The sequence below is a fragment of the Callospermophilus lateralis genome, chromosome 18 (genome assembly GCF_048772815.1).
Source record: "Callospermophilus lateralis isolate mCalLat2 chromosome 18, mCalLat2.hap1, whole genome shotgun sequence".
Classification (NCBI taxonomy): domain Eukaryota; kingdom Metazoa; phylum Chordata; class Mammalia; order Rodentia; family Sciuridae; genus Callospermophilus; species Callospermophilus lateralis.
Genome location: NC_135322.1, coordinates 43150610 through 43222698, shown reverse-complemented (window position 1 = coordinate 43222698; position 72089 = coordinate 43150610). Strand labels below are relative to the sequence as shown.

General features: G+C 36.1%; 1 pseudogene; it reads left to right on the top strand.

Annotated features, from left to right (window-relative positions):
• Positions 1-35884: 35884 nt before the first annotated feature.
• On the top strand, positions 35885-46835 carry LOC143384473 (large ribosomal subunit protein eL28 pseudogene; annotated as a pseudogene).
• The last annotated feature ends 25254 nt before the right edge of the window (positions 46836-72089 follow it).

Below are 72089 nucleotides of genomic sequence, written 5' to 3'. Positions count from 1 at the left end.
AAGTACCAGTCTATTTTAAAGATGAGCATTGTCTTGAAATATAAGGTAGCACATATATATTTGAGAATAAAAATGACATTTGTAGCATTTTAATAATTCAAACACCACAACCTCTCTTTCAAACGATTTTAAAAATTCAGAAAAAGTAAAAAATAAAAAGGAGAGAAAGGTAAATGTAAAATCTCACCCTCCCATACTTGGCTTTCTGTAGCTCTCCAGAACAACCCCAATTCTCTCTTATTTTATGGGATTAAAGTTCCACAGTGCCAATTTAGTTTATTTTGTGTTTTGTCTCCTCCTGTTTCCCACCCCTGCCCCCGACTAATTCTACAACTTTGAGAGAGAAGAGAAAGCTAAAAAGAGGAAGAGAGGGAGAAGTAACCATCAGCTTGTTTCTTCTATCTCTTGCCTTGCTAACCAGGAAAATATTGTCTCCTAGGGCCACTTAAAGGAGATAGTGCTCTCTGCCTCAGAAAACAGTTACGTTCAGTCGTCAAATCTAACTGCTTTACAGTTGCTCCTCAGCCCAACATTTGCACTCTGGTTCAGAATCCCCTTGCTGAGGCCAACTGTTAGATAGATGGAAGTCAAAACCTAAACTTTGCTTCCAGAAAAGCAGACTAGAAAATGTGATCTTAAATCTGTGATCAAATGGGCATGGTACTATTTACCTTCGGAATTAAAAACGTCAATAAAGACCAGAGCAGACTGGAGACAGTCTGCCCTGAACCAGAGTGGAGCAGCAGAGAAAATGGCAGAGCTGAATGAGCTTGGTTCTGGCCCCCCAAGACTAATGAGATGAGTTACTCTCTTTCCTGGGGGAACAGTGTTTGGTAAATTGTGAAAAGCGGGAAATACTTTCAGCTTCATGGGGAATTAAGTGGAAATAGCCCTTGTTTTGGAATTAACACAAGTTGGGAATTAAGTGTTCCCATCTAAGAGGAAGATCTTCTTTCCAAAGGGGACAACATGAAGGCTAAACATGCACTACGAACTCTGCAAGCAATTTCTTTCAAAGCCAACTCACAATTTCAAATTGCATTGCCAAGTAGAAAAAAACTAGTGAAAGGAAAAAACAAGGAAAGATGACAACGTAGAGCATGGAGATATTTGGAAAATTAACTTGTTTTGCAAAGGAACTAGCATGATGTAGGTGAGTTAATAGAACTAGAAAAATGAAAATTTAGATGAATTAATAGATCCTAGTTGTGCTATAAATTCCTTTAAAGAGACGTATTCCACTTGTACCTCTGACTCTTAGCAAGGCTGAGAGTTAGTTGTTAGTTACACCTATCAGTTGACTGTTCTTGGGTATTGCTTTTACTTTTTGAGGTCTCAGTTTCCACTTTTGATTATACACACACACACACACACACACACACACACACACACAAACTATACATATATCTCCAAAACATAATCACCTCTAAAATTTATGATTCTGAGTGAATCTTCCTTTTTTCTTCCTTAAGCAGATCCTGCAACAAATTATTTTGCCTTCTTCTGGATATTTTTCTGACATATTCTTTTTTTTTTTATTATGGCTTTCACCTCGTTAACAAGCTCCCAATGAGCCCTTTAATATGCTACTTTAATGCCCAAATTCTCTGTGAGTTCAAGGACAAAAAAATCCTTTTGAAGGAAACCCCAGGCTGGGTTTCAGGTATGTTTAATCCTGTGTACAGGAGAAGCAATAGCTAGATAATTTCAAAAGCATACGCCTTTAGGATTCAAGCTGTTAATGTTTGCAAACCAGACAACCACCCTTAATACCACTGCTGGTTTATTGACACAAACTCTTCGCTTCCCACAGCTTGTAATTGAATCCCCCCACTGCTTAATTGGAAATAGAATGACTCCACAACCAGATTTGAAACATCTTCTGAAGCTGGTAGGAACATCAGCACTCCCTTTTAAAAATAAAAATTATATCATTAAGTGTGTTAAGTGAAGATTGGTGTTCTGGTGAATATCAGGAAATGAGAGCACCCCAGGACTGTCTGAACACAGGGCAATTAGGGATGTCTTCTGTTTTACAGTGTCTACACATAGGCTCCATCCTCTCTGAAACAGGCTTTGTTTCTCCCTCGAAAAGTCTTAATGTTTGCCTTAGTCTCATCCCTTCAAAAAACTGTTGCTTCTCAACTTGCTCATATCCTTGGATCTGAAATTGCATTCAAACTCTCTTTTCAACAAATTATTATGAGTTGTTATTATAAATCATATGCTCATCTAGTTATGGGAGACAGATATTGTAGGAGACGAAGAGAAAACATAAGCAGGTATTTTGTTCATTAGTTATGTGATATATAAAAATTTGACATATATTTTGTATGTAGAATATGCAGAGTATTTGCATAGAACATTGCCTTCTGTATTCTTTAAATCATCTGTAGATTATTTATAATATCTACTACAATGTAAGTGTTGTACAAATAGTTATTAATCTGTAACACTCAGGAAATAATGATAGGAAAAAAAAATGTCTGCACTTGTTCAATACAATTATAATTTTTTCTTCTCCAAGTAGGCTGAATCCAAGGATGCAGAACCCATGGTTGCAGAGAGCTGTTTCTGATGATTTATATAATTATTCACTGAAGTAGTTATTGAAGTAATAATATATTACAGGTAAATGATTACAAAAGAGTATTGATAAAATAAATTATGATATCTATGGTAAAGCTTCATGCAAATAATAAAATACTGATTTCAAAGCATATTTAATGTCCTGGAAGTATGGAAGTATGTAGAGGCACGTGGTATAAAGTTTATATATTTTGCACATGTACATAACATATTAACACAACAAAGAAAGATAATGACCCCTATACAACAAAATGTTCAAGAACTTATCTCTTAAGTATTGCTATTTAATACAACTTTTCCTCTAATGATTTGTTTTAAACAGGGATTATCTTATAAAATTAAGAATACATTCTTATGTTAAAATTATACTTTGAAATGTTTTTGCTCACAAAAGGTGTGCTGCAGGTATCCAACAGGCTTCCCCATTACTTTTCCCTCCCACACCCTCTAATTCTCCTGTAAGGATTGTTGCATGGTACAACTGATTGTGAACCTGAGCTCTGGAATCAAATCACATGATGTGATATCCTGATTTTGACATTTGTTAATTGTTTAAACGTCAGGAACTTATTTGATATCTATAACCTAACTACTTTGTTAGAGAGAAGCATTCTTATCCCCAGTGCATATATAAGGAAATTAGTTATAGCACTCATTGTTTTAAAAGTTTTCAGATTGCCTGTCCATTTAATACCTAGCACCGACGGAGTATTTTCTATTTCCTGGTCTCTCTCTCCTAAGTATGTGCCCTTTTCAACTTCTGAGTCCCCTGCCTCATCCATCCAGCATCCTTACTTAGAGGCTTGCATTGGGTACCCACTTTTGTTCTGTAAACATGTCAACACTAAGCCCCAGTTGTTCTGTACTAAGATCTCACATACTCAGGTTGCAGCTGTCAGAGGTGGAAGTGGCTGTTTACTACTAACTCCTCAGAGTGGCACCAGAGATATTGTGCATCCATCTGGCTTTCCAGAACCTCTCCTCTGCTCTTCTCTCTGCACCTGGATTCCAATGGCAGTGTACCTGCACCTCTTTCAGGCATTACTTTCAGCATTACCTCTACGGAGATGCCTTCTCCAAACACTACCAGGATACACAGGGGGATTTGCCTCATTTTCCTGTTTTGTGGTCTTTGCAGCTCTAGTTGCTAACTTCAGTGATAATATTTGGACAGAGGCAGAGGCTCTAAAAGTCAAATTCATGTTTGTCAATTAATTTGTGTTGATATCCAAACACTTAAGAAGAATTTGCCACAAAATCCAATAAAGATAATGCACTGTACTCTTGGAATTTGTTCCAACTCTATTCAGCCACACTGTGAAAGAACTCTGAAAATCTTTTTTCTCTTTAAGCATTTAATAAGCAAAATGATCAGAACCCACAGAGGAAATTACTGCCCTTTCCAGATAGTGTATTTTACATTATTTGACTCTGCCCTAAAATGGAGAGACTCTGTATGTTGCTGAGCACTTGAGAGTGAGCAACTCTGCTCAATAAAGCAGCGTGCATGGCGTGATGCTCAGGATGCCTAGGATAGTTGAATGATTCTCTGCTGTGAGAAATGCATGTCAAATTGCAACTGTGATGAGAAAGACATGACGGGGTAGCATATACCCTGTAGGAGCATCAGACAAGATCAATCACTCTATTAAGGAGATCTGGCAAGTCTTTCTTGAAGAAGATACTACTGAGTTAAGAGCTAAAGGGTGCAAAAGAAATAAATAGAAATATAGAAATGTTAGAAAGAGGCTTCCAGAGAGAGAGAACAGCATGTACCTATGTCCTGGGGTAAAAAGGAGAGAGATGTGCAAATTTTGAGTAGAGAAACAAACTTTTTTTTTCCTTCTATACCCACACCACTCCCAATGCTTTACTTGTGACATTAGCTGTATAGGTATCCACACAAAAATCATTGCTCAAGTTCTATGCAGATACCAACCAGATGTCCTACAAGTTAATTCAATTCTGACACCATCAGGAGACATTGTCAGATCTCACCGTTTAAGGACTCAGTCCCAGAAGACTCTTTCCACTTCACACACCAGCTGAACATCAGATGTCGCCTCTGCTTCTGGCCATAAATCAGAGGTTCCCAAAACCTCTACTTGGGTTTGAGCATTGCTAGAATATCTCACAGAACTCAAGGTAGTTGTTTACTTACTTAGATTATCAGTTTACTTTAAAAAAAAATACTGACAAGAATATCTAGATGGTAAGAAATCAAATGACAAGTTATAGGGAAAAAAAAACATGATCTACCCTCGATCGTATCCCAACTCCTTTTCAGTTGTTCCACCCTCCCAGCACTGCTGTGTGTTCAGCATCCTGGAAGCTGTCTCAACTCCATCTTTTCCTTCCAATGCAGGCTTCCTTCCATAGGTGAGATCATTTAGATCATTGGCCATTAGCGATCCGTTCAACCTTCCTGGGACAAAAAGTCCCAGCTCTCGAAACTTGTGGTTGGTTTCCCTGGCAACTAGTCCCCATCTTGAGGCTCCCTGGAGCTTCTAGCTGACAGTTATCCCAGGAGTGTATGTGGAGACGCTGATCACCTTGTAGATTCCATGGTTTCAGGAGCTATGTGTAAGAAGATGGAAGCAAAGACCAAACACAGATTTCTTATTTCACAGTTTAGGACCCTTAGGCCTGAGTAAGAAGAACACTGTCTTGGGTCCTATGGTGGTGACAAACTTGCTTGTATTTGGCTAGGACTTACCTGGTTTTAGCACCAAAATTCCTACATGCAGGGCATCCCTTGGCCCTAAGATAAATAGGAAATTATATCATATCCAAGATTTAGAGGGCTCCCATTGTGGTCTTCCTCCAAATGTACATTTCTCAACACAAAGGTCTCTCTAGAGCCAACAGCACAGGACCAACTGAAGATCCACCTATCCTGGACCTAACTCCAGGTAATTGTTCCTCTATAATTCATTTTCCTAAATGTCCAAGCTTTCTTAGAGATCCATTGCATGCTTCTTGTCCATGTCTGCCATTCTGAGGATGAACTACATCATTACTCTATGCACCCCTTACTGGAGAACAGCTGTTTTCAGGAGTTACAGACAGTACTTGGAAATGCAGGTGGGGGTTCCGTACACAGCTATGTGAGTCCCATGTACGATTAGCTGAAGCAACACCACAGAGTTGGGATACCATAAAGGGTAGATCATGATCCGGGGCCCTGAGACTGGCTATTCTCCTATCACCATGACAAATGCACATTTCTAAGTAGTCTGACACTTCTAAATTCCTTTTTAGCCCTTTGAGTTGTTATAAAGGTGCATCTTTCATAAGATTCAACACATTAATATATTTATTTTTCTAGTAGCTTGCTTTATATCTTTTATATATTTAGACTTTTGTTACATGACTCTCCATTTACTCTATTGTATTGCCTGAGACTCTGGAAAAGTTAGTTCTTTCAAAAAAAGAATGATAAAGCAACTTTAATACATAATAGTTATTAAATGCATTGTTAATACTCTACTGTGCCCTTAGACCTGCCTTCATGGCTGAAGGGCTTACTATCATGGCTGCTGCAACTAACTGCTCTAGGGCAGTTAGTTGCTCTCTGCTCCAGATATCTGTCTCTCCCACAGGACAGTCTATCATCCCCACTCAGGACAATGCAGAGGGCCCTATGAGCTCCAGAGGTCTCAGAGGAATGGACAGAGTGCCTGTTGTAGCCACTTACAGGCCATCTTTTCACTCTGTTCAAACCTGTTCCCTTGCCTTTACCCATTGAGATCAACAATCTTCTCAATAATGTCTGAGTCTTCTAAATCAGAGTAGCCATAATACTTATTATTCCTATTTGCCATTAGTCTCTGTCCAAGAATTTTCTATAAATTGTTTTAATGTTTACAACAATGTGATGAAATAGGAATTCTAATGCCCATTTTAGATATGATTAACCAAGGTGCTAAGATTGTATGGCTGAGTCACCAAAGTTCACTCAGACAACAAGAGAGCAGAAACTTCCAGTATTACCTAGCTGTCAGACCTCTCTGTAACTATGGCAAGCACACTTCAGAATTTGAAATTATATGTTGTTTAGTTATTCACTTTTTTCATTTCTCATTTTTATTCTAATCAATTGTGGGGGGGTTATAAAATGTGGATCCATTTGAGATCATAGTATGAAAAGATCCACGTAGCTGATCATTATCACAGTATTCACAACAGAAAAGAAAGAGTATTGATGATAGTCCAAACAAAAAAAGAAATCATGAGGCATGTTGTTCAGAAGGTAGGAAAACACTGATTTATTGGGCCACACCCTGTGCTAAATCCTATACTTTGAGATTCACTAACACCCAAAAGCTGGCAGTTTGCAGGAAGATGGGCCATGAAAGTACCTTGACCTAACAAATAAAGACCTGTGGGTTTTCCCAGACTACAGACCTGTTCTACTGACCTCCAGTCCTAAAATGATTATTTTGTGTGCTAATGATCTATCTCAGTTCATTAATAATCTATTTTGCTCATAACTGTTCTTTTTTCTTCCCATTTTTTATCTGAAGGAACGAGGAAATATTGGTAGGATATTAATTTGTGAAGGCTTCTAATGGGAGTTCATATTTGAGATGTGTTTCTATGAATTAGTAAAGATTAGTGAATTTTTTTTTAGCAGCTCTTGCACATCATGGTCCAAAGTTTTTAACTCTGGGCTATACCTGATTGAAGCATCTTTTAACTGTATCCTGATAAGCCCAAGGCTTCCTAAGAAAGAGAATGTGAATGTAGTTCTTAAAGGCTCTCATCCTTGGCACCTCTCTCCATAGCCAGCCTGCTGCTTCTATTCTACAGGCTATTAGAATTAAAATGTAAAATGCTGTGTTTTCCCCTCTTCACTATCAAATTGTCGGACTTTTCTGATCCTCAGTTTCCATATCTATAAAATAGAAATAAATACATTCATCTTGAAAAGTGGCTGTAATGATTTTAATTATATTCTGGAAATTCCCGGTCACCACTGACTTGTAAAATTTTAACTCTTTCCCTTCTGTACACAATTCAAAATCCATGTTAATGGTAATTTGCAAGTATGACCCTAGAAAAAGGATTAATCCTAAGCAATCTAATCTCTTCTCCAGCATCACATGGGTGATGACCTCTAACTAACTCAGGGGTTGCATATGCCTCAGTTTCTCTGCAGACTAAAGAGCAGCTGGAGGAATACCGTCTGTTAACAATACCCTTTTGCTGGGAAGAAGTAAATAAAGGCATAGCCTAATGCTCTTTCAGATAAGGAAGGCTGAGTTCTTACTGCCATAAGGACTTGGCAGTAAGAGAGAGCGAGAGAGAGAGATTAAAACTGAAGAATACAGGTTCATCCAACTGGCTCCCTCTTATCCAAGGAGGAAACCCGCACAGGCTGTTCCAAACACCTGGCTCCCTCCTGGATTCTGAAGAATCCTCACAGGTTCAAGAAGTGCCACTGTGTATTCATTAGAGTCTGACCCTCTGTTGTAAACTTAGTGTCCTTGCAGAGAGGAGGAACACTTCAGTTTGATGGAGTTGTGAGCGCACTGAAAACAATAGCTTTAGACACCAGGAAAAATGACAGACTATTCAACAAAAGTCATCTGCTTTGTGACTGGAAATAAGGTGGGGAACAGTTTCCCAAATACTGTATATTACTGAGCAGATGTATAAGAATCAAAGGGAAAATGGTTGCCAGGGAGACAAGACACTCATGCCAACTGTGTCGCAGACTAATCATAAAACGTCTCCAGGGGGCATTGTATAGCCACAAGCACAGGCAGGAACACAGCCAAGCCAGGCATCCAGATGTTGCCCTTGGAACTGGGCACCCATTTCAGGGGCTGGCATCTGCCTTCTGCCAAGCAGAATGTGTGTGGCCACATCTGCTCGCTGCAGAAAGTTAACACACACTAAACGCAGAGGAAAGGTTGCCATAAAATAATGATTTGGCACCATGCATCAGGAAAATATTAAATATTAGATGAATCTTCTGTTAACCCCGAGTACATTTCCACATTGCTCTTTCCTAACTACAACTCACCCACATCCCATCTCTTGCTAATATCCATTCTGTTGAGCTGAAAACAATCTTGTTTGCAAATAATATCTGAATTATTTACAATCTCCCAAAAGTATATTTGACAGCAAAAGAGAAAGAAGGTTGGAATGGACTAGTTTCTCCAATTAATCCAATAAAATATAGCTTTTTACTTTGCAGCTCTTAAAAAAAAAAAACATGATATACATCTGTACCTGTGACTATGCTATGAAATTACTATCTCTGATAAAAAACAGTGGTATTTTCAAAGTGTTTATGTTCACTATCATCTATTCTCACTTGGAATGATGAGATTTTTGAGAAATAAGTTATGATTTCTTAATATCTTCAAGAACTTTCTTTATGACCAGAGAAAAGTTCCATGAGGTATAATTTAAATGTGTACTATATGTGAGATATATATATATAATTTCATAGTATACAGGACTTTTTTCATATATTCTGTGTGTGTGTGTGTATTTAAAGACCCAAATAATTTTCAGTTGGACTTAAGGTGTTTTAAATAAAGTCTTACTAAGTTGTGAAAAGGCTGAGCTGGTCTTGAACTTGTGATCAGTCGATTGCCTCAGCTTTCCAAGGTAACTTGGATTACAGGTATGTGCCTTGTGCCCAACTTTTTGTATTGTATTCTTAACCTATCTCTAGAAATTAGTTCAAAGAGGTACTATTAATCCTTTTTGGTTTTTTAAGTCAAGGACACTGGGGCCCAGAGAGGCTTAAATATTTTTTTCAAAGTCAAAGAAGTAATAAGAGAAAAACTTAGAGGAAGTCACGAAATGACTATATGGTTAGTGTCAATTGGAAATTGGCTGTTCTCTTCATTCAAAGAGATTCTGTCCTTAGATTTAAAAGAATAATGATCAAAACTCCTTTCCTACCCAAACTGGAATGGCAGAATTTTAGTTGGTTCTATTGAATAAGAACCGCCTTACTAGAATACTAGTATTCTGCTGCAGAATAACAAAGCAGCACAAATCCACTAGCTTAAAACAGTACCCAGTTATTATCTCATAGCTCCTGTGAGTCAGGGTTCTGGGCACAGGGTGTCTGAACTGGAATCCTACTTAAGAGTTATAAAACTAATGTGTCAACAAAAGTACGTTCTCTTTCATAGGTTGTGAGCATGGACTCTCTTCCAAGCCCAGTCTAGTTTTGTGTGAAATCCAGTTCCCACATATGTAAGAGGGGTCAGAGGAGGTTACTTCCTTAGTGGCCTGCAGGGGGCAGCATGCTCATCTCTTCAAAGCTGACACATTTCTCATTTGATCCTTCCTTGTTTAGAGCAACAACACTATACTCACTCCTATCATGTCTGGGATTTCTTTGACTCCTCTTATACCTTCCTGTTCTGCTTTGTTTAACAGTCTTGATAATGACAGCAGATCTACCTGGACAATTTGTACCTTAAGTCCAACTGAAAATTATTTGGGTCTTTAAATACAAATGCAATATCCCTTCCAAACAGTACCTGAATTGGTGTTTGATCAAATGATCAGGATCATCTTAGACTTCTGCCTAACACACTACTCCAAATGTGGGCTTTGGACCAGATCATCAACATCATCTGGAAGCTTGTTGGAAATGCAGAATTTTTCAGGCCTCACTCCAGATCTACTGAAGCAGCATTTATTAAGAATATCAAAAGATCCATATGCAAATTAATAAGAAGAACATGCTTGGAATGTAGCTGGTTTTCTTGTTGTTGTTGTTTTAATTTGATTTGATTTTGCTGCAGACATTGGATTGGCAGAAACAGGAAGCCTGTCATTAAGTTCTCTTATTCTATCTTGGTGGTGTTTCTTCTCTCCCTTTCTGACATAGAGAAAAGGGGTCAGATAAGGCCAAAGGCAACTTTCTGGATCATGGCCTGCAAGTGTAAGCAGAGCTGATCCTGCCGAGCAGTGGAAGGAAAGGGATTTTTCAGAGCATTTGCAATGAAGCTTTTGATGGTTTATTACTTCTTAGCCTTTAGCATTCTTAGTGGCACTTCTTTGCTGCTGAGAGTGGACAATCTTGAGAATATTATGAGATCTTTTAGTGTTTGTTTATGGTGCATGGCTGAAAAGTTTAAAACTTTAAATGAAAATAGATCCCTTTGCAGAGCAGGGATAATAGTTAGAAGACAAAAATCAATTTTGTTTTAGATGGAGGGAATTATGCACCATCCGATTGTTACGATATGCTGCATTATTTAGGCTGTATCTCATAGGGGCCAGCTTACCACAAGCGCATATTGATTTCATGTCCACTTAGCTATAGACTGAGATGGGACCATAAGGAAATCCAGGAGCTGTTGGTCAAGGGTTTTAAACATATGCTCAGCTGCCCAGGGCTAATCAAACTTACCAAAAGAATGTTCAAACAACTGATTGCACCTCCACTTGGTGCCAGCATGTCCACAATATGGTGACTCTTTAATCAACTCAAGTTGATGTAGAGCGAATTAAAAAAAAAAAATGCTGAGATCAAAGTTCAACTGGAACTTTGTAGCTAATGATAAAATGAACCCCTGCTGAGAACAAATAGAAAAAGGAGGGACTAAATCAGGAAGTATATGGATTTAGAAAGTGACCATATGTATATCAGTGGCAAAAGGGAAGGGGGCAGAGAGTCATTCAATGCAGGGAGAAGCTATACTTCCCTTTTAAACAATTAAGAGCCAGAAATATCTAGTATCCATTTCAAAGATGCTATAAGACTTATGTAATATGTGTTATGAAATGTTATATATTACATTACATCAAAACACACTATCATTTCTGGCATTTAGGAGATATGCTAGAAATTTTTCCTAGAACATAAAACGTTAAGTATGATAGAATTTTTTCTTTGATTTCTGATTTCTTTTCTAATGGTAACTGTTCAATATTGAAATAGGAGGTTCCCTCTGATATTAATAGTACTAGTATCAATGGGCTAATATTACTAAATTTAATAGGCATTATTGAGTAACATCACTTTGCCAGATGCTATGCCATATGCTATGGATAAAAAATAAACAAGCCTTTGTTTCTAGAAGCTTTCACTCCAGAGTAGCAGATAGACATGCAGATAATTATATAATAATTTGACATGACTATTAGGAGGTAATGGAAATTGGTATATAAAGAGGCAACGCTTCAAATCTAGGAAACTAAGTGGCAAGAATGAGGAAGAACTCACAGAGTCAATATTTCAATATGTCTTAACAAATGTATAATAGAAACTCTTCCAACAGAGTGGAAAAATAACAAAGTGGCAAAATAAAATTAGTATGTTTTGTTTAAAAAGGTACCAAAAATAAGTGTGAGTATTGGTACAGATGTGTTGTAGCATCCTCTAGAGATTAGTGAGCAAATGGGAATATCTCAGTTTCAAAAAGAGGGAAGTCAGGAGAGGAAAAACAGAAAAAAAATAATAATTTAGAGTAAATTATGCTATAGCTTAAGAATTTATATTGTAAATTCTAATATTATATAAAAGTTCTGCTCATTGTCCCCAGAGCAGTAGTAGGCATGTTTTACAGATGCACAAGTGGCAGCCCATTGAGGTGAAGCAACCTGTTCAGGCTTTTACAGCAAATAAATGTTAGGAAGTCTAAAACTGCTGTTTCTACTCTAACTCATGATGATCTACACCATAAAACACTTCAGTCCATCTTTCCTGAATATTGTTTTCTGATTAATCCAAAAAGTTTCAAATCTGGATGCCTGAATGAATACAGGTGTAGCACAGAGCATTGTGCTTGCTCCTAGAAATCAATTAATCAATGTAAGTTCTCTTCTCTTCTTCCTTCTAAGAATTTCCATTTTTCCTACTCACAAGTAAACTGTCTGCATGTTAAGCTGTAGAAAGATCAACAACGCTTTTCTGTTGACCAGCTTCCTCCAGTCTAGATTGTAAATTAACCATGCTTAGAAAGGACATCTTTCTAAAATCTATAATGTTTTATTGATCATAACTAATAATTTCAGGGCACAGTGTCTGGCAATCTCTGGACTCACCGGTTTGCATCCCATATTTAATCTTCAAAACAATATAAAGTAGACACTTTCTCATGACACTTTTTAGATGATGGAGTAACAGTGCAAAATGACAAGGTCAAATTTATTTGCACAATTACAGAGAGGCAGGGTCTCAGTGAGTAACAAGTCTGTTTGTAGTATATATGTTCTTAACCCTGCACTTAATTAAGCTGCATCTTTTACCAAGCAGGTGGCCAGAAATGGTAGAAATAAGAACTATTTACTGAGTATCCAGAGTCAGTATGACACGAGAGAGGAGATTCGAGATTTGGGCCAAGGAAAAGAGAAGTATAACCACTGGAAATTAACTATTTTGTATATTATAAAAGGTGGAAGGTATTTCCTGAATGAAACAGTTTTCTTTTCTTATTTTTTTTTATTTTTAATTTAGGAGCTCAGAATCGATTACTTTGCTTTCCTTGGCTGGAGTCATTTTAGGCAAGCAGCATCGTCATCACCATCAGCAGCAGCGAATATGATCATTAGGCTTTAAATTGCCCTTAAATTCTTGGTCATTTCCTAGTGCAGTCGGATTTCAAGTTGGTTATTACATTACAAAATGGAATGTGTTAAGTTTGCTCAAGTTCATCTCTGGAGTTTACATCAGAGTGCTGTGATTAGACAGTATTTGGACTGGAGCTAAAATTGACATTTTCTTAGAATATATAAAGATTAGAAAAACTACTTTCCAAAATAAACAAAGACTAAGAAAATTCCAATCTGATTAAAAGTCTGAAAATAGACCTTTGACATCACATCACAAGTTACTGTACATGCAGCTCCAATACCCAAGTCATGGAAGCAGCAAATGCTATCCAGTGGTAAACTTTGGTACTTAAGTGGATCATCCTTGAAGTCCTTGGCCAATAGATACTACATTCTGAGAAACCTATAAGGGAGAAAATAATAGCTTTGTGGAATGACTTGGATTTGAATCTTAGGCTTTATAAATAAAGAACTCTAGGAATTTAAGACAACATCTCTTAAATCCTGGCAGCCTCAATTTTTTTTTTTAATCTATAAAGTAGGAAGAAGAATATTTACCTGGGAGAATTGTTTGGAAGACAAAAGTGATAGAAAGTATATTGATCATCTTGTGTTGTGCCTATATGTTGCAAGTGCTCAATACAAATTTGTTTATTAACTGTGCTACATTAATAAGTTAAAAGATAAGGATGACAAATATAGCTACATTGTGCTGATGTACATTGTGGCACATACAGGTAATCCCAGTGTCACACATGCATGCACACACAGACACCACCCACACACAAACACACACACACACACACACACACACACACATACATTGCTTTCCAGGAGAACAGGATATACTTCTTCCACTAATCTCTACTGATTATCTCCACCAAACACACATACACATATACATAAACACTTATAATCTATGTTTTGATTCCTAAAAAGCCATGAATTTCTCACTCATTAGGAAATAAGAAAATCTTTCAACCAATTCCAAGTTCCATGAACATTCATATAATAGTAATTAAATTTAATATTCTCTGATAAGTGTTAATATGCTTATGAAACTTTGAGTCTTTCTTATAATTCTATATCTGCTTATGCATAATCTATTTCCATTCTCCCTACCCCCAATAACTCAGAGGTTGTGAGTCTGTAACCTAAGCTATACCTTAAGAAAAATAATTTTTAATGCATATTTTTGAAAAACAAAATTTCTCTGCTTTATGATGTTAAAGTCATAGTAAATTATCATGACTAATTAACTTAATTTCAACTGAATGTAACAAATACTAATAGCAGTTTGGAAGCCAAAATCAATGCTGGTGGTTTATATGTACCAGAGGGAATAAGCAAAACATGGTTCCTCTTCTCTTGGAACAATCATGACAAAAGGGGACATTGTATTAAGTATATTTTAACATACATAAACAATAACTATATTTTCTGTGGCAAATTAGTTCAGGATTTCAGGAAAGTACAAAATAGGAAGGGCACATGTACTTGGGAGAGTTAGTAAGAAGTACACCTTCATAAGGTAAGAAGATAAAGAAGAGTTAGGGACCCCTAATACATTTGTTGTTTGGGAAGCACATTTCATAGTAACCACTGAAAATTTTTAATACCACCATAATGCAACAACAGAGAAAATTCCATATAACTATGTCTGATTTTATTCTTATCTGCAGTGTAGGTTTATAATCTCATTTGTGTGGACAAGGTGGAAAAGAGAAAAAAAATGTTTATTTCTCTCATTTGGACATTGCAATATTATATATTTTTTTCCTGAAGAGTCAAACATCAAAGAAATGAGGGTTTAAAAAATACTTTATACTTAATATGCAAATTCTATTTGGAGTGTTATCTTGAAATTTGCCTGTAGTGATAGTGGCCTAAACACACATCACTAAGTTCAATTTAACTGCAATTATGTGATAATGTGACTAACATACCCTAATGGAAGAAAATCAGAGAAATCTTAAAAAAGAAAAGAGTCTGATATCATGTATGCTCCCTTCTTCCAATTTTCATCTAACCAAGGACCTTTGAATTTTTATGTTACTGCATATCAATGAAGAATTTCTGACATCTTGAAACTATAAAGTGTAATTTATTCCATTATCTTTTGCTGTTCAGCACTGAATTTCTCATTTTTTCGTTTGAGAATACATAAGTCTTAATTCTTCTCAAGTACCTACCGACTGCAAGAACTTCCTTATGAAAGAGCACAATTTCTATCACAATGCAATTCAACCGCCAACTGCCTAATTCTTTCCTCTGTATCTTTCTTTCTTTTTTAAACCAACACGTACATGTAAGCGAGCGTGCATGGACATGTTACTCTGCTAACATTATTTGCAGTTTTTCAAATGTGCCATAACCTTGAACATTTCTGAAGCTTTGGACATGGGCTTTCCTGTACCTGGAATGCAGTGTCCATTCTTTATCAACCCAGAGAGTTCACATTCACATCCAAAACCTAGTAAACATCTTCCCTTATCTAGTAATTATTCTTTCATTCCATTGGATTTACAGGGTTAATCATAAACTCCTCTATCTTGACTCTGTACTTGTATTTCTATCTTTCCCCTAAAAGATGAATCTGTCTCTCCTATTTTGGGCTAACTTTAAGGGGATATGACTAATCACCTTTTGCCTCCTCCAGAGAGGCTTATTCTTTGAGAATAATGCTCTGCAGTTGCCATCTTTAATTATTTAATCATGTTATCTCAGAATTTGTGTTTTGTAATATGGGTCAATGGAACACGTGCCTGGGGCTTGGAACCTTGGTTCTTCAGGGGTTCCACCACTGACAGTCTCCAAGAACATATTCTCACATGTCCACCCTCTCATCCACTGGGAACCCTGTCAGTATAGCCTACCCCTCTCCATGATTCAGCCACTGCTGTCATCCTCTACTTGCTGTGCATGCCAGCAGGGTCTCAAGCCCCACAGCCTCTGGGAGGAGGGAGTTGTGGCAGCCATACCACACTGTGGGTAGCACCCCACAGCATTTGGAGGTGACTGGCCAAACAGAGAATGCTGCTGGATGGAAGTGAGTCTCTCCAACCCCTATCCAGATAACTAGCTGCTCCTGGCATACGTATTTAAAGATCCTTTGAAGGTTACCCATCTACCATTGGTTGCCATGGTAAACTCATGAGATGAGGAGGTGCCTATTCAGCTTCCAGATCCTGCCTAGCTAGGCAATGAATGAGTCTGGGCAGGAGGGCCAATCCCAGGATAATGAAGACAGTTTGCACTTATCAGGATCATCCCAATCCTCCCTCTGCTGACTCTTCTTTAGGCTGATGATCTCCCTCCTTCCATCCAGTTTTGATTCTGGCTTGCATTTGTCTCTTCTCAGGTTAGATCAATTCACCTTCCAAGAATGTGCCACGTAATGAAAGTGTACAATTTTAGTAATTCTGCAAAAGTCCTCTGATATTTCCATTTAAAACTAGTTACATAATCTAAAAATCAATGGTAAAATTAATGCCAACAATTTAATTATTTTGATTGCTCTTTACTTAGAACAGCATTTACTAGTACAATAAAAATAACTGAAAAGAACAAAACACCATGACACATAAGGGAGACTCTGTGGAAAAAGGATAATATCTCTGTGTACCTTTAATGAGTTTTTATCCTGATTTTTGTACAAAGAACACAGAATTATTTTTCAAGACCTGAAATACATACAGCCAGAACTCTTTGTTAAACTGGGTTTCTTAAGGTTTGGGCATATGACTTTTCAATTTGCTATTCTGAATCTAGCATAAAATCTGGCATTTATCACACCTTCAGTAAATGCTTTTTGAGATATGCATTAATTTGATTTATGTTATGTACATATGTGTGTTATATATACGTGTCTGTGTAGCACCTAAATATTTACATATTTATATAGCATAAATGGCATATAGTATAAATGATTATGTAATGACATGAAAGAGATATAAAATGTTTAGAAAACTAATTTCAAACAATTTTGTCTTCCAATTATCATTCTTAATAAGAGAATACTGCTTTAGTCCCTTTGAATTTAAAAGGTCATTAATCCAGATGCTAATCTAATCAATACTATATTAAATGAACTATAAAAAGTAAATTAATATCAAGTAAGTGGATTCGTTGCGCTATAAGCCTTTAGAACGTATCTGGTGTCAGCAAATTTCTGTGAGAAATGAGTCCTGTTTACACCAAACAGAATTCACTTATGAAAATCTTGGACTGAATTTTCTTTATTGTTTACACTTTGATTCACTGTGAAAGCTAAAATGAATATGAATTTTATTACAATTTTTAGTTTGTATACTTTCTAAGTGCTTATCATTTTTTTAACACCTGTAGTTAAATGTAGACAAAACAGAATTTGGTATAAGCAGATGTCTTTTGATATGAATTTTTCCAGTACATTAGGTTCTAAGTAGCTTATTTTTTCTGCAAGCAACACTTTCACTTATTTAAAAAAGTTGGAAATATGTTTAATAGTGCATGTGTAGAGACACACAAACTTACACAAGTAGACACACATACACATAGTCACCTGCATACAAACACACATGGAAATTGACATAGATACATAAAAGCACACATGAATATAGATAAAACAGATGTTTGCACAGATAGATATACATAGGCACACAGATACAATAACAGACCCAAACACATATACACAGGCATGCATACATGCACACTGATGTAAATGCACACACAGATCTGTATATACAAACATAAACTCAGATACAGATACAGACATACTTGCACATAATTACATATTCATATACACACATAGCTCATCTGCATACACATACTAACACATGCAGAAATATACAAGAACATATATGTATTCACAGACACACTCATACATGCAGATACACACACACACATATTTACTTTCTATCATTTGCCTTTGAGGTTGAACAAAACTGAAGAAAAGGGTAAAACATTTGATGAGATGTTTCAGAAACAGCAAATGATATAAAAGATAAAAAGAAAATATATATATAAATCATTTCTATATCAAAAAGCTACCATCCCTTCTAATCAGTTTCAAATAATTAAGTAACTTTAGTTAATAAATATTTCCTGAGCATCTAAAGTGGCAGGCCCTTTCCTAATGCTACAGTTCACAGGAAGCACACATTTCCTTGACATGGGTTAGAATACAAACCTTCCTTTCAATTTTCATAATATATTATAGACTTATTGTAAAAGTGTCAGTGCACCGTGATGTGCCTTAAGAGCTCAGAAGAGAGTGTAATAATTGAGAAGCATACGCCCCCAAAGACTTTCTTTCTCACCCTATCTTTATACATCGTTCTTTACCCCAAATCAAAAGATAGACACATCTTAAAAAACCATTCAAAAAAAAAAAAACCTTCTCCCATCTGCCCTCCTCCTATATTTGTCATTTAAGTGGATTTGTAACCTCATTTTGGGTGGGTATATGTATAATTTCTTTTAATTTTGTTGTCTTATTTCCCAGATGCAGCATTCAAAGGAGAACAATAAATTTTAGTAGATATATGTCAAAGTTACAATATAACAGCAATTGTAGATCCCTTTTTTTCATTTTTCTCCTCTTCAATCCACTTTTATTTTTCTTTTTTTAATTTATATATGACAGTGGAATGCATAACAATTCTTATTACACATACAGAGCACAATTTTTCATATCTCTGGTTGTATACAAAGTATATTCACACCAATTTGTGTCTTTATACACGTACTTTGGATAATACTGCCCATCACATTCCACCATCATTGATAAGCTCACACCCCCTCCCTTTCCCTCCAACCCCTCTGCCCTATTTAGAGTTTGTCTATTCTTCCCATGCTCCCACTCCTTACCCCACTATGAATCAGCTTCCTTATATCAAAGAAAACTTCGGCATTTGGTTTTGGGGGATTGGCTAACTTCACTTAGCATTATTTTCTCTAACTCCATCCATTTACCTGCAAATGCCATGATTTTATTTTCTCTTATTGCTGAGTAATATTCCATTGTGTATTTGTATGTATATATATATGTAACATTTTTTATCCATTTATCTATTGAAGGGCATCTAGGTTGGCTCCACAGTCTACCTATTGTGAATTGTGCTGCCATAAACATTGATGTGGCTATGTCCCTATAGTATACTGTTTTTAAGTCCTTTGGGTATAGACTGAGGAGAGGCATAGCTGGGTCAAACGGTGGTTCCATTCCCAATTTTCCAAGAAATATTCATACTGCTTTCCATATTGGCTGCATCAATTTGCAGTCCCACCAACAGTGTTCTAATAAGGAGTATAGATTAAAAAAGTAAAACAAAGAGCTAATTGTACCTTCTGCATTCTTTCATCTTCCCTGGTTGTGCAGAACACAGAATCTGAGTTCAGGAAGATGGAATGGCATTGGGATTTATAAAAGGCTCTAATTCATGTGTTATAGTTTCTACTATTCAGCACTATTCAATTTTCTGACCACCAAACTACACACACACACACACACACACACACACACAGAGGATTCCTCACTTGTAACCTTGGGAAAGTAATAAACACCCTAATGAGTTGCTATAAGACTACATTGATCTGAAGGTATATATGGAATCCAATAGGATCCTTAATATAAAACATTACCAACTATGCCTGATAATTGAAGCTCTAAGCAAAGTTTGGAAGAATTGATTAAATAAATATTTTTGTTTCCTACTAAGCCTTAGTGATGAAAAATCCTTCTACAATACTCTTTTGTTTATTCTCAGTTTTGTGTAGAAAATCTCCTAGTAAAGGTGATTCTTTTCCATCTTTTTTCCTTTAAGGAAATTTTGCAAGCATTTATTTACCCATATTACCCATTCCCTTTTGCTTTTCAGTATCAATTAGATTCCCATTTAAGCACTATTAAGTGCTAACAATCTGCCGGATTCTTCCTTTACCTTCAGAGGCTGCCCTGGCCATAAGAAATGATAAATACATTATCATGCTGATTTAACAGGTTGAAAAACTGAAGGGCAAAGAAGGTACACCTGTGGTTTCACCCTCCTGCTTACCCAGGTTAAACTTTTCTCCTCATCATTTATGTTCAGTCTGGTCTTCCACCCTGACTCATACACAGCACTCATGCACTGCATCCACTGGTCATTTCTCATTTACTGAGTTGGAAAGTACCTGTGAGAAAATTGCAAATGACTCTTTTTTCTTCTGAAGGTTCTTGCCACCTGAAAATCCCCCACTGATGCTTCAAGACTTAGCTCAAATGCTTCCACATCTGTGAAGCTCTCTCAGACTCACTTGTGCAAATTTTGGTTCTTTAACTTCCAATGATATACCTCCTGATTATAATTTTCTGATCATTCAAACTTCTTTTCTTGCATGAGTGGCTCATAATCGTTTTCCTCCCCAGTGAAATGTAAGCTTGTTGAAATCAAGGTCATATCATGATATGAGCTTAGTGTGTATAATAGATAAACTAATGATATACTCCAGGTCACATACATATAACTCAAACTGGCATCCTTTTGTAGTGTGTTGATGTCATATTCTTAGGTTGGCTTCATCTTTTTGAAGGTTTTCTCCCCATTAAAAGGTTTCTTATAAAGCAAGATAGAATCCCAGAGTTCATAATAATTCTGCACATGCCAGAGGAGTTTGTGAAGAGGTCTTGGATCACATATAATGTGGTTGACCTTTACTGACTGTTGTGAACATCCACAGGAATTATCTACAGAATTAGAACAACTCAGAGTATGTTCTGTTCACTTACTTCCAACTTGCACTTTGAAGAGATATTACTGGTAGTATTTGTCATTTTTTTTCTTCCCTTCCAAAATAATGATTGCTTACTCGTGTTAGCACATGAATTAATAAAGTTATAAAAGGTAAAATGACATTTCTTTCTGTTCCTTATTCAAGCACTCATAAATCTTGAACTACGACTTCATGACTAAACTATTGCTTTTATGTTATTGGGAGACAGAAATTGGGAGTCACTGATAAACTCAAAATTATTCTTCTCCCAGTACTAATATCTTGATAACTATATTTTAGGGTAAATCAGATCACCTCAACAGGGTTATCCTTATGATCCAAGATAGGCAATAACTCTCTCCTTTTTCTTTCTTACTCTTCCCCAGGTTTTACTCTTAGTATCCCTCCAAAGTAAACAATCCCTCCAAAGCAAACTGAGAGAATTACTTTGCTCCACCAGAGAGAGTCATTTTCTATCTAGACAGGATGAGACCCTAGTGGCCTGGCTAGGGTATCATGCCAACTGGCTGAACCAGCCTCACCAGCTCCTTTCCTGCTTTAAAAACTCCCCTTTCCCTCTCTTCACCTATGTAGCATATCATTAAACTTTAGATCCTGATTCAAGGGTCATTTTCTAACAGGTATTTTTCAGATTAGGTTACAGTCCTTTCTATACATGTTTATAATATGTGAATTTTTGAGTAAACATAACACATTACTTTTCATGATTGATTTTGTTTTTTACTACTGAATTCCTAGGGCCTAGATTCACATATAAGATATTTTCAATATATACTTCTTTGCTGGGTGTGGCAGTACATGCCTGTAATCCTCACAATTTGGAAGGCTGAGGCAGGATCACTAGTTCAAAGCCATCCTCAATCACTTAGCAAGGCTCTCAGCAGCTTAGGGAGTCCTTATCTCAATAAAAAAAATTGAATAGGGCTGGAGGTGCGGCTCAGTGGTAAAGTGCCCTTGGTATCAATACCCATTACCAAAAATACACACATGTGCACATGTGTGTGCGCGCCCAGACTTCTTAAAAAATATATAAATGATATAAAATAAATAAATAAATTAAATGAATCTCAGAATGGTTAAGTTACTAACTTCAAATTATCTGCAAAGTAGCAGATCTGAGTTTATTAACTGTGTCATTTCCTTGATGTTTGAAAATGAGCGTATTTGAATTTTCCCCTCTTCCCTTATAATTTGTTTACCTGAGCTGACTAAGTTAGGAAAAAAAAAATCAGACAAGAAACTCCAACCTTGAAAATTCATAAACATAGCACAAGGACTTGAGAGGCTGCCTTTGCAAAAAGCTCCGAGTCTTCACTTGGCCTACAGATGTCCAATGGGTAACTATGAGCAAGATAAAGCTTGACATCTCTGCTTCCATTTCGGGGGAACTCCTGTAATCCTCTAACATTTGCTCTGTCCATAGTACTTTTGCCTGAAATGGAATGAGTTCAAATTTACCACACTAAACTTTGTGACATTTTTAATTGGGAGTACCCTGTTGTCCTTATAATTAGATGAATTTTATCAGCAGAGCAATATAAGGAAGAGCTCATAGAAATATAAACTAACTTTGATTCTGGCAAACAAAACACATGTCAATACATAATTTTTTTTTCTTTTTTGACCACATCTTATGAATTATCCTTAAGCATTTCTACCCTCACTATATAGACAACATCCTACACGATTTCTCCTTGCCCACCTTGTTTATGGTCCTAACAATTTAGGACTGTTATTGTCCTAAATTCAGAATTGCTACTTTGTATCAGAATAAGATTTCCGTGTCTGCATTTCTTTTGAACATAAATCATGGTGCTAACAATGCAGGCAGGGCTAAATCTCTGTCATTTTTGGATTCATTTATTCAAATATTTACTTTGTGCTTACAATATCCTACACACTGCTATATATTGAAAGATGAAAGCACAATACTCTTGCTCATGTTCATATAATTGAATTATTCTTAATATACATAATTGTGTAATTATAATAGGGTGAGTGCTTCTATGGAGACCGGACTTGCCACAGGATACTTTAAAAAATGGACTCAAAAGACCCATCCCCGACCTAGGACTCTCTTTAGCACCAGACTACTGCCTCTGGGTTTGTATTTCCTCTGTCTTGAGGTCTTTGCTCTTTAACTTGGGGGCATCCCATCAAAGCCATTATGTCCTGGCCTTGTGCCTCTTGCTTATCTCTACTCTTATGTTTCCAGAAACAGAAAATCACAATGTTCTGCTCTCCTTGTAACTCCACAAAAGTATTCAATATCATGGTGGGGAAATTACTATTCTTAATTTATCTTTATAACCCTAAAATCTAACACTGTCTTCCCTTCAGTAGTACTCAGTAAATGTTGAACTCATTGGCTCATTTGATAAATGCAAAACAAGCTTAACGTGTCATTTTCTTCAAATGTAACTCAAAATAGGATTAACTTTGTCATTGCTCAGAAATGAAGCCATTTCTAATATGCCTTCAGTGAAGGAGAAGAGGAAAAAGATTGCAAATTACAATAACTTGACAGCTGCTTGCTAAACAATACCACATTAATTTTCAACGTTCTGCACATGGCTGAGTGGAAGCTCCCTTAATCCCAGGTCCCATTTTACTTTTACCTCATTGTCTCCATCCCCTTATTGTATCCCTTGCAGAAATCCCTAGTGGCTGTGTACTCTCTTATACCTTATTATTGCCAGAGAAGTCATAGACTAGGTTAATGCATATCTGCTTCCCAGAGGTGCGTTAAAATGGATTTAAGTTCTTTATTTGGAGTGATTGACTTTGAGAAAGCCCCTTCTTTATCAGTTTCTACCAGAGAAATAGAACCTTCCAGGAGTGACAGTAAATGCACCTCATATTCTTCAGTTCTACAGGCATAATAATTTTTTAAAGGATTGAGATTACTTCATTCATATATGAGTAGGCATTATCAGATATATGTTGAGGCCATTGAGACACCACCGAGGTTTAAATTACTGACTCCCAAAGATCTGCATTTGAGTAACTTTTCTGAGTGAATTCTGTAAGTTTTAGCCATGCCACTACGATTCTTGACTTACTATTGCCCACAAGTGATTACCTTCAAAGGAAAGGGATGTGAGGGTCTTTCTGGAAGAGGCTCTTTGCTTTTCAAAAAAATCAGCCTGTGTTATCTTACTTTTGAAAGCCTAATAAGCTGTTTAGGGAAACTAAAGATATCTTTCAAATACAGAATGTGAGTGGCACAGAATACCGCCTAGATACAGAGGAGGAACAGTATGCAACTGAGCTAGCATTTTGTAAAGTAAAGCACTATTTGATATGCCCTTTGTCATCCAATAATAAATAAAGGGATCAAAACAATTCATATCTCTTTGCTATATAAAGCTATATTTATTTATTTAGTTTAGCTCTTTGGCAAAAATGCAAATATCCATAAGCATTTATGAAATCACCTGCAAAGCACATCAGGAATCCTGTTTTCCTAGGTATGATCATGGGGGCTGAGACATTACAGGCCAAAATGAACACTCTGATGTGCACATTCACGACAAAAGGCCAACTAGCACATCAGGTGCCCTGGAAGGTTTTCTGGTCGGGGTGACTTAAGCATCAGAACACAATCGACCTCAAGCAGCATGGGATGACATGGAGGTGAAAACAGATCAGGCTAAGCCATGCTCCTTATCAGGCCATTCACTGGGGGTTCTGATTTTCAGAATCCTATTATGATGCCTCATCCATCAGGCTTAAAAGTAATAAGGGTCTAGAAAATTCATTTTTTATTTATTCAAACTTTGAATGCTCTGCAAAATAAATAAATAAATAAACAGAAAAGATTATGATCAATCAGGAGGAACCAAAATGTGAATATTCTTATAAGAGAAAACATTTAAAAATTTAAAAGAAAAAAAAACAGTTATCAGTGCCTTCTTTAGCATGTATGTACTAAATGAAAAAATTCCAGTTTATAACTAGTATCGCACATTTTCCATATATGCATAAATGCATAATAAATGTGTGTACATATATATATGTGTGTGTGTATGAGTATGTGTGTGTATGAGTGTTTGTGTGTATACATATGAACATATGGAAATTATTTATATACAGTATACAAAATTATTTTTACTAAAATTTATATATGGATATGTGTTTGTGCTCATATAATTTGAAAAGACACCAAAATGACAGCATGCAAGGAGCCAGATGAGCCTTGAGCATCCCCCTCTGGGGGTCGGGGTCTGATCCCAGCCCACTGCAGTTCTCTTAGTCTCAACCTTCACTTGACACATGGAGCTTTGCATTTGAGCCTTCTGGTCACGGGGAATCACTAGCGAGAGCCATAAGGAAACATTTGGAGTCCTAAGTGCACATTTGTGTGTCTCTTATATTTCCTTTCTCAAAAGCTGTGTCTGCTTATCCATCTGGAGAATTCTCACTTTCACTCATCTTCCAAGGACAAAAGAAAATGCCATTTATGGTTGAAGAACCATCACTAGCTCCTTCAGGAGTAAGGGGCACATCCTAGTCATCTTCTCATAGCTCCTTCATGCTACCACACAAATGTTCATCACATTCCTGTATCTATATTATTTATTTTTCCAGAGTCCTCACCCCTATAGATTGGGAGATTCTAGAATGGAGGCAACACATGTGACTGAACTATTCACCCAATTCACTAGAATTACATTCTAGAATACCAGACCAGAAGGTAGTCATATTCCAAAAATATCTGCTATACAAATGGGTTATTAGATATATAATTTCCCCTTTAGGGTTTCTTTAGGTGATCCTCCATTATTAAGTTCCCTTTTTGGGCACATTTTAGTTTCTCATTTAGTACCTACTCACAGGCAGGTACTTTTGCCAAGAAATTTTGAATGATGTGGTAGTTGGTCTGTACCAGTTCATGAATTCTTTGTCCATAGAATCCCCAAGTTACCTTCAAAGATATACAGGATCATTTTTGACAATATCGGATTGAATCTAGAAATAAAAAAATAAAGAAAATTTTGTCTCCTCTAGTTAAGTGCCTGGGCTTGATTCTATTTGGAAATGCTCACAAAACTTTTCATTTTAAATATTCCCATCTATGTTAAATATATAAGAGCTGATCACCCACAGTATTGAAGCAGAAAGAATACTGGCTGAACTATTTTGGTAAAATTATAAGAAAGTAAACTTGGAATTTATCAAGAAATGTCATTGTAGTGGAGTTACTGAAGATGTTTTCATTTATTTCTTCTGACTATGGGGAATAATATTCCTAGACCTGTAAATACATTAGTGAGAGTGAAAAATGATTGCTCTTTTAAGGGGAAAAGTGGTATTGTCATAATAGCTATTGCCCAGACCATACTTTTGGATAATCTGATGGGTTAAAAGTAAACATAGGACACAATTAATGCACATATAAGTATATGTGTGGTTGTATGTGTGTGCATGTGTGTGTATCCCTTTCTTTATCCTGACTTTTCTAATGTATCCCCAATTTTTATACCACATGTATTTGATATTTTCTTGAATTTAAAAAATTTGTAATGCACGAAGGATACCAATGATCTGATGTAGTAATGAGTTCACTCTCTGACATCCCTAGTGAGTCATTGTTCAATATAGCAGAGATGTTCTGGAGGAAGGAAATACATTCAACAATGCAAATGTTGAATTAATTGATGGGATCTTCTTCTTACCATAAAGATTCCCTTGTATATAGTTGAAATGCTTTATTCTGGCTATGATCCTTCACTACATATATCCTCTGTTTCTTAACTATTTCTTTTTCACTCAAATTCCTGTGTTCAATACCAAGGAAATAATTTTTTTCAGCCCACTGGTCAACTGGAGTCATTGGGGATCCTGTGGTTTTATGCCACCATTTCAAGGTAGAAGGCTTTATAGCCATGTATTTTACCTCAGAAAAGTTCTTAAAAATTAAAAATATTAAGCCTATTCTAAAACCTGTTTACTAATCATTTTGCCTATCCATCTTCAAAAATGTTTCATCTTCTGGATCTTGGACTAAGAGGATAGCTCTTTTGTCTTCACTTTTTTATTCTAAAGTTCTAAGAGACTGAGAGAAGAGCACCTTGGGCACATTTTAATCTCAATATCTTATCATGACTCAAAGAGAACAGTGGAAAAATACAAAACAAGATCTTGAATTCAGACAGAACTTCATGTTCAGACCTATTGAATTGTGATAAAAGCTTGAGCTATGTTTGGTTTTGTTTATTTTTACTTTTCTAAGCTTTGTTTTTCTCTTCAAAAACATTAAATAACCCAAAAACGTATGAGTGCCACAATGCATGAAAAAATAGAAACTTACATCATAGATGTTCAAAAAAGATTGAGTCCCTTAGCTCTAGCCTTGTTACACTTGTTTACCCTTTTATTTATCCTTTCATCAATTCATTCTTTTATCCATTCATCTAATCATCTCACAATTCCACCATCCTTTATCCTTCAGGCTGCATATACCTGGAGCAACTTTTATGTTACAAATAACTTTGCTTAGTACTGAGAATATAAAGATGAGAGAGGATTCCTGACCTTAATAACATCCATCCCAGTGAAGATGACTTCCATGTGATCACAAATGGAACACCACTTTTGTCATGAAAGAGAAAGGAACAAAGTACTATTGAGCACAAAGGAGAGGCGCTGTCAGGTATGGGAAGCATTTGACAAATGTGAGCCTATCCTCTGTGAGTTCATGACCCATGCTAAGCACCTTCTTTCAAGTCATTTCATTTAGTCCTCACAGTAATGATAATCACCCTCATAACATGGTGCTTATTTTAGAGATCAAGGGGATGAAGCAAAAGTAAGTTAAGTCACATGGCCAAAGTCAAGTCATAAGTCGCAGATTTTGCACTGGACCCCCAAACTTGTAACTACTGTATTGTGTTGCCTTTGTGAAGAGGGGTCCTCAGGGTAGACATTAAGGGCACCGTGGTATCAGTGAGGGAACAAAACTGTGTTCTCCAATTTCATATTTATACTGTTTAGAATGGAGAGGAAAAAATAACTTGGATAAATCATAACCAATGATAGCTTCTCCACATGAGAAAAACATCAAGCTTCAGAGAATGGTAGTTAGATAACTGAACAGCAGATAATCAGAAGCCAACTGAGGGACCTTATTATCATAAAGCCATGATGTGTCTGTGTATGGTGCTGACCCTTTGAGAAAAGTTGGTATACATTGATTGTATTTTGAAAATACCTTGATTATATTTTATTAGAAAAATGAATGTTCAGATGAGTAATGTTTTATTATTTTTGTTGTTTTGGGCAAGGACAATAATTTCTGTAGAGAGAAATAAGAAATTATATAATTTAACATTATTTGGTTAGCACCACCCTGAGCTCTTTTCTCAAATGAAAGTAATGGATTTCAGTGCACATTTTCTATGTCTTTTATTTTAAATTATGTTATCTTTTGGCTCTCTTTCCTTTCTTTCTTCCTCCATATAACCCTTCTTTCCTTTTCTTCCTTTTTTATTATCTTCTGAAATGCTGTCCAAGGTTTATTAAATGGGAATGAGTAAGGGAGATATCTGCATAGGAAGGACAGAGTCTGAGGAAGCTGTGAAAGGCATCCACAGTGCTAAGGGTAAGTCTCAAGATGGGGATAGAGTGTCAGTGGTGGCCTGGAAGGGGAAGTCAGAACTCAAATAGGTGGGGAAGAATATCATGTAAAAGTGCCATGAGGGCCAATAGAAGCTCAGAAGAATGATGGAGCTCAAACACTACCAAGAAGCCTCACAAACACCACTTGAATAAAGTCATCAGTATATTTAAACTGGGACAAATTGAAATTGTCTTCATCTGCTACAGAGAAAAGATAAGACCACAGTACCATTTCTGTCATATTTCTGCCCCAAATATTGTAACAACATGAATCTAATCTGGAGAAAATTTAGATAAACTCAAATTGAGGGAGATTCTATAACATAATTGACTTATAATCTTTAACAGGGATAAAATCTTGAAAGTCAAGCAAGGAGAGGGGGAATTCTGCCCATGAAGGAGACTGAATAGACAACTAAATGCAGTGTATAATCCTGAGCCAGATCATTGGACTATAAACATATTCGCCTTGGTTTAGAATAAGACGCTTTCTGCTTTTGATGGTGGCAATGTGGAGACATAGGAAAAAGACTTGGTTATAGGTGTAACACTAAACTTCTCACAGTAGTGGTTCACTGTATCATGCTAACTTAATAAAACAGTTCAAGCGAAGGAAAATTTCATTGCACTTGCATCTTTTTGCTCAGTCTCAAATTGATTCATAACATTAAAAAAAACTAATCAATCTTTAAGGGGATGATTAAATATCCAACCTCTAAAGTATCCTACAGCTCTGGGTTCAAATTCAAGTCCATCCCTCAGTAGCTGTGTGATATGAACAAGTTACTTTGCTTCCATACATTTATATAATGGGAATAATAGTATTGCTTCAGAAAAAAAATTAAAATCTCACAGGTTACTGGTGATGATTAAGTTTTTAGTGCATGAGAACAGCAAGCCAGTGCAGGAATTATTGTTACTCTTATTACCATTGCTATTTTATTGAATGGTTTGATTCTAAGAACTTACAATAAATAAACTAGGGTTTACAGTCATAGAAGCCTGACTAAATTTTCACTCTAAATATATAGGTGGTTCAGAGAAAGTTCTTTAACTTTATAAAACTTAAATTTCTTCAATTTCTATGACCTCATCATGACCTTTAACTTATGTTTACATCCTAAATCCAATCTACACGGACTCTGTTTTAGTTTCTCAAAAACAACCTTTGCCCTTACTGTCCAGGATGACTTTGTTAGCTCAGCTCCTTGCTTTGAAGTCAAGTCTCCATGGTCCCTGATCATGAAGCTATTCTCTTTCAGAGGTCTCTACTTTTTTATGATTTCTTGAAATTCATAACTTTTTTTTCTTCTCATTGTCTGCATCTGACCCAAGACAAAATTCTGCTGGAACCCTGAACTAGTCTGTTGATTTACACTGTATTCCCTATCATGGACCCAGAATCCAGTACACACTAGGTATTGTATGTAATTTTAGAAAGAGTCAATGCATGAATGAGCCAAGCACAGTTCCAGGCACTGCAGGTCCACTACAGGACATCTTTTGTGGTGCTGATTGTATACAACAGGTGGCCAGCCCTCTGTGTCCTTGGACTCAACCAAATTCAGATCAAAAATATTTGAAAAAGAAAAATTACATCTTTACTGAATGTTCACACTTTTTATCATGTCACTACAGCCTAAACAATACAACAACTATTTACATAGCATTTACATCGTATTAGGTATTTTAAGTAATCTAGAGATGATGTACAGTACCTGGGGGGATATGCATAGGTCATATGCAACACTAGGCAATTTTATATAGGGGACTTGAGTATCAGCAGGTGTCCTGCAACCAATTTCCCAGAGATATTGAGGGGTGGCTGTACTAATTTCACTATTGCCATAAATAAAATCTTGCTCTTTACCCTAGGCAAAAATAAAAATATGTTAGTGGATCCTGACAATTCCCAAAGAAAAACTAATTATTGTCAGGTATTGAACATCAAGGCAGGAGAGTAAAGAAGATTCACCCTAATTATGTAAGGAGACAATGCTGTATGCAAATTTCTAGTTCCCCCTAAAAAAATGAATGATTGCTTAGGAAGAAAATAATTGCTTTGGCACTAACTGTAGCTGTTATTTATGTCACATTATTTATAAGACTGATGTGCATAATATTCCTCCAGTCCTACTATAAATTAAAACAGTTCAGAAGCATATTACCTACACTCTGGAGAAGGCCTGTTTGCTGTTGCTACACTGCTCACTCTAACAAGAATAGGGATTTTCTCAGAGATAAAGACATTTTATGGGGAAAACTTTATTAAATAACCTCGTCATTATTACACCAAGGTGATGGCAAACAAACAGACAAGTTATGGGACATAAATATGCCCTTATTTTTTAAAAAAATTCTAAATATTATAAGTCATTTAGCTTTTATCACATGATCTTAGGTCTCAGAAAGTGTGATTCAAATTCCAGCATCTTATGTATCTGCCATAAAACTTCAGTAAAATAAGCCATTCCTTAGGTATAAAAAGAAGTTAAAGATAACATTTACCTTGAGATGCAGTCTGAAGTTTTACCCCACCCCAATGTCATATTCTGAGACCTAATCCCCAGTATATTAGTACTAGAAGGTGGGGCCCTCGAGGGGAGAGTAGGTCATGAGAGCCCTGTCTATGTGAATATGATTAGTGCCCTTACAAGAGTGACGACAGAGAGCCACCTGGCCCCTTACATCTTAACCAGGATCCAGCTAGACGTCATCAGCAATGAACCCGAGAGAGTGAGCCCTCAATAGACACAGCATCTTCTTGTACCTTAATCTTGACTTTTCCAGCCTCTAGAAGTGTGAACAGCACAGGTGGGCTATTTAAAAGTCACCTAGTTTGTGGTGTTTTATTATGGCAGCCCAAGCAGAATAAGATGTTCCCTAAAAGCTCATGTGTGAGAAAATGCAAGAAAGTTTCAAGATGAAATGATCAAGTACAAGAGCCTTAACCTGACCAGTACACTAATCCACTGATAGGAATTAAGAAATTAACTGGAGCAAGCTGCTTTCTTCAAGCACACTCTTCTGCCATGATGTTCTGAGACACCTTAGGCCCTGAGGAATGTGTTGGCTGTCTATGGACTGAGACCTCTGAAACCATGAACCCCCAAATAAATCTTCCCTCCGTAAAATTGTTCTTATCAGTTTTTTTGATCACAGTGACAAAAAAAAAAAAAAAAAAAAAAAAAACAAAACTGTGCATGCAGCACAGTGTCATGTTGGCCACACAGAATACATGTGACAAATGATGATGAAGAAGACATATAATTTTGCTTTCGATTAAACCACTTAACCCCTTATTAATGAGTTCAAAGGTATACTTCTTAATGATAGCTTAGCAACTGTATGAAAGTCACTGGACTATTTTTAATAATAAGTAGGGGAGAAAATGCATGATCTTACTGGGTGATAGTGACATGATACGCAATGAATACCAAGCAAGATACATCATATAAAAACACCACGGACATCATCTCAGTTTCACCTGGTTTGTAGATGAGGTGGATCTTCTTGGTAGAGGCTAAAGTAGGAGCTACAAAGTCTAACTGGCTCTGTATTAAGGCACTTGATGTGCAGATAGAGTGAAAGGACATACAGAATCTTTATGTGTATGATTTTATTGTAAGCACCATTTTACTGATGAGGGAACTGATAGTTAGAGAAATTCAGTGGCTTACCTAAAATGGAACAGCCAGTTCAGCAATGAACCCAAGTCAGGGAGGTGAGTAACTACTCAATGTCTTCCTACTCTGATGGAGTCCAAAGGGAAACTTGATTCCTATTCCTCTTCCGGTCAAAGCCAGTGATGCTGGCAGAAATATCAGCTTCTTAGTGAGTTTAATGGTGTGTTTGCATGAAACCAAGTTCCTCTAAGCAGAAATGTCTCTGGGTGCTCGACAATACAGATTATCAAAATAATCCTCAAGAAGTGTCTGTCAGCATGCCTCACCAGGAGCATCTGTCAGACCTCATATCGCCAGCAGAATTGTTGACCTGCTACCCTGCTTCATTGCCTCTCTTGCCCCAAGCCCCTCTGGAAGTTGCTCTGACTCTGCCTTACTAGTAAAGGAGCCATTCTCTTTTTTTATGAGGGAAATTTCTTGGAGCAAGGACTATAATAAAAACAGTTATTGCTGCCGCTGCCGCTGCTGAGTTTTAAGTGTCTATGCGTCAGGCACTATACTAGCTGCTTTAGATACATTATCTCTCACCCTTAATACAACCCTGGAAATGGAAATTGTTATTCACATTGCATAGAAGTAAAGTACATTATCCAATATCACAGACCTATGGGAATGAATCCATGCGGTTAACTCGGGGGATTGTTTAAGTCCAAAACCTATGCATATGCAGTGACACCATCATCCAGACAGGTTTATAATTATCCTAGCACTTTCAATAATCATTATGATTAGGGTAATTAAAAGCCAATAAATACTTTGGTAAGTAACAGTTAATCACTATTCTGTTAATCTAATGGCACCTTAGATTTATACTGCGCAATATAACTTCCACATGCATTTAATGTGATTGACATCATTGGTCCTCATGCCAGTCTTGTTTTTCTCACATGTATACTCCCCTCTTCCCACTCTGACAGAATCATTTAGATATTTTCATATATTGGGAACCGAAGTTAGCGTTTATGGGTTTTTTGTTTTTTTTTTTTAATATTGGGTCACTGCGAACAGTAACTTATTCAACCTAAATAAGACTGTGAAGAAATGTTGTTACAGATTCTTTCTTTCCTTTGTTAAGTCACTCTTTCCCATAGCTGAATATCAATTAAAATTACCTTATAATCTAATTGAAGCCTCTGAGCTAGAATTGCAGCTTCTCTGCCTCAAGGAGTTAGGTGCCAATTTGGGGAATTGTCTTGCCCAGTTTCAAGTGACAGGTATTAAGTTAAAGCTTTCTGTTAGTCTATCGTTTTTCTGTGCACTCACCCTACTGCAAACAACAACAATCCACTTTTTCCTTGAACCAACTAGTGGGAAAAAACAAAAAAAGAACACTTTTACATGCATTAGGTTAAATGTGACCAACAGATTTCCAGTGTAGTCTCAACACTGAGTTCTGCCTTGGGGAGACTTCAGTTTACATGCAGCAGAGCAAAATTAGAATGTGAGGAAGGAAGGAAAGAATGGCGTGGCAGCCTAGGGGAAAGGTGGCTCAGGGAGAGAGGTGACTCCAGAGGTCATGGAGGTGTTCACTGAAGCTACTTACCGACTTACACGCTGAAAATAAATATATAAACATAATGTCCATGTTTATATAGCTCATATGACTTTCTACCTTTTGCCACTTTAAAATTTGCATGACAAATTAATAAGAGGAATGGAAACATTAGAATGCTCCATAATGAGAATAAAACTGGCACCCATTATCTGGATTCTTCAGTGGGATCAAGATGCTAATGAGCAGTCAGTGTTCACAAAAGCCTCACCTTAGTATAATGAGAGATTAGTAAACTAGATTGCATTGCCCCTTGAAATCATGCATTTGAATCATCTTCCTACAATGCCAGCCCTTTCCAAATGACACATTCTATAGCAGGCCAATAACTCATTTCTGCCTCCCTGAAGGTTTCTTTTCCTATCTCTGAACCCAAAATGCATTACTCATAAATATTAACATTTTGTTAGTGCCGGATCTTAGGCCAATTTGAATGGTTCAGATTGGGATGTGATTTGACTTGAAAAGAGTAATGAAGTTATTGTGAGTCCAAGGACAGAAATGAGTTTTGCAGAAGAAAATGTCTGAAACAGTGCATAAAATAAGTGACAACCTTTGGTTTCTTTAATTACAGTCCAAATAAAGAAAATCACAATGGAGATATTGGGCTCATTTTTACAGCCTTAAAATTGGATACTGACCCTTCAAGCTTTTTTTTCCCCCCCTCACCTCCAAAACCTCAAGAATAGGCTTTTAATATAAAAGAATGTCTGGCACATATTAGCTATTATTATTAACATCTCTATACGCATCATTTCATGAAATCTTCACAAAAACGTAGCTGAATACTAATTATCATTATTCTCCTCAGGCTTACCATCTTGTTATTTAACTTCCCTACAAATTGCAGGCATGAGGTTTGAACCCAGAGCTGTCAAGTCCAGAGGTGGGAATTTTAACCACAAGGTGCACTGCTTAAAGTTGACATGGTACCAGGGAGCAGGGCAGGGCAGAAATTGCTCTATCCCTTGCTTTGTGTATCTGTTCCTTGATGTTTAGAGAATCATCTTAATTCACATTTCTCTCAACTTAATGATGGCACACATCATTAGGCTCAAATAGGTAGACTTAAAAGTATTTTTACATGCTTTTTTTGGCAAAATAAGATGCTATATTAGACACGTTCAAGGTGGTATTTGTGAGCAGCACACATTTGATATCTCTAAATGTATCTGTATTGATGGACTCTGACTACTTAATGTTTTAAGGTAATTAAGCCACAAAAACTCATTGGAATAATGTTTAGGGCTGACTTAAACCCTTAAAAGCCATTAGCTGCTAACTGCCAAGTTGCTCTGAGTCTCTGTCTGCATGAAATTGAATCATATTTGAAAGGTTTTTGTAGGCTAGTCGCAAGATTCATAAAACACTGACAGCTTTACATCTTTCAATACAAACCAGGAAATGGGAGGGAGGGCAAAGAACTGAATTTGGGAAGGGAAAGAACGCTTGCCTTTCCATCCAACATCTCTCTAGAATCTTTAGCTAATTAACCACATTATACCTTGATACAGTGAAATTACATCTATGTGTTTTCCACTTGTTTAATTCTATTTGAACCCAAGAGTACTTTTGCTGCATCAATATGATTTGTGTCCTGTATGAGGGATAAATAAGTCACCCAACCTTCCCCAAACCAGCTTCAGAATCAAGAGAGACAGATGCATGAATAAATGACATTTGGTGTGGTGTAGTAAGCACACTGATAGAATAAAACGCAGAACAAGCATGAGAGAACTAGAAGTCAGGTCAAGGAAGGGCTCCGGGAAGAGATAATGTCCAAGTTTAGCTGGAAGGTGAAGAAGAGTATAGAAGAGCTGTCAGACAGTAGAAGTGACAAAGATTTAAAAAAAAAAAAATCGCACATGCACACACACATCCAGGAAAAATAAGGTAATTATATATTTCAAAAAGAAGACCTTCTATACATAGAAACATATTACAATAAGTTTCTGACTTCATAACACTTGTCATTCTGATAAAGACTAGAGGACCACTAGCTGACCCGACTCACAGATGACTATTCTCCCCATGGTTAGAAATACTTTTGTTACTGAAGACCATGATATGCTCCAGGCTGTTCCCCATTCATGTCCACCCTATGGCCTGCAGATGCAAGCCCCTCTACCCCGTCTTACCTTCCATGTCGATAAAGTCCTCTCCAGCATGGATGCTCCTGTGTCCCTCTCCTCTGATCATGGAATCTGGATCAGGAGAGCCTCAGAGTTTTGAGTTACCTGTTCAGATAGACAAAGGGGAGGGAAGCCAGATTATATTTGAAAGGGGCTATATGGAATCCTGCTCTTTCATTCATAAAACAGGGCATAGAGGTAAAGACCATAAACACCATTTGTGGTGCTACTTTAATGGAAAATCATATTAATTTCAGTTGGCATGTCGGAAGAAGCTGATGTATACAAAAAAAGTGAGATGTGGTGGAAAGCATGTTCACATAGTCCTTGGCTTATGATTTTTCACCTTTGTGATGATACAAAAGCAATAAACATTCAGTAGAAACAGGAATCTAAAGTACATTAATAGTGGGTAACCTTACAACCATTCTGTTTTCCATTTTTTATACAGCCTTTAATAAATTGCATGAGACAGTCAATACTTTATTAAAAAAAACAGGCTTTGTCCTCTTATTTTTGTCCTATAGCCAAAAATTTGGCTGTAGCTCTCTTGTTGCTGTATCGTTCTATTATTACCTTCTACCAATAGTCTATGGGGGCAAAAATGTCCTTTTTCACTGGACTGCCCAAGTCCTGAAGGAAATAAATACTATAAGAATACTGATTATTTTTTCCCTAGGGTTCAGTTTAAAATGGGATTAGGAATATTCCAGGGCCTTTAGGTTAGAAAGGATCACTTTGGATGACCAATCCTAGAACTACCACTAACATTTAACAGTTTGCAAGAATGGTGTCCACATGAAATACAGCTCTCTAAATGTAGCAAAAAAACACCTTTTAACCTGTACTACATCACTTCCTTTATTATCTGCTGAGTCCTCACCAAGCTATGTGATCATCGACTTTATGCACTGATTGATTTACCATCTATTTCCCATCCTGGCATAAAAGTTCCTTGAAATCCTTGTCAATACAGTCTAACATCTGGATTCTCCTATGTTCCAGTCACTATGATTGGCAGGATAAACCAATAAACCCTGGGTGAATAAGGAATGATGGAATTATATATTAATGCCATGAAACATCAGATTTTTTTGATAATACCACAACTGAACAATAGCACACTTTGCATTCAGCACTAATTCTACCATGACCATCCCCCAGCTACCACTTACTGCATATTTATTATGCCATAATATTTTAAAAACATGACTTTAAAAACCTTCATAAAATATAGTGTGATCATTTCCTTGTTCCCTTCCATTTTATAGGGAAACTTAAGTTCATAAAATCTAAATGATTTTAAAGGCAAAAGTGGCGGGAAATGGGTCTGGAGGTAAGAAATACTCATTTCACAAAGGCATTATGTAGTCCTCTTTATATAAACATTCTGATTCTGTATGTAATAGAGTAACTTTGAAAGGTACTTAGCTCTTTTTTCTAATATTTCCAAAGTTGTGTTTAAAAAGATTTTAAAAATTCATACCCACATGCACACTCACATTATGCTTGTTTATACAGGAAACACAGTTGAAAGTTACAAATCTAACACCATTTGATTCTAAGGTAGGGATTAGAGTTCTAAGAGGAAGGAATCTACTTTTCACTAGATGTATCTTGTGAATTCTCAATTTTTATTATGTGAACACATCACTTGGCAAAATAAAAAAGTAATACACTACAATGGAAAGGGAAACCAAGAAACTGAACCAGAACCATCACGGAAGGAGGCAAGAAGCAGTGGTTGACTCAAGACTTTCACTGAGGGGCTGGGGATGTGGCTCAAGCGGTAGCGCGCTCGCCTGGCATGCATGCAGCCCAGGTTCAATCCTCAGCACCACATACAGACAAAAATGTTGTGTCCGCCAAATACTAAAAAAAAAAAATATTAAAAAAAAATTCTCTCTTTCTCACTCTCTCTTACTCTTTCTTTAAAAAACAAAAAACAAAAACAAAAAAAAAGACTTTCACTGAAAACCATAGCTCAGGTTGTACCTTGAGACATTGAGAATTTTTAAATGTAAAGATTTTTATATCCAATCTGATTGGGAATAAGGAAGGTAAAAGTGAGATACTCTTAATAGCACAGTTTTGAAACCTCTGAGGTGTGCATATTTCATTCTCTGTACTCATTGGTCTACTTTTCATGAAACACTTCATGGAAAGAATGTTCTAGACAAAACATTTTAGCACATAATTGTCTAAAGCAGAATGCAGCAAACTCTAGCCTATAGACCAGACCTGGCTGCTGCCTGCTTTTGTTAGTAGTTGCACAGAATACAGTTTTTCCCAGTGGCTTATATATTGTCTATGGTGCTTTGGGACTACAACAGTAGAGTCAAGCACTTACCATAGAGACCTACCATCTGCAAAGTTTCCAACATTTACTATCTGACCCATTAAAGGAAAACGTTGCCAACTCCCAGTTTACAAGATAAAACTACCAGAACTTTTTGATACAAATGTAATAAATAACATAAAAGGACTGATTCAGAATTCAAAAATTCAAATATTTACTGGACTTAAAGAATATAAATAAGCAAAGAGGAGAAGTTATAAATAAACAAAGAATGGTACAGAGTATAGCAGGAAGGGGAATGAACTCCTCCTCTTGTCAGTTGAAACCACATAGAAATTTGTGCTTGGTGTTGCCATATCTACTATTTATGTACACCAAAAAAAGGCATTTGTTGTATTTTTATAAACTCTTCTGATATTTAGTGTATCTAAGGAAATTGTGGCTAAATAAAACACAATCTATATGGAATGTGATCAATTAATGGCCAATTTGTAATATCTAAAGAGGATCTTCAATCACTGGATTATTTACTTAGGTGATACTGTGGCTTTCATCCAACATGGTTATGTCTATAAAGTGTTTAATATATTCCAAACAATTTGCTGCTTACTCTCTGATATTCTCTAAATATGCAAATACTACTACAAATAACAACTATAATTTTAGAGTGTTCTCTACTTTCTTAAGTAGTACTATAATTGAGTTTGAAATATATCAACATTCTAAAGAAATAAGTAGAGTAGGCTATTCCCTGCCATATAATCAAACAACAAAACAAAAACAACAACAACCAAATAAGGGACTGGAAGGCAGAGAATGCCCAAGTTTAAAAAAAAAATTGACTAGAATGTTTTTGTTTTTGTTGTTTGTTTTGTCATAGGGGAGGTAGAAGAGATGTTTGACCTCTAAATTTGGCAGTAGCATGAGAAGGTCAGAAACCAAGGAAGCAAAAAAGAAAACGTGATGATACATGGCAAAGTATAGAGTAAATTTGGACTCAAGGAGGCTATAGGTTTGGGGACGACATAATAAATTTTAAACCATTATGATAACCAAAGCTAAGGCAGGGCTATTGCTCAACTTTGTTTAAGGGAAAATACTTTATTCAAATAAATGATAGTTAAGCCATCAGAAGATCTAATTGGAAGTGCATCAAAAAGAAATCTGCCCTTTCTAATTTGTAAAGTACTACATTAGTCAGCTTCCTATCACTATAGCAAGTACTTGAGGCAATCAATTTACAAAAAAAAAAAAAAAAATTATATTGGGCTCATAGTTCTGGAGGCTCCAGTTCAAGGCCAGGGGTTCATCACTTTGGATCTCTTAAGGACAGCATATTATAGTCCGGAGTCCACAGCAGAGCCCAGACACTTACATTATGAGCCATGGAGCAAAGAGAAAGAGCAGGATTCTATATATCCCCTTTGAGAGCACACCTTCAATGACCTGTGGACCTCCCATCAGGCTCTACCTCCTAAAGGGTCATAGCACCTCCCAGTAGTAGTACTCTGATAACCAAGTCTTTAACATTTGGGCCTTTGTGGGACATTCAAAATCTAAATCATGGAACTTACTTTATTGATAGAATACTTTGATGTGATCACAGAAATAGAATGCAACTGGTATTAAGGAGGGAGGAGTCCAAATGATTCTGCTCAACAATGACTTGAAATATCTGCACACATACAAACATTAAAAAAAAATTGCCAACTCATGAGAGAGAAAAGAGAAATATATTCACAATATGTAGAAAAACTATATAGGCAGAGAACATTTTGGTTGAAATAAAAACATTCAATATTCAATAAATGACAGCCCAGCTCTAGTCCTGGAGAAGGAGAGATTCAGTCTACCTTACAAATGCGTTTACATATAAAAATGACAAGAGTCTTAGCTAACCATATTTTTTAAATCAAATTTTAAAACATTGACAGTAATTGCTGATATCTAAGTGGAACCTGCCAAATGAGACTGAGTCGCTGTTGCTGTGGTAGTGCTAAATATTTCAGCCTTCATTCTGAAACTGAAGGATGGGATACATTTCTTCACTCAGTGGGGTTGGCTTCATATGCCTGCTTTCATATTTCTACTTTCATCTGGAAAGGTGGCTTATATTTTTGCAATCAATTTCTTTCAAACTGAAGAGAGAGCTAATCGGACCACAAAGTGAGCCTGGACAGGTTAACTCCCACCAGACAGCAGGCATGGCTTTTCTCCTGGATCTGATTTCCATGGACGCTAATGATACACCTGTTTTCTTCCTGAGTTCATTTGAATAGTACCCAAATTTGTACAAATCTGCAAATGTGAAAAAAAATGTTTAAAATGTAAATTATTTTAATAAAATTTGCATGTGCGTCTCACAGCTAGGGTAGATTTAAATAAATGTGTTATTGACAAACTTCCTAAGCAAAATTTCATTGCATTTTTAATTTGGGACACCTTGAAACCTGAAATGACCATCTCTTCCTTTCTTGTCTATCAAGGTTAGACATGCTATCATATCAAGACCTTGAAAAACTTGCATTAAAGCCTTTTGAAAACAAAAGTCTTAAACACTATCGCAAAATGTTATCAAGTGACTAATTTCAAAAATTCTTTTCCATTAATGCATTTATTCCCCAGTGTGACATCTTTCAAGAGAAGAAAATCCAATCACTGCTAAAGCCTTCTTTAAGTTCTCATTGATCATAGCCTTAAAACAAGATTATCAAAAATAGTCCTTCACAGAGATAATACATTAGAGGTTCTGGAAAAATTCAACACTCCATTTCAGATTAAATCTACTCATTTCTTAGGCTCATGTCCCATTCCATTGATAAAGATGGATTATCAGCATGTGTCTCTTAATTAAGGACAAACAATAACTATTGCTCCTTGTAGTTATAGCACAAAACCCATAACCTTTCTCTTCTGTATTAAAAATCCTATATTTGGGCTGGGGCTATAGCTTAGTGGCAAAGCACTTGCCTAGCATGCATGAAACACTGGGTTCAATCCTCAGTACTACATAAAAATAAATAAAATAAAGAAATTCTGTCCATCTACAACTATAAAAAAATTTTTTAAATCCTATATTTGATCTATTTGTCATTTAGGTGAATAATACAGCTATTGTACCTTCAAAGAACCAAGTATTGACTTAGAATGAAGCAATCTACTTAGGAGCAGGATTATATTTTTTTTCCCCATGATTGGATTTTAAACTTTGCTACTATTGCCACTAGTTCCTAAACAAATAGAATAGTTGAATATAAAGCCAGCTTTTGATGGTGATAATGAATATGTAGCTTTGTTTAATTAAAGTATTTTTAATTTGTGAGGGGGAAAAGTCAATTAGGAAAGAATTGCATGCTTTACTATAAAATCATATAAATAGTTCTGAATCCAAGTATTAATGATGGCAAATCTTCAAAGATAAGAGCTTTTCTGTTGTTTTGTTACATGCTGTTATTCATGAGAAAAATATCAAAGTAATGTTTGCTTTTTCTGATAAAATAATATTGTTATTAGATCAAAAAATAATTCACACACACAATAACCATTTAGCACCACAATAATCTAGCACCATAATATTACATGCAATGCATTACTCCATATTATACACAGAATTTGATAGCTTTAGAATCATAAAATAAAAGCCTTTAAAAGAGTCATCTGCTGTGTGACCTTTTCTCCAGTTTGTTTTTTAAATGAAAAATCAAGAATAAGTGAATTTTTCAAAGATAATGTTAACTGGAGTTGAAGGTTCAAATCTTGGAGAATCTCTACATGGTACATTTTTCTTTGACACAGGCACAAACTAGGAGATGGTGGGATACATAAGAGATCAATTCAGCAAAAACCTTTTGAGATAAAATAGAGGAGACCAGATGCTCCACCAGACCTCAGTGAAGGTTCACCCCCTGGGAAATAGAGAATCATGGGGGGGAAATGACTCAGAAAAGCGTTAAACTACAATCCTGCTCTAAAATAGTTCTGTCAGATCCAATGTGTCCAGGAGCCAAAGCTGCCAATCAGAAGAGCCCCATGTCTTCTACAAAGGAGTCTGCCTTAGAATCTCTGCCAGCTTCAGTCTATGGCTCGGAGAAACCTAAGGCAAACACCACCTCTCTATGCAAAATCTGCAATGCATCTCATAATGTGTGGCAGCTGAGACTTTTAGTCAAGTAGGTTTCCTGCAGTTAGAGATGTGAGAGGAGCACTTTTATTGCTGCCACAATTTCTTAACTTATGAAACACTTGTCTCATTTATCTCCAGATTGCCCTCCAATATATTCCACTTGTAATAGCAGGGTTTTTTTCCTATAATGAGATTATCAAAAATAAAGAGAGCTTATCTCTTTATATAAAGATTATCTAAAGAGAGCGCAAATAAAATATGACCATGAGTGATGATTCACTTTGTGTGATAAACAAGGGCCATGTCATTAGGAGACCTTAGAAGGATGCAGAGAAAAGAGAGACAGCTTTAAATGATGGAGGTGATAATAATAACAGGAATCATGATCATTCCTAAGTTCCTGTGTTCATTAGTCACTCTGAGTTACCTCTAGTGCTTACAGTGGATAATAATAACTCTACAAAGAGTTAATTTTCCTCTACCTTAAGAGAATAAAGACTTAGCTCTGTGCAAGGACACTGACTCAGGTAGAATCAGGCCACATAAATTCTCTATAAACTTAATTTCCTAATCTGCAAAGCAAGATAGTTACAACGACTTTGAGGAAGGTGTCATGAGGGCTCAATGGTACAATGACTTGAACTGAACACTCAGCATATCTTTCAATGATTTCTTGCAAACCTAGAAATTCCCATTTTCTGTAAGAGTACTGAGGCATAGTCCCTTCTCTTCACTTGGCACTTTCTCAATACCAACCCTTGGAAAGTCCTGGAAGAGTCTCAGCTATTTGAATGTTAGCTTATCATTATCTTTAACTAGAGAGCAATACCATAGCATAGCAGTAAAGGGAATAAATCCCACAGAATCCAAAGGTCAGTTCCAATCCATTTTTTTTCTTTTTGATTTCCCTCTCATTGACATAACCTACCTATGAAAATGTTTAATTTTTAACTTTTCTAAGCTTCAATTCCTTTCTTTCACCTAGTAAGGACCAGGAATATTTATATAGACAGGTTCTTAAATAAACTAAGTATATGTGAAACACATGCATAGAAGGAAAACAGAAGCTATTATTATTATTATTATTATTATTATTATTATTATTATTATTATTACATATCATTTTAAAAACAAGTTACAAAGAGATAATACTTCAGCTCATGGTCTAAAAGCAAACTTCATGTTCTAGCCTTCTCCTGGTTTCTCTCTCTGGTGATGGTAGAGTGAATGTGTTACTCAGGCAGGTCACTAGACAGAGAGGGGGTACTCAAAGGGTAATTTACCCAAACAACCAGAAATTATCAAAACTGTTTCACTCATTACAAAAACAATATAAAGTCTTTTAACTTTAAAAGGTACAAGTAGAATAATCCCTGGAAAGAAATTTAAATATAATATCTTAGGAAATACTTTGAAAAATGAAAAACTTAAAAAGAAAAATTAAAACACCAAAGATTGATACATGGAATGAAGTATGGTTGAAAGTCAATGATAATATAGAGATTTGGAGATTTTTGTACTTTTCTATGAAAAAAACAAATATACTTGCATTTAAAAGATGATTAAGATGCCGATTGTATTCATAGACATCAACTTTTGGGTAAATAAATAGCAATATAACAGAACCAAGGCCCCAACAGACAATGCACAGGCATGAACTCAATTGCTTTCTTGCCAACTTTAACACCAGAAAATGAGAATAACTATTGAAATGATGTTTGATGTCCCAAATTCCAGTAGCTTTGGGGACAGTCTTCTAGTTTTTTTCAATTACTACATTTTATGGTTTAACAAATTAAGTCATCTAACAACAAAAAAAAAAAAAAAAAAAAACCCTCACATCCCATATCCTTACATTTTTTTTAAATCTCTTACTCTCAAAACTGGATAGTTGGGTTTTTTGTTTGTTTGTTTTTTGTTTTTGTTTTTTAGCACTAAACATAGACTTACTACTTATTTTATTTTAAATTTACTTTTTTACATTTTTTACTAAAATCTGAGTTCTAGGACACATGTTTCCTTGGGTATAATATGTAAATCAATGGTTGTGCAACTGAAGTGATTCTGCAATCTGTATATGGGGTAAAAATGGGAGTTCATATCCCACTTGAATCAAAGTGTGAAATATGATATATCAAGAACTATGTAATGTTTTGAACAACCTACAATAAAAATTAATTAAAAAAAAAGAGATATATACATAAAATCTAGATCATGTAAATATACATTATATATATATATATATATATATATATATATATATATATATATATATATAATTTCATATCTAATTAAGCTTGCAATTTGAACATTAAAACAAACAAACAAAAAAAATGTTAAGCAGAGTCTTTAGTTGAAAAGAACTAAATGAAAGATGTGGGAAGCAAAGAAATGGGCAAAGAAAAAGGAAAGAATGAAGGCAGAAATGCCTGGAGCCCTGTCCCATGTGCAAGGAGACTTGCAATTTCCTTGTGGGGCCACATTATCACCTGCTTTATCATTTCTTAGCAACCCCACCTCTCCTTTGTCCTCCTGCCATTCTGTCTCAACTGCTTGTCAAGTACACTGTAGAAATCATCCTCTTCTCCAAGAGCTATTAATTCCAGGCTATTGTTGTAGCAGAATTTACTAAAGGTTTCTCAAGCAGATTGGAATTCTTTTGGGGGAAGAAAATCCTCATATTGAATATAAGATTTCACTGTTCCTACAAATCAATGGATATTTCCTACATAGAGAATTTATCCATGGTAACTGTATTTTTTTTTCTCTTTCCCATCTCCCTATACAAATTTCTTCTTCTTATTCCCAGAAAATGCTACCTCATCCCCCAAACTAGTTTTTCATGTAGAATAATTTAGATCTCCTTCCCCCCAGTCTGTTTTATATTTGTTTTTCTTCCTGTTGCAAAGGAATCACTGACTCGTCATTTATTTATACCTTGCTTGATTCCACAAAGAATCCATTGTATTACAGGATCACATGCAATAAAAGTACAAAAAGAAAAACTAAGTACAATAGGAACATAGGTTATGATTAATCCAGTTCTGTTCAGATGGAGTCAAAAATGAGAGGAGAGAAAGTGAGTTCAAATATCAGGGCCAGGAAAGGCATAGATGTTCAAATATGAGCTTTAGACCTATACTGAGATATAAATGAGACACCAAAAAATGTACCTAGAGTCACACGTCTTTAGACTCCTGATTAACCTGAACAGTTAGCTCAGAATTTCCAGGTAGCCAAAATCAAAAGGGAAACATGACTAGTTTTATCATTTTTATATCTACAGTCAATAAACATGCCAATTTCCTGAGGATTAATGCAGCTTTGCTTGGTGTTTGCAGCATTTCGTAGACACAGATATTGAGAAATAAGACACTGAGGACAGGAAAATTAGTTCAGAGGCAAGATTCAAGATAGGAACCAAAAGATTCATGAATAAGGGTGGCTGGAGAACTATTGGAAAGAACAGAAGGCCGGTTGGAATGAAGATAGGAGACTGGTAACAGTGGCCCAATTTAGGTTGTGAATATGGCCCTCGGTGCTCTGGCATTCAACGTATTTTTTAATTATTTTTTTTTAATTTATATATGACAGTGGAATGCATTATAATTCTTATTACACATATAGATCACTATTTTTCATATCTCTGGTTGTATACAAAGTATATTCACACCAATTCATGTCTTCCTACATGTACTTTGGATGATAATGATCATCACATTCCCCCATCATTTCTAACCCCATGCCCTCTCCCTTCTCCTCCCACCCCTCTGCCCTATCTAGAGTTCATCTATTCCTCCTGCACTCCCTCTCCCTATCCCACTATGAATCAGCCTCCTTATATCAAAGAAAACATTCGGCATTTGGATTTTTGGGATTGGCTAACTTCACTTAGCATTATCTTCTCTAACTCCATCCATCTACCTGCAAATGAAGAACTAGAAGAAAAGTAGGCCCTAATCTCCATCATGTGGGATTAGGCCCCAACTTCCTTAATAAGACTCCTTTGGCACAAGAATTAAAATCGAGAATCAATAAATGGGATGGACTCAAACTAAAAAGATTCTTCTCAGCAAAAGAAACAATCTCTGGCTCTTTCTCTGGTCATCACAGTGAGAGGAGCCTTCTTCATCTCCCTGCACCTGCTGTGGATCGTCCTGTGGTACTGCTCCAGTTTCCTGATCAAGAGAGATAAGCAGACCTACAGCACCGAGCCCAATAAACTGAAGGTCTGCAACCTCCACTACAACGGCTGATTCATCTCAAGACTGTGGGCATGGAGCCCAAGGCGGATGGCAAAGGCTTAGTGGTGATCATGAAACACAGATCCAGCCAGCAAAAGCCAGCTACCTCTTATATCCAGACAACCATCAGTAAGAACACACGGGCCACACTCAGCAGCATCAGGCACAGGACTCACAAAAACAAGTACTGCCCAGACCTGCGCATGGCTGCCATCCACAGAGCCAGTGCCATCCTGGGCAGCCAGAAGCCTGCGATGGTGAAGAGGAACCAGACAAACCCCACTAAGTGCTCCTGAGTCCCATACCTTCTAAAGCAATAGAGAGTAAGCTGACTTTTCAAAAAAAAGAAAAGAGAAAGAAAGAATGAAAGAAAGAAAGAAAGAAAGAAAGAAAGAAAGAAAGAAAGAAAGAAAGAAAGAAAGAAAGAAGAAAGGGAAAGGAAAGGAAAGAAAAAAGAAAAGAAAAGAAACAATCTCTGAGGTGAATAGAGAGCCTACATCTTGGGAACAAATCTTCACCCCTCACACATCAGATAGAACACTAATCTCAATTTATTTTTAAAAGGGCATTTCTTTTTCTTCCTCTCTCCCTCCTCCTCCCTAATCTCTCTCTTCCTCTCCCCAATCTTAGGGAAAACAGGATTAACTTTCTTCCCCATCCTAGGCAAAGTTATCTGTCCTTGAGCACACACCCACCCTAGGAGCCAAGTAATTCAGATGTGGGGGATGGCACCAGAAAATCTCAGAAATGACTATCTTCCAAACTAACAACTGAACCGCAGAACACTTGGAATGTAGCCTTTGAATCTCCTCTTAAGGAGGAAAAAAAATAAAAAGCTTGTTCTCCCTGATAGACAGAATCACAGCCCTTTTTTCTCAATATCATGTCCTTGTTATTGCACCCCCGATCTTTCATACCAGACTTAGCAGGAAATGGGATATTCCAACGTAGCTGCAGAAGAGTCAGGGACTTCCTTCAGACTCTTTGGATCCCTCCAAGAACCCCTCATTTCTCACCCTACAGCTTTATGACTAGGTACCCTTGTACTGACATCTTGGAGAGAGTGTGACTATTTCCTAGTCCCTCAGCCCCACTCATACACATTGGACCCAAAGGCAGGCAGAGCTCTGGGCTAGAACTTTAATATGGCACTCACTGAAATGCTATTTCCCTTAATGGTCTCTATCCAAAGAATAGCCCTGTGAAGGTGACATTGGCGATTAACCTATTCAGAGTGTGGGAGGCCCACAAAAATGATGCCTGAATTGTTCCTCAAGAACAATTTGAGTGTGAATAGAAACTGCAAAATAGGCTCTGTCACCCACGAATAAAAGAACCTTATCATACATGCAGAAGTTATTCTTCAAGATTCTCTAGTTAAGGAAGCAGCCTTATACCATGGGTAGATACATATGAGCATGATTTTTCAAACCAATAAAACAAAAGTAACAGGCTTTACCACTGATTGTGTTTATTAAATTGCTCAGCATGACATTGTTAATAGTCTCAAGAAAACAATTTGGGTGTGCAAAGTGACCCAGAATAGAACCTATTATGATGCCTAAACTGTTCTAAATATCCACTGAGTGCTTTTTTGTTCTGTTTTGTTTTGTTTTTCATGAGTTGCCCTTCAACAAAGGAGATTTTAAAGGCATAGGAAGTAGCTTTGCTCCTGCCTTTATTGTAGGGTAATATGAGGTGCACCTTCAAGCAATGCCTGAGTTTTCCAGTGAATATAAGTCATAAAAACACATCTCAGACATGTCTTAGGTATATATGCCTGAGAGAAAAAAATATAAGTGTATGAGTTTGTGTATGTGTGTGCATGTGCACACACATGAATGGTTTATGTGTGTGGTACATATGGATATATGTGTATAATGGTATACAGATATGGTTGTATGCACATATTTCTGTACATACATATGTATACAGGTGTATTCTTTATACCAAAACAACCATCAACTGATTCTGCAGTCTTTATTTACTCTGCAAATGTATGAAAATGATGGCAGCATTTGGAAAGTCTTTTTATTAGAGAAAATTTCTAATGAATCCAACTTCACTCACTGAGGTAAACACCAGAGATAGGAATTAATATCACCAGGTTCAACAGCAACATGTGAAAAATGTCCAAAATTCATAGCAAGGGGGAATTAGGAGACTATGGAAGAAAGATGACAATGTATAAAGAATAGCAAGGAAATCCCAGAGGATAGGCTGTTTGGAAGTTCAATGTCTTGTGTGAATTCCTGTTAAAACAAAACAGCTTTTCTATAAGGACACTCGAGCACACTGACCAGCAGCAGTAAAAATGGACCAGATTTTAGGAGGGGAGAGGAACAAAGGTCAAGAAGGGATGAGCATTTATTATACACTCAAGATAAAGTCAGGTGTTTGCCAAGCATTTAAAATATGCTACCTACCATAAAACATATATAAGAAATTTCCAACCTGAAATAAAAGTGTCTTAATAATGCACTTTAACAACTTGTTACTGCAAAATCTGACCTGACCTAAACTCATTTTATGGCAGAACCTGACGTGAAAAGATGTGAGTCAATTGTAGTATTATTTTTTTTTAAATCTGTCTTAATATTTTTTTAAAAAATATTGAGTAATTAATATGTTGGCACTATATGATATCAATCTATGCTCAGTATTTTCTTTCTAGAATCTGGATACACTTCTGGATTCTGAAATATTTGACCCCAAGAGTTTTAAACTAGGGTTATGGTCTTTTATTAGTAATGATAAGATCTCAATAGGTGATATCTATTTTTATGTGCCTACTAGGGTGCTATTTTGAGCATTTGCTCATTTAGTCCTCATTACACCACTTTCAGATAGAGATGAGGATCCCTGGAGATGGATACAGATATCTAAGGCTTATTGAGGTTTATTTACTTGCTCAAGGTTACACAGTTCACAAATATCAAGAATGTCTTTCTTACTTTAAATACCATTCTAAACCCTGTGATCCTTATCAGAAAAGTGTCTGTATGAGCATAAAACAGGAGAAAGTACCCAGGATGGAGTGAGGGGAGTCTATTTCTATGATATTGGTGGTTCAAGGATAATAATCCAGTCAGTCTCAAATCTGTTTGTTTTTTAAAGATAATTGAGAATTATTTAAAAATAATTAGCAATGTTAAAAAATAAAAACTTTACAAGAAGATTTGTTTCCTATTTACTCTTCCTGAATCAGTTTTGCAAAGATAGCACCTGAACTACAAAACTTTGGAAACTTCATTCTTTCCTGATGTCTCAACATCTCCCAAAACAGGCCGCAAACTTCCCACCCAGGTGACAAGATGGACAATGTGGTAAAGCTGGTGGCTACCACAAGTCCCCTTTTTTTTCTTCCCCTGACTATGACCTAATGACTTCAGAAACATCAAATAAATCATTTTATTACCTTTGGTTGTGTACTCCCCTGTTCCCCAATAAAGGTGCGAAAGCCCATAAAGTAACTCCCTTTCTTGGTGCCCCACCTACTTGGTTGAACTGGTTCCCTGGGAATTCTTTTCCTACAACCCCTGTGTGGCATGCCAAGTCATCTGTCTCTAGGACCTATGCCTTCCAGGTGTAATTTTCGTGGCCACATTAGAGTGATCTTTAAAAAACTACACAAGGGTGACTGACTCTCAGTTTTACGGTGTAGCACCTCTCTTTGCTCTTTGACCCAGCAATTCTCAACATGTACTTGGTACCAAACCAAAATGAAGAAAGTACACATGTTCCTGCCTTTCCATGAATTTAAAAATCATGAAATTAGCACCTTGGCCAAAACTCCCTCTTTAAAGTTACTTAATAAATATATATTGAATGCATTGATGTTTAATTTATGAAACCTTTGGCTTAGTTATATTTTTTAAAAGGTTATCATGAAACCTCACAGCTTTATTAACAATAATAAATTGCAGAACTCCTCCCAAAGTGATTCAAAATATGCTTCTGAAGTCTATTCCCTCCTCACATGCTTATCCAAGAAGTAAAAAAGAATTTGCTTGGATAGCAGAAAGCATCTAAACAAAAGATTCTTGGCATATGAAGATATTTAAGATACTTAATAATTATTTTAAAGTAATTAGCAATGTTAGAAAATAAAAACTTTACAAGAAGATTTATTTGGTTTCTATTTAATATTCCTGAATCAGTTTTGCAAAGATAGCACCTGTACTTTAAAATAAATGAACTATAATACAGAGAGAGAGAGAGAGAGAGAGAGAGAGAGAGAGAGAGAGAGAGAAACAGTCTGCTTCTACTTTTAAATAGAAATAAAGTAGGACTGTCTATTTCAGGAGTAAATTAAATGCTTAACAAGCTGATATCTAGCAGAACGCAAAGCTTTTGGCAATCATCAATTGTGTTAAATACATGGCATTAAGTTAATTGCAAGTTATGTGCCATCTTCATGGGATATATCTCCAAATGGTAGATTTAGGGACATTCCCTTCCATGTCCTAATGGTTTGGTTGGCCATATAATCCAATTAAACACAGAGCATTCAGCCCTCTGCCTAGAAAAGCACCCACATTTAGCAATCTGAAATGAAATGGTTGTGGTGATCACTCTGCCACATACAGTGAGATGTGACAATTTAGAAAGACAATGGGTATGTTAATCTATTCAATGGAGTTTCAAAGCTAGCAGCATTCAAAAGAATAAATAAAAGCATAAGCTTTACAGCTGTTTAGACAGATGAGGCAACAAGAAAACCATTGTGCACTTCCATTCTGTCCTTGTTATCATAGAACAATTGCTTTGCCAGCAGATTAGATCTTTTTTTTCCCCCTTTTGTCCTGTTTATGTTGACTTGCAGACTTGTCATTATTTTCTCAGTGTATAATATAGATCATACATTAAGGGATAACTAATAAGTTATACATACGCTACTGGGATTTGTCACGCTGCCAAGGACAATTTGCGCAAGACTTAAAACGTCTACTTAAGGTGCCTTTAATTCCAGGATTTTCAAAGCAGTAGCTCAATCTTCTGCTTGAAGGCATGCCCATAGTATGCTATTACAGTAAATTTCTCTTGCTTTGATATTAGGAATGTCCTTTAAGTTGTATGTGACTAATGAACACTAGTTTTTACATTTAACTTTTATTGATAATTACTTACTTATACAGTAGTTATAGGATCTGTCATCAAAACTTGATTGTAATTTCCTCTGTGACATAGACCACAGCTTATTCTCTGTGCCTCCTGGCACGTAGGAAAGAGCACTGGATATTCATTGATTTCTGTATTCAGAATAGCTCATGCTAACCTACTCACAACCAGCTTCTTTGAAATTCCTTTTCAAATTCAAGGGACTCTACAAGAATTTGCCAATCAATCAAAAGCTTTCTAGAACCACGTGTGAGACCATTAGAATCTCCTGATCAGCATGATTTTCCAACATGGGTAATTCTTTATCCTTGGATCAATCAGCAGCAAGTCTTACTTGGTTTTTCTTCTCCTTCTTCTTCTTCTATTTCTTTATTTTAATTTGAACCTTAAATAGTATGAACAGAGCCCACTGTGCAGGACACCTACACAGTAGAAGGCAGGTCCAAGAAGATACTGACATTAAGAGAGAAGAGAAAAATAGAGTTAGAAGCTATGTATTATCTGGAGTCATCCCTAAGACTCTTTTCTAGGTCAGATGAGCCAACCAATTCCAATGTTAAGTTTATTTGAGTCAGGCTGTGGTTTCTTGCCAAAAAAAAAAAAAAAAAATCCTACCTTTAACAACAGTGAGTTTTAAAAAATGGCTGTTGAGGGAAACGTTCTTATGAGAAGGAGATTAGGAATATAAGTGGGGAGGTAAGAAGTACAAAGGACTAAGTGGGATTATGCTGGTTTTCTATGATTTATTTGGAATCCACTTATTCATCAGAAATTTGATGAATGGCTCCCTACGAAAGGCAAAGCCAGAAATAGTTTGAAGATATCAGAGAAAGAGGGCATTGCCTTGATTATACAGAGTGTAACCTTTTATTAATTAATTATTAAATTATTTACTCACTGATTCACTTATTCAGTTACTTGCTGAGTTCATAAGATATGCCAACAACTGTGACAGATGTCGTGGAAGAAAAATGTTCCCTCAGCAAATGGACCTAGGTCCTCAGTATAAATCCCACATTGATGTCATTTACTACAAGCTGTAATGCTAGCCCTTTATAAGACAATAAGAAACCCTGGCAGGTTATGAAAACTTTTAATCCCAAGTTCTTAAAATATTCAATATCAAGTGTTTTGTTTTCTTATATTTTTTTCTCAAAAAAAAAATAAAAGTACATCTATGAGTAAATATAATCTGTATAACCTTTGGGATTTTTGAGGCTCAGTCTCTGGTCTTAATATGTAACAAACCAATTTAATAATATGCAAATGATTCCATGGTGGAAGGGAAACATTGAGTTCTCTAAATGATCTTATGAATGCTACCTGGAAAAAATGATACTTGAATGATAAAGAATATGGAGGCATCCAGGTAAATAGAGAAAACTATTCCAAACAAATGGAGCAAAATATTCTAAGAAGTAGGAGGTAAAAGTTGTCTTGGAACACTGGGACTGTGCAAGAACTGTCATATGTCTGGAGCACAGAGTCTCGGGGGATAATAAAAAATAAGGTTACAGAGTTCAATCTGCTAGCAAGGCTCTGTCCAAGCCCCTGAGCTTCTTGGTGAAACAGTGTAATCTCAAATCTAACACATTTAACAGTAGACAATAAAACAAAGAAAACCAGGGAACAACTCCTAATGCTGAGCTCAGACTTGCAACACACTGCTATCTCAAGAGATTTTTCTTTTGCTGGCTAAGCCTCTTATGTTTGGCACAAAACAACATTGTCAAATATAAGCTTGATTCCAGCAGGAAAAATTAAGATACTCTTGTCCCAGTTATTTACTACAACTGTGCTAAATCGAGACACTTGCTTACCTGACAATATGCACAAGGAATGCCCTTAGGTTTTCCTATAAAACTTACCTTTGGACTAAGCACATTAATAAAACTGATGGGCATCAGAACACACAAGGCTGAAAAGAGAAAAAGAAAAAAAAATGGTGGCATAGTCCCTTGAGCGAATTTCTTCTTTTTATTTCCTATTTACCTAAATTCTAATTTATGTTCATGTGATTGGATGCTCTTTGAGGGGAAAATACAATTTCCCATTCTTTCTACCCTCAACATATTGAATAGTACTTAAAGCCTAATCTTAAAAGTGATCAATCAATATTTGATCAATTGAATTGAAGACCATATTAGTTATCTGCTGCCATGGTGCTCTTATAATTTGGGAGCATACTCCCCTGAAGCAAGCAATCCTAGAGAAAGTGTGAGAAAGCACATGATTTGGAAGCCACAACTTTATAAAATCCTAATGTCAGAAGTGACAGTTCATCATTTCTGCCATATTCTTTTCATTATTGGTACTCCTAAACTTATAATGGAGATTTCTCAGATTTCTCTTGAAAACTCCATTGTAAATTGAAAATACTGTAAGTCAAGAATGCATTCGAATATACCTGACCTACGGATCATCATAGCTTGATAATGCAGCACACTGTAAAGATGTTTATGTGGCAATCAGGTGGCTGACTGGCTGCTGAGCTTGACTTCCATTTTCCAGCATTATGAAAAAGTTTCCAACTGCATATCATTAGCCTCCAAAAAGATCAAACTTCCAAATATATTTTCTGATGAATGTGGGTCATTCTTATACCCTCATAATGCTGCAAAATCCTAAACTAAATTATGGTACTCAGGATCATTTGCTTCATTGAGTTAATAAACCCAGCCCACACTTGGGGACAAGAATTTACACAAGGATGTGAATACCAGGAAACTGGGCACCTAGAGAGCCACCTTTGAAATTGCCTACCACAAACATTTTAAAGAAAAGCTGAGAAATAAGAATACAGGGCTACTTTGGATGAATTCAGGATACTTACTGAAAGATGTAGCCCGATAGTGGATAGGGTTAATTATTGTAGACTGAGCAAGTTTAGGGAAGATCATTGCTCTCTGGGTTGACTTCACTTCAGGTCCCCTAAAATCATTAGCATAACCAACCCCAATCCAGCTAGAATGTCAATGATATTTTTGGTGAAAATCAATGAAACAACTGTCTTTTTACCTAGTTTTGTTCATAATAATCAGATAGGAAAACAGAAATACAGAAGTAAAGAGTGAGGCAGCATATTCTAGAAACTCAGAGAAATTTTTGGGGAAAAAAAAAGAATACAGGGAATCATAGCTGTGGAATTAGACTTGAGATCTGTTAAAACCAAATAGGAGAAGCACAGAAGTATCCAACAGTTTCTCTAGTAAGCAGCTTTTTGTGAAATTTTATTTCAGTGCCCATGACATAATGGATAACCTTTTATGAGCCAATTCAGTGGAAGTGATAATCATATTTGGGGAGAAGATAAAACTGAAACAATGAAGGAAATTCTTGCTTTTTCTAATTCTTGAATAGTTCCTGATACAGAGTCATATATTCAACTTGGATGCTTTAATTTTTGTTTTCCAGAGAGACTGAAAGAGGAAATGAATGAGTGTGTTCACACATCTTGTCTCTCTGCAAAGTAGAGGTCTACCATTTTCTGATGGTCTTTCCTTCGGAAATGTGGAATGTTGCATTAAGCAATTTCACCTATCCTTGCCACAGCATATGCTGCTGTCTGACAAACTTCACAGAAACCTAGAAGGGAGGTGGTAAAAACCTCTCTCTAAAGAATGATTTGCAGCCAAATCACCGTCTCCCAATAAGAGTTACAAAAAGAAGCAATTAGTTGAAGTCAGCAAAGTACAGAAGCAGAAGAGACAGTAACTAAGCTGCCTTAATGACAAAACTTCTACAATATGTATTTCAAGAACATCAGACCACTAAACTCTCCATATTGTGTAGATACTCATAGGACAGACCCTAATTTTTAGAAAGATTCTAGTTTGTAATGAGAATTGATTGTAGCTATCAAAGTTCCCTCTTTTTCTTTATTTCTTTTTAAAATGTGGTTATTAATAATGTATTGTCATTAAATTTCTATTATCTAAGCTCAAAGAGTGTGTAATTTGGCTCTTACAAGTGAATATAAGCTCTTTACTCCTTAAGAGCAATGATCATAGGAAAGTTGTTAGGAAGAACGTTCCCTGGTCACTGGTCTTACAGCAGCTGCTCCCAGGATAAGTTCTTGGCAGCTCACCTTAGATGGCAAACTTCACAAGGGAAAGAAGTGTATTTATCTAATTCACTAATGTATCCCACATACCATAATTTCTGGAGTATAGTACATTCTTAATAAACATTCATCAAGTGACTATCTAATGAATTGGCATCATTTTCAAAACCTCATTATAAACAGGATATGAATTTTCATTCTCTCTTGCCCTGATTTAATAGGCTCAAATTCCTTTAGTAAATCATGCATTGCATAAAAATCCTGTTACTAAAGACAAAAACAATTCATGTTCTGTTTGCATTTTTTCTTATTTCCTTCCACTAATTCTTTCTTTCTTTCCATTGATGCTTTTGAGTTCCAATAATAATGGTATCTAGGGTGGATCTCTCACATAAAACTTCAATGAAATTGAGAATCAGATTTTTTGGAGGAGGAAAAAAAAAAACACTAAAATGGCAAAAAAAAAAATGCTTGGTTTTTCAATTTTACCTATGAGAATGAAATGGCCAGCCTGACTTGTTTAACCTCTTTTGTATAATTTAGTTTTATAATATGTCAAATACCTGTAGTGCAACATCTCACATCCTCTCCAACTGCCTTTTAATCCAACTATTACTGAAGCAAATGAGCTTCCCACAGATTTACAAGGGTTTATACAGGTGATATTTCTATCTGAAATGTATTATCTAATTTTCTATTTCTGCCATAGGTATTTTGTATAAAGACACCACCTACATGTATCTGCCATGGATTCAGATAATACCCAGCTTAGAGGAAACTTGAAAAATCTGTAATAGGATATTCCAGAGAAAAATCATAAATAGGGTCTATCTACCTATCTACCTATTGATTCATTTAGTAGAAGGAATTGGTTTTATTAATTAATAAGTTTTTTTTATTTTTATTAAAATTTATTTTTTCCTGCAATCTGTACACGTGGTAAAAATGGGAGTTCATAACCCACTTGATTCAAATGTATGAAATATGATATGTCAAAAGCATTATAATGTTTTGAGCAACCAATTAAAAATAAATAAATTATTTTTATTAAAATTATTTTATTAATCTTTATTAATAAATTTATAATTAATAACTAAATATTAATTTGCCTTTATTAATTAAAGAGACTTGCAAGTCCATGATCTATATAATTGATATCAAAGTTGAAGTGAGAAGGTGTCAGTCTGCTGTTGAACCAGGAAAAGCCCTAACTGAAGGACATTAGGCAAGAAAATTTTCCCTTACTTGGACGACGAAGGCCAGCCTTTTTTTACCATACAGAACCTCAACTGATTGGATGATACCTACCAATATTGTGCAGGGCAACCTGCTTTACTCATTCTATGAATTTCAATGTTAATCTCATCCAAAAACAACAAGAATCAAGTTTGGCCAAACACCCAGGCACTCTGGCCCAGTCAAGTTGACATTTAAAGTCAATTGTCACATAGCCCGTGGGGAAAAATCTGGAAATTGGGAAATGGAAGAGTGGTTAAATGTCCCCCTCTCCACACTTCAGGTGAGCCATTGTGAGGCATCTTCTTATGATACCTCAGAGTGTCAGCATGAGCAAGCATTGGCAGCCAATTCACCCGCCATGATGTTAGCTTCACCCAACCTCAGGGCCCATTTCCTTCTCTTCAGCATTCCATTCTCCTCTCCATGTCCTCTGTCATTTTTTGTTTTTTTCAAATAAATTATCTCTAGTCATGTCTTGGACTCTGATTTCTGGGGAAGAAAGCCAGTTAATATATTAAGATAATCAGGGTATTCGTTTCTACATTCTCTGTTGGCGATGCAAAGTTATCTTCGATATATGTTGTATTTTGGTGACTGAAATGCTTACTACCCAAGCATGGTCTTTGGGCCTATATATCAAATATCTGCAAAGAAAGAACTGACTATAGAAATGAAAACTCCCTGAGTTTGTTTATACAAACAAAACTTTAAGAAATAGATCTAGAGTTCTTACCTATTAACATTCGTTTCAATTTAATGAACACCCTTCATTATTTACTATGCAACAGATTTGGTACAGATACTCTTTCAGTTTTTGTTTGGGAATATAGTTCTGTCATTTCTGAATGACAGTTTTGCTGGGTAGAGAATTCTTGTTTGGCAGATTTTTTTTTTTTCCCCTAAAATATTGTGAAAATCACATGCTACTTTCTCCTGGATGGTAAGGTTTCTTCAGAGACGCCTGCTGTCAGATAAATTGGGACACCATTGTGTGCTCTTTGTTTCTTTCTCTTGCAGCCTTGAGAATTTTCTCTGTATCTTTCATCTATGAAAGGTTGATCATAATCTCTCTTTGGGTAGATTTGGTTGTTAAATCTGAGTGGTGACCATGACCTTCCTGTATATGGATATTTTTATCCTTCTCTAGGCTTGGGAATTTTACTGCTAAATTCTCTTTGAATAAACTTTCTACTTCTTTGTCATTCTCAAATCCCTCTTGAGGTCCATAACCTGAAATATTTGTTTTTAATGATATTCCAAATTATCAATAGGATTTTTTTTTCATTCTTCCTCATTCTTCTATTTTTTTTCTCTTCATTGTATTTTCAAATCACAGATCTTCAAACTCACTAATTCTTCTTTCTATCTGATCTATCCTGATGTTGATGATATGATTCCATCATATTTAACTTCCTTTTTCAGAACAAGGATTTTTTTAAAAAAATTGGTTTCATATCTTTCTGTTCAGTTTCTCTATTAGAGTACTGAAATTTTTCTGTGTTTTCTTGAAGCCTTTTGAACTTCCTTAAGACAACTCTTTTAAATTCTCAATCTGAGAGTTTCCCCACATTAGTTATTCTGTGTTTCATTTCTGGCTTTTTCTTTTGACCATTAGGTGAGGTCATGGTTTCACAAAAGCCCTTAATATACACTGAAAGATTAAGTATTTATTCCAGTCTTCATAATCTGGCTTTATTTGTGCCTGTCTTCACTGAAACATAAAATTCTTCAAGGCAGAGAATGCATCTGTTTGTACAGACTAATCCCTAAATGTCAGATATGTTGAGTGAAGGGCTATAAGACTAAAGTAGTTAGAAATCAGATTTGGCTCACCTTAAAGCCCAAGACAACCCCTTGGCTCTTTGCTTTAGTGTGTTCTACAGGAAGAATATTATTCAGCTTGTTTTGATTCTAAATCCTTGAATTAGATCACAAAAGCAAAATTGCTATATCATAGGATAACATATCCATATCGTTATAATTAATCAGACATAAAACTGAACCTCAACTGTCAAACAGAAAATGAAAATAGTACTTCATGCTCCAAAATAGATGAGAATTCAAAAGGTCATTCTATTTTGCACTCACACCCACTGTGCTAATAATAATAAATCTATGATAGCACATATACCTTTCAGTGATAGTCCCTATTTTTTAACTATATCATGTTTGATGTTTCTCTGCTAGGAGTATGCTGTCTGTTAGTATACAAAATGACCAGGTTAAATTACTTCCAAGAAATCTATCTGACTGCCACAAAAAACAATCAAAGCCTATTAGCAAAATTCAATAGTGTCAGTACTCTACACAAATTAATATGAATTTACCTTAAGTCAAAGATGCTTAGAAGTTTCAAAGACTTATCAACACATGTGGTTAGATATTTTAAACTTAAAAAAATAATGAATCTTATTTACAATTTTATGAGTGTTTGAAGTCACAGAACTCCATATTGGGAAAAGCTGAATATAAAGACTATAGTTACTATGCTGAAACAGTAAATATATTCCTTTTTGCAGATAGAACATGTTGAAATAAGTTACTTCTGAGTTTGTAATTCCATGCATGCCTTGATCCATTGTAACCATTTACTCCTATCCCATTTATTAAGGCCCATGGGGTTGGAGAACATCAAAGAGGCTGCATTAAAATTTGTTTTTTAAGAATAAGGAATCTGGAGTCTGACTAGATGGGTTTGAATATTGATTTACATTCTTATTTGCCATAGACAAAGATTCTTGACTGCCCTTTACCTGTCAAAAAACTACAAGTTTGTGCCCCCCCCGCAATCTATAAGATACATCTTAAATGCCAATATAATGGTATTTGCAGATTGTGTTTGGTAAGGCAATTAGATTTAGATAAAGTTATATGGGTGGGGTCCTCATTATTGAATTAGTGCCCTTATAGGAAGAGACACCACAGTACTATCTCTCCTTTGATGCTCTCTCATCATTCAGAAAAAAAACCATCCATCTCAAACACAAGGGGAGAGACTTTATCAGAAAGTGACCATGCTGGTGCCCTAATATCAGTCTTCCAGGTCCCAGAACTGTAAGAAATCAAATGTCTGTTGATAAGCCCATCCCATCTACGGTATTTTTTATTGAAATGCAAATGAAGACAGTACTTAGATTTCCCATCTGTAAAATAGTACACCAGTAGTATGTTTTTAGCATATGGTATTATTGCAAGAGTTAAATGAGTGAGAATAGTACTTAGTAGAAAGTAAGAGAGAATAGAAATTATTTTTATTTCTTTGCTTAAAAATAGATTTGAAGTTAATCTCTCTCAGTTATATTATTATCTGTTTTCAAAGGGAGATCGTCCTAATCCTACAGTGTTTCAAAGGCTCTTATTTTCTGTTGCAGAAGAGATGTGATCATTGTTTTCATATTTTTCCAAATTCTAAAGGATTTGAGATTACTGAGGTCTATAAATAAAATCCCCTGAGTTAAGCCCGTATATATGACTGCTAACTGAATTTTCCTTTTCACTGTGTTCCATAAGGTCAAACATGTAATATTTAAAAAGTCCAATAATGGTTTGGAGATGCAGTTAAATGGAGCAAACTGGAGATGCACCAGGCTTACCCTAAGCAAGAAAACACATAGGGAACTTACAGTGTATGTCAGCTTATTCTGGAACATGAAATCTGAAACCCTTGACAAAATGGCATCAGGCGTTAAGTTATATTTTGAAGAGGCATTGACACTGAATATACCTTGACAGTCCATCTGGTAAATGTGAATGTCATTTAGCGGTCTATTTCCCAATGAGTGGCATGCTAACATCTCAATAAAATAAGAATGCAGGTCTGATGTCAATCATTCCATGCCTTCTCAGTTTCCAAGGGACTAGTTTCATCTGCAATCATCACATGGAAAAAATATATATCTTCTCCTCAAAAGATGAAAATATTAGAGTACCAAGTAACACTACCCAGAATATCATCAATAAATAAAATCTGCTTTCAAGAATTTGGCAAATGTTAGCTGACTTTTTAAAGGAATTAACATTAACCCAAACCTTTCTATATTTATCTTCCTTAATATATCTGGTAGATGGATAAATAGTCCAACAGCTATCACCAATTTCCTTCTTCCTTGCTAGTACTTTACAAGAGAAGATGGAACATGAATTTACTTACTTTTGTGACCTCTCTCAAAAGCTCCAAGTATTCACATGCTATTGGGGGCCAATGAAACATAAGGGGAAGTCTCTTGGCATAGAGGAATAAAAGGGGATATCTACTCCAGGAAAAATCACTTTTTTTTCTGATTATTTCTCCAATCCCAATGCCTTCCTGTCTTTACAAGAAATCATGAGGCATCATCTTGTGAACCTGAGGCATTTGGTCCAGTCCCTGTCTGACATTGCCAGAGTTGAACTATATCAGAAAAATCAGGAATGTTCCACATCTCAAATGGAGAGTCCCTATGACAAAAGGTTCACACCCATAAATTTGATTCCCTGTCATTAGGCTCATGAATATACATGGCAAAGGGGCTTTCCAGGTGGAATTAAGTTATGGACTCAAGATAGAAAGATTACCCCAAGGGTCTAATCTTATCACTTGAGCCCTTAATATGTTTCTCTGATTGGAGTGAGTCAGAAAGAGGCAATAAAAAGAAAGACAGAGGAAAGACAAAACAGTTTTAAAGATAAAATGGACTTCAACTGTCCCACTAGCTTTGTGCCCAGAGAATATGGGTGTTATGGATCAGACGTGGTATCCCCAAAAAAGTTCACAAGTGAGACAATGCAAAAGGGTTGGAGGAGAAATGATTGGGTTGTGAGTGAATTAATCCCAATCAGTGAACTAATCCTCTGGTAGGGATTAACTGAGTGGTAACTGAAGTAGTAGGGTATGACTGGAGGAAGTGGGGATTAGAGATGTGGGTTTGGAGTATATATGCCACAGTCTGGCTGGGCACAATTCAGGAGCCACTTGTCAAAAGAAACTAACTTTATTTTTAGAACCACACACGCCAAACAAAACAGCTCCTCAGGAAAAACCCTCAGAGCCCAACTGCCACCACCGGCTTCCCACAAGCCACTCCCTCAACCACCAGCCTCTCCACCTCCCACAATCCTCCTGCTCTTGAGGCCGATTGTCTGGGTCGCTTGAGCGAAGCCAAAAAAGTCCCTCAATGAGCAGCTCCGTGGCCTGAAAGGACAGGGAAACAGCCCAATGAGCATCACTGCAGAGGAGCCAATCAGCTAGATGTTGCAGGGGCCGCTGTGAGCCAATCATCAGCTGGTAGTCTGAAAGGGTGGGGAAACAGCTCAATGAGCATCTCCAGTGAGCATCACCACAGAGGAGCCAATCAGCTAGATGTTGCTGGGGCTGCTGTGAGCCAATCATCAGCTGGCAGTCTGAAAGTTTGCTGGGGCCCCTTCGGTTGTGGTTCTCATATATATTTATGTCTGGCAAGTGGAGATCATTCTCTCAGCTTTCTGATAATCATATGAGCCATTTTCCCCGGCCATACTCTTCCGCCATGATGTTCAGCCTAACCACCAGCACTGAGGAATAGAGCTGGTCTTCTACGGACTAAGAGCTCTGAAACTGAAAGCCCTAAAACTTTTCCTTCTGTACAGTTGTGCTGGTAAGGTCATTCAGTCACTGGAGCAAAAAAGCTGACTAAAACAATATCTGAACCATCCCTGAGATGGCTGAGAACCATCTCTGGGCACCAGCTATCAAGTAAATGGGGACCTCAGTCCTCAATCAAATGAAGCTAAATTTTGCAAACTGCATAAATAAGAAGTTGAAGCAACTTCTTCCTGAATACTCCAGTGGAAAAAAGTGGGCTGACCAACACCTTGATCTCCATTTTAAAATGAATGAGAGCAAAAAAAAAAAAAAAAAAAAAAATCATATGGGCCCATGAGACATTCAAACCACAGGACTGTGAGATATCTGTGTTTATTCAAACATCTAAGTGGTAGTATTTTTTACAGTAGCAACAGAAAACAAATACACTTCCCTATAACAACTTTAGTTAATAATGTGTTATGGAAAATAGGCCATTCTATGAAATCAAATAATAAAAATAATGATAATAACTACAATGGCAATAACAACAACTAATAATAGCACTATTTGCTATTATTACATCCCAGGTTCTATTCTAGAACAAATAAGACAGACTAGGGCAGAATTTCCTTTGAGTTTATGTCTTAGTAGAAAAAAAAAAAAAAGATGATAAAGAAATACCAAAGAAAAATCTTTGTGTTACAGAAATAATTAAAATGGGGCGATTTAAAAGCTATTTTCTTGTCAAATAATTTATATTGTCAGGGAGAACCTCTTGTGGAGGTAATACCTAAGTGAAATCTGAATGATAAGAAAAATAAACTAATAAATCTTTGTAAGGAGGGTATACAAAGGTTTACAGGGTTTAGTGTCTGGCAGGTGGAACTACCACAGGTGAGAAAGAGATGATAAAAAAGAAAGACAAGAAATCTAACAATGGGGACAAGGGAAGATTGCAAAAGGTCTCATCAGTCATGCACAGATTAGTTCATTTTTTATTTTTGCAATATTTTATTCTTAAGGCAATGGGAAGTTTGTTTTTTGTTTTTTGTTTTTTTTAATGTGGTGCTGAGGATCGAACCCAGTGGAGGAAAATGATTTAAATCATGTTTTAAATGATTACTGGTTGTATAGGACACACATTGAGAAGATTGATAGATGACCATAGGAACAGGAAGTTAGGTACACAGAATGATTTAGGTTTAGACCAATGTGGCAACTGAACTGCTAGAGTCAACTGGATGGTTTAAGATTGTTTTAGACACAGATTAAATAGGACTTTCTGAAGCATTTGATGAGGAGGTGAGAGTAAAAACAAACTCAAGAGTAATTTTAAATTTTTAGTTTGAGTAGCTGTGTAGATAATAATTCAGAAAATTAAGAAAGAAAAAGTGCTTAGCAGGTGGGTTGGATAGGGTGAGAAATCAATTTTGATTTGGCTATTTAAAATTTGAGATGCCTATTAGCTTGTTTATGGGATAATTTGAATATCCGTTGGACAATATTCCCCATATTTAATTTTTAGACATTACACCTATTTTTTTGTGATTTCTTTAAACTACTTGCACCTTCCATGTTTACTTCTTTTCCTCTAAACAAAAATCAACTTTCACTTGGTGCATTTTAAAGGAATATATTAAGGAAAACAGACAATTCATTCACTTTATTTTTACAGTAGTCACATAAAAAGAAGATAATCATAGAAATTAAAACTGATATTTTTACATTTGGTTTCTATTGTGTATGTAATGCTCTGAACATGTAGTCAGATCATTTAGTAAAGATATACAGAAAGGAATTAAGATATTAACAAGTATTAATTTGATGTGAAAGTCACAATACTTAAAAAATAAAAGACATGCCTTTTCAGTATCCTTAATTTCTTTTTTTAATAAATTTATTTTTTAGTTATAGTTAGGCACAATACCTTTATTTTTTTTTAATGTGGTGCTGAGGATTGAACCCAGTGCCTCACACATGCTAGGCAAGTACTCTACTGCTGAGCCATATCCCAGCCCCTCAGTCTCCTTAACTTCTATTGATTATTTCAAGAATGATTTTTTCCCTTACAGGAGATCTATAGAATATAATATCGTATCTATTTACCACCTAAATTTTTCTCACCTAGTGATCATAATCTTTGGGTGGTACATGACTGACATCTTAGAATACTGTTAAAGGCCTTAGATATTAAATCCATACGTAATGAGAGAGGAAGGCATAATTATAACTCAAAACATTAATTTCTGATACTCAAGCATTTGAAGGGACAATAAATGTTTTCCAAAGGTATCAAAAATTTATTATGTGCCAGGCACTGAAATGATACTAGTATGTCATTAAATCTAAGTCAAGAACAATTTGTATTCTGTTAAATCACTACCCTGTTCCATTGCTGGCCCTGCTCACCTGTGTAAATCAGATAGGGTTTTCCCTTGCCTCTTCAGTTCAAGCTAAAAATAGTTTCCTAGCCCCAAACACTTTCTTAACACATCAGCACTTAAATCACAAGCATGCTTTGTCCATGCTCTGCTTCTTCAGTTATACAGCCAAGCTTGGGGGAAAATTTGCAAGAAGCATCAAAATGTGCTCCTTCCACCAGATTGACCCCATCCACCTTCACTCACTCAGAAAGCTCTCGATGTAGGAGCTTTTCTGGAAGTGCTCTGTTAACTTCGAATATATCAGAAAATTTTAACTTTAAGATGAAAATCCTGGATTTAAAGTATGATGAAGCCCCTAGTTACACTTTGCCTTCTAGAGATGATGGTGAGCTTGTGTGTATGTGAGAGCTGGGGTGAGAAGACTGCATCTGGTGATTTCTGCTGCTCAAATATTTCTCCCAAATTCAGTGAAAAACAAAATTTGGTCTGTTATTGTTTTCTGCACTCCCTTGGTCTCCATTTTTTACCTACATATGAATTACTAACTATATTGTCTAATTATAACTTCTTGAATCAGCTAATGGGAGGGACTAATTAGTGCATTGTAAAAAGGGAAATGATGAGTCTTACTCATTCTTCTCCTCTGGAACCCTTGCACAGCCAAAGTTTTGTAAGCTTCTGGGAATGAACTGGTGAACTAGCATAGCTGGTCCTGTCTTCATATGCCCAGCCATCATGCTGAAGTTCCCGGTTCCTTCACAATGATTAAAGTAGTAAATTTAGCAGGGCTTATCGAAAGTCCTTACAGACAGGTGTCAGGTTCTCTCGTTCAGTTTCTTTGGAGAATCCATCTATCTGAAGAGGAGGGCTATAGAGAGTGGTAGTAGAATATGTAGGAGCTACTGGCCTATTCATTAACAAGGAATAACTTATTTGGGTTGGGCATCTGGCTCAGGAATAGTTTTCTGACTAGAGACCTCAATGCATGAAAATAAATGCCAAGTCCCCCACGCTGATGTTCATGTTCACAACATAAAGGTGTTTTATTTTTCCTTTCACAACTGCACAGTCAACTACTTTAAGTCTTTCATGCATCCATCAGAGACTCTCTTTTGACACTCCTAATTATTTCTACATTTGACTCAGGTATATCTCTTTTTTTCATAGACCTATATTGTTTTTCTATTCCCTCTCCAAAGTCTAATGCAATGAAATATATGCATGCTTGTACATGGTTTTGTTTTATATAAAGATATACTTCTCTCACAAACACAATTGGTAACACAGCTGAAAATTAACTATGCCTCATGGTATCATATTAGCTAACTCAAAATGTTTATTCATCAGCAAACAAATTTGGTATATAAGGGCAAATCCAAAATATTAAAGTATGGAAGATGGGCACTTGTTCTGTTTTAAATTCAACTGGCAAAAAAGCAATGACCCATGATATTGGAGCCCTGTGTCTGCTTCTAGGGATTTCATATTATTGCATTGAATTTTTAAATCACAGGTACATGCATATTTTCTCAATCAACACATGCTAACATTACAATGACTAGTCTTTTAAATGATTCAGTTTTTAGCATATAATTGCATATTTCACAGTGTTTCTCAAAGTGTGTCTCTTAGATCAATTTCATTAGTTATCACTTAGAACTTAGAAATGCAAAGTCTTATATACCACTTCATTATGGATAGGGTCCAGTAATCTATGTTTTTCAAAGGTCACCAGTTGATTCTGAGGCATATTAAAGTTGTAAAAGCATAAACCTATAAAAAGGCATAAGAGGACCATCACTTTCACATCAATGCTAATTATTGAAATTTAGCCTAATGATATGATTTTGAATTTTGGAAGAATCTAAAGATGTAACCAATGAGATGTTCATCACAGAATGGTTTATAATTGTGGATCAATTATAATAAAGTTATGATTGTTCTATAAAAGGAATAATGTCATGGGAAACATTAATGATTTGTTATTTAATAAAAAGGACTTTTAACTAGTAAGTCCAAGACTGTCCCAGTTTTCTCAAAAGCATACAAATGACTACATACCGATGTTGAGGTTTTTCATTAAATTAATCAAACTAATTTTAAAATCTTACATATTTTAAGATCATGAATGTTCATAATTTTCTTCTTCATATAGACATCAAGATTCTATAATATGTGCACAAATATGTATGTACATACGCATGTGTATATCTATATGCACATGCACATGTTTACTTTTGTTCTCAATTGCAAAGTTTTGCTCAACTGAACACCTCCCTCAGATAAACTTTTACCTGATTGTAAAACTATGAAAACGATTTTCACTTAATATGAGCACAGAATTAAAATCTGCTACTTATTCATGTATTGTATTTGGCACTTTTTATATTTGATACTATATTCACTAGAAAATAATTTTTGTAACATATTTACACTTGAGTACAAACAGAACATAAGAATGTTCCTTGTGAAGACTAAAATTATACTTATAAATAATATTTTTACCTGAAGTAAAGGATATATACACACTGCAGAAAAAAAATTTATCATGTCATAAATAATAATGCAAATTTTACTTAACTAATATTCTTGGAGTTCCCACTCCTTAAGTTTCTTTGGGTTGCCTCTTATTCATGTATTCTTTGCAAATAATATAATAAACTAACTTATTTCTTATCATATTTTTAATATTTTCAACTATTAGTCATTTTTTCTTTTTAATGAAAGAACCCTTTAAAATTGTGAATAACCTTTTGACATCACTAGTTTTAAAGGGTTATTTTTGTTTTGTTTTGTCACAGTTTTGGGAATCAAACCCAGGCCTTCACTCATGCTAGGCAAGGCTCTACCACTGAGCTACATGAATGCCCTTTTGAATACCTGCTTATTTCATGAAAAACTTCAGGTAAGGATTTCTGTTCTTCTGTCCTTTTAAGACTGAAAAGAGTGACCTAGAGATGTTCTTTCAAAAAAATGGGTGTCGGAGACATTTCTTCACAAGTGACAGGTTTTTCCCAAGGTGCCAGATATATACTATGTGTTTCTTTGGCAACAAATAAAATTGAGCTACTATTTACACAACTTTAAATTTAAAAAATGACTTCCCAGGAGAAATAATAAACCACTTGTGAAACAAAGAACATAGTTAAAATTCAGAGGATTTAATTTTAACATTTTTCATATCTTCCTGTGATCATCAACATTCATCATCTCAATTTTTTTTTCTGGTATTTGTTATAAGGACAGAGTTGTTTAGATATCCAACTTAGTTGAAAAATCTCAGCATGACTGTTAGACAATGTATATTTTTTGAAAGTGGCGTTTTCTTATTTTTCAAATTAAAATGACTTAAAATAATTAAATAAGAAAAATATAGTTTATCATAACCATATGATTGATCACCAAATCTATAAGAAGACTAAGACCATCAATGTGAAGTAATGTATGGCAGGATAATTATTTTTTTAATAAATTTTTTTTTTTATAAATTTTGATTTGAGACACGATGTTCAGCACTTCGCCAACCCTCAACCCTTCACCATTGGGCATAGGACACCAGAAAGCATCTGGGGTAAACAACCATTCTGGTTGGCAAAACTGGGAGAGTTGGTCATCCAATTGGAGATGAAGTGTATGTTGGGGTTGGGATTAGTCTATAAAATCCTATCCTCAGGTGTGTTGCCACCCTAGAGCTAAAGGAAAGAAAGACACCATACTTGAGTTGGTCACATACACTGAGAGTGAGTCAAATTATTAAATATAAAGAATGGAAGACCAAGATCTTAGGACCTTCAGCTTTCAGGGAAGACACTTCAAATACTGGATGCTGCCATCAAGTCCTGACTGGCGGATAATAGATCTTCCCTGAGGACTGCAGGTGATGACATATAAAAATGATATATCAGGGAGGATCCCAGATGGTGGGCCAGAAAGAGGAGCATTCTGTGAGACTCTGTGACTGGGAATACTACTTTGCTGAGAGTGATAGAGGACCCCTATACAGCTAATCGCGCACATGAATCACAGCTGCCATGCTACATAGGGCCAGGGCCTCAGCATTAGAACAGACTCTCAATTCCCTTCCAACTACTCGCCCATCCAAGTCTCGCGGGTGCCTTAGCAGGATCACAGGCATCAGCACCAGTGTAGAATTTGATAAGCCCAGCCTGATTCCCTCTTAAAATTGGGAGCCATCTCACCACAAAGGCATGAAAAGCTAGTTTCTGTTTTACTATAAATGACTGTGAATTCTAAACTTGCTTGGAATGCCTGCCTGTGCCTTGAACTCACCCATGGCCTTCCCTACCAGATAACAACCCTCTCTGGGGTTCTAATGACCTTCATAAATTCTGATGTCAAGACCAGCAAAAATATAAACTAGCTTTTTTGTTATGCTTGTCAGAGTTTTGTTATCTGTAAGTTCTCAAACCCCCCTTTGTGTAACTTTCTGGGCTAAAAAGCTGTGCTTCTAGAAAGTTGTGGGGCTGTCTTTTGTTCCCACAGTTTTTGTTGGGAGAGGCAGCCAGGCCAGTCGAAATAATAAGCTTGCTTTAATTTAATTTTAATTGGAATTGGTGGTCTTTTCTTTGTGTCCTGGTCTAACAAATTCCCAGACACCCACGGAGGACACTCAGCCACCACTCCCATGTGGGCCTTCATCCATCAAAATGGGGTTTCCCTGGTCACCTCCATCTTGGGACTTGGCACCTACAACCATAGTTCCATAGTTCCCTACTTGCAGTAGCCTGCCTGCATCTGGGGACATCAAAGCTGACAGTGCAACAGGGCATGCCACAGAGCTCATCTCTGAATGCATCACGCAAGGCCATCGCCTGATCCCCCCACCTGACTCGACACTCCATCGCCGAAAGCAGCTGCCTCCATCTTGGATCACCTCTATCACCATCTTTAGTCGGGGCATCTACCAGTTTGGAACACTGGATAGCCAGGTACCCATAGTTTTCTAATCCCCCCACACAATCCCCTGCACCTCTAACTCGGCAATGTGATTGCCCAATTCAAAATAGCCTTTCACAACAGGTGTGCAGCCACCAGAGTGCAACACACAAAAAAAGAAAAAAGAAAAAAAAAAACCCTGAGAAAAAGGTTTCTGAGGAGGATACACTTTACAGACTACTTTAGAGAGCAGAAACTGTGAGGTCTACAGGTGAGATGAGGAGATAAGAACCAGCACCCATATCACAGGAGCAGACCCCAAAGGAGATCCTTGAGGTGCAGTCTCCCAATGGGACCAGCAGGTACCATACCCCACTTCCAAGTGCCCTGCACCCAAGACCACTCACACCCTGGTAACCCCCACCACCCTGAGAGGGAAGATACCAACTAAGAATAGACAACCCCACCTATTGGATGAGAAGGGAAACAGGAAAGATACTGATCTCCAACCAAAACAATACTTGTTTCTTCCTTGAGAGATTTTTTTCCCCTTTCTTCTCCCTCTTGATACTTAGTGAAACCAAGCACTTTGCATGAATTAGGATATTGAGGAGTGAGACAACTGACAGTATATTACAGTTATATTGTATATTCTTTTCTCTCCAATTTTTACTATTTTAACATCTTTTATTTTTCTTAATACGTATGTGTTTATTTTATATTCTATTGTCTTCCCTCTGACTTGTCTACCCCAAATTACTACCTTTCTATACTCCTGCTACTAACCTTCTTCTTGAGATTTCTCTTTCACACTTACTAAGATATAATAATTCTATATCTTCATCTCATACCTCCTCAGCATATCTTCCTACACCTCACACCCGGTTCTTTGTCCATCATCAGAAACTGTAAACCCATTTACAAACCTATTGATTATATTGTAGATAATAATTGAATTCACCATTTCTGTACATTGTGATGAAACTGCAAATGTCTTAATAAAAACTATTTGTTTTTAGGTGGTATTTTGTTTATATTGGGATCTGTGAACATTGTCCTTCCTCTCAAAGGTGAGGTATTGGAACACTACAGGGGCACTATAAGCCTGCGGGGTAAAAACGGTAATGCTCAGAGCTAGAAAGGAAGACACATGAGCAACATGAAAAGACAAGGGAAGAAAGTGCCCCAAACAAATCAAGATATCACATTATTAGAATCCACAGCCAGCACAGGAGATGAAATGACAGAGAAGGAGTTCAGGATGTACATAATTAAAATGTTCTGTGAATTAAAGGATGATATAAGAGAGCAAATACAGGCAGCAAAAATCATTTCCACAAAGAGCTACATAAGCAAATACAGGAAGCAAAAGATTACTTCCATAAGGAGATAGAGGTTCTAAAGAAAAACCAAACAGAAATCCTTGAAATGAAAGAAACAGTAAAACAAATTAAAAGCTCAATTGAAAGCATCAGCAACAGATAAGACCACTTGGAAGACAGGACCTCAGACAATGAAGACAAAATTTATAACCTTGAAAAGAATGTAGACTACACAGTGAAAATAATAAGAAACCATGAGCAACACATTCAAGAAATATGGGATAGCATAAAAAGACGAAATTTAAGGGTTTTGGGGATAGAGGAATGCATAGAGTTTCAAACCAAAGGAATGAACAGTCTATTCAATGAAATAATATCAGAAAAATTTCCCAAATATAAGAACAAATTGGAAAGCCAAATTCAGAGGCTTACAGGACCCCAAATATGTAAAATCACAACAGATCCACACCAAGGCACATTATAATGAAAATGCTTAATATACAGAATAAAGAAAAAATATTAAAAACCATGAGAGAAAGGAATTAGATTGTATATAGGGGGAAACCCATTAGGTTATGCATATATTTTTCAACCCAGACCTTGAAAGCTAGAAGATCCTGAAACAACATATATCAAGCTCTGAAAGAAAATGGATACCAATCAAGAATTTTGTATCCAGCAAAAGCTTTAGATTTGATGATGAAATAAAAACCTTCCATGATAAACAAAAGTTAAAAGAATTTACAAAAAGAAAAACTGTACTACTATATCATTGAATATCATTGACAAAATATTCTAAGAGGAAGTGAAAAATAACAAGGAAAATCATCAGAGGGAGGTATTACACTAGTGGAAAAGCTAATCAAAGGAAAAACCAAGTCAAGTTAAATAACAAAAATGGCTAGGAATACAAATCATGTCTCAATAATAACCCTGAATGTTAATAGCCTAAACTCAACCATCAAAAGACATAGACTAGCTGA